The sequence below is a fragment of the Mustela putorius genome, unplaced genomic scaffold, assembly GCF_011764305.1.
Source record: "Mustela putorius furo isolate JIRA1106 unplaced genomic scaffold, ASM1176430v1.1 tig00002061_pilon_pilon_pilon, whole genome shotgun sequence".
NCBI classification, from domain to species: Eukaryota; Metazoa; Chordata; class Mammalia; order Carnivora; family Mustelidae; genus Mustela; species Mustela putorius.
This window is the reverse complement of record NW_025421938.1, coordinates 830-72,918: the sequence shown is the minus strand read 5'-3', so window position 1 is coordinate 72,918 and position 72,089 is coordinate 830. Positions and strand designations below refer to the sequence as shown.

Below are 72,089 nucleotides of genomic sequence, written 5' to 3'. Positions count from 1 at the left end.
GTGTGGGCAGGTGTGGCTGCGAAATGGGGTCCCTCTGCATGCACTGGTGAAAGAAAGAAGGCTCCCCTGGTTGGAGGCAAAGAGCAGCTGCTGTTCCGCAGGTGGTGACGCTGACTCAGCTCACAGCTTGAGGTATCAGTGGAGCTGAGTGGAAAAATGAATGTAGTATATATAACTGGTCATCGTCAGCTGGCCACTTGACTGACATCGGCACAGGCTGGTGCCGCGTGATCGTAATTTCGTTCGGGCCAGGGCGCGGTTGTTTAAGCTTGGCTGCAAAAAAAGCATGACAGCTCCCGAATGGCTGGTTGGCTAAGCTCCTTGGGTGCCCAAACTCACGTCGTTTCAATACAGATGGGTCTTGTCTGAGCTTCTCGACGTCACCTTCAACCCTTCTGGTCTTACGCAAAGGTCTTCCTCTGTTTCTTTTAGTATCTCTTCGGGCCCACGAGCAACCAGCAGAATCAGTCTTGGAAAACCCCCCCTGAAACAACAAGGGAGTCTTCTATCTTTTTTGATTGGAACACAAAGAATCTCCACTGGGGGGGGTCAAGTAGTGGCGTGTGTGCGATTTGTTTTGTGGGTTTGGTGAATAGAGGCTGAAGAAGTCTTTTTGGCTTTCTGTCTTTCTCTTTCAGAATCTCCTCCAGCTGTTGTGCTTCCAACTGCTGCCGTCAGATCTTTAGTCCGCTAAAATCCTTTCAAGTGCTTTAGTGTTGCCTGGTTGCAGTAGGAAAACCACACGACTGTGTCCACAAGGATTGATTCTGGGGGCAAAAAGGAGAAGCGACAGAAGAAGTACATAGAGTACAATGGCCCATTTATGAATTTCTTTTTTTCTAGAATGTTTTTTGTTTAACCCCCCCCAGATTAAAAAGGAAGCCGAACGTATCTATAAAAAGGTGACATGAGGAAGAGAACAATATTTATGTGGGAACAGTGAGGAAAGGGAAAGGGAAGGAGGAATTCCAGGGGACAAATCTGGACATTTTAGGGAGGGAGAAATAGAATGACTTTGGGCACTCACTTCTGTCCCTAATGTTGATTGTGACACTGGTGGGGTAACATGTATTTACAACACACTCCGTATATGGGCCGTTCATTCTTGTGTTGCATAATACAGACAATGACAATTTATTATAGGTTAATTAACAAAGTTATTTCCCTTTTTATAAAGGGACGTAAGAGAGAGACTTGTGAAACGTTACAGATACGGCGAAATAAGGGCACGTACACGATGAATGATTTTTCTCGTGTATTTATGGTAAAATAGTATAAATAAGCCAAAATCAATCCCATCCCATTACAGGATGGGTTCCATTGCCTCATTTGCCTCACAGGCCTGAGAAAAGCACTCGGGCGGGCCGGTGTGGGGGCCAGCAGGCATAGCGCCCAGGTCTTTTTTTTCCCCAAGGGGGGGGCTCGTGCAGACAAGCACAAAGATTTCGTCACGCAATACACAAGCAGCAATTCTCCTGTGGGGGTAGCACTGACCTAGGATCCTGGGTCTGGGGTCAGTCTCAACCACATAAATTGTTCCCACTGGACAACCCTGCGTTGCAAACACAAGTATTTTAATACACCCTGGAATGTACATAATAAAAAACATTTTCTTCAAAATTTATATTAGCACTTAAAGGTTATTCACACAACTGTTTGCTTGGCGTCATTTGCCTCTCGTCAGACTAGTGATCCCAAGCTGAATATATAGCCAGAGGGACATGCAATAGGGGTCCACAACACCGGTCTTGCTGATTGAAAAAAGACAGCCCACAAACCTGAACTCTGCAGCTGGGAGAGGTAGGAGGCCCCGGCACCAGGATTTCCCAGGTGCTTCCAGTCAGTGCTCAGGACCGGACACAGAGAACTCGCGACAATGGATGTGGTACTTGGCTGGGGTTTTCCGTATTTATGCGTCCTCTGGTTAGAAGGGTAATTGGCATGGTGAGGCGAACCGACATATGAGCATGCGGGAGTAGGATCAATGAGTGATAGAAAGACATGGTGGTCTGTGTGACCGGATCCTTTAATTTGGTAAATAACAAAACTTGTGTCTGCAGGCTGTCCAGTGCGAGGTGCAGCTGGTGGAGTCCTGGGGAGACCTGGGTGAAGCCTGGGGGTCTCTGAGACTCTCGCTGTGCAGCCTCTGGATTCACCTTCAGTAGCTATAAAGGCAATGCACTGGGTCACCAGGGCTCCCAGGGGAAGGGACCTGCAGTGTAGGTCGCAGGTATTAAGGCAATGACGGAAGTGTGGCACATGCTACGCGGACTCTGTGAATGGCCTGATTCCCCATCTCCAGAGACAATGGCAAGAACACGCTGTATCTGCAGATGACAACAGCCTGCAGAGCCGAGGACACGGCCGTGTACTACTTGTGCCAGACAGAGACACAGTGAGGGACATCATTGGTGAGCCCAGACCACAAACCCATCACTGTAGGACGGGATCTGGGACCACCAGGGGGTGCAACACCACTCACCAAGTCTGTCTTTTAAGCCCGCCAGGAACAGGGTGCAGGGCTGGACGATATGGGCAGGTTTTCCTGTCAGGGTCCTTTGCCATATCATGCCTTCAAAGCTTTTTCCCCAAGGGAGCCTCTCTGGACCACATGGATTCTGTGCTTCCACTTCAGTCGGGTGCTGGATTTAGCGAATTTTGAGGACACACAACTTTGATGAACAGCACAAAAAAGACAGTGTCAATTATACTTGCTTGTTCCTGTCTCTAACATACTGATGAATTACAATATCTCCACTGTATGTATATCTGAACCTTACAGGATTCCCAACTACACTCTCTACTCATTAGAGGATCACCCAGCTCAGGGTGCAAGCTTGTCCAAACCAGTGGGGGGGTAAAGTGCGTGCTGGATATGAGCCCACAGAGGCATCAACAATGCAGAGCAAGAGAATTAACCGCCCTGGTACAGTGTCAAACTTGAAACTGTAACTCACAGTATCAATATTAATGACAACATGGAATAGAAAGGAAAGGAAACTTGCACCAGGAGTGGATGGATAGAGTTTGAAGGTCAAACAAACAATAACAGAAGACACACATAACACACCCAGTGAATATAAAAATTTTAATATTTAATTTTATTATTTTCTCAGAGTTCCAAGAATCCATTGTTTATGCACCATGCCTTGGCAATGCTCTACATACACTAGATGCTCTCCTTAATACCCCCCCGACCACCAGGGCTCATCCATCCCCATACCCCCCTCGCTTCAAAACACGCAATCAGTTTGTTTCTCAGAGGCCCACAGTCTCCTCGTGGTTCAATCTCCCCCTCGGGTGATTCACCCCCATTTCACTTTTCTTTCCATTCTCCTAATGTCATCGGTGTTAATTTCCTAAGGCTTCACAAGTAAGTGAAACCACATGGTAATTGACTGGACTCTCTGCTTGTACTTATTTCACTCAGCATCAAACTCTTCCAGTCCTGTCCATGTTGCTACAAGAGTTGGGTATTTTGTCCTTTCTGATGAGCTAGCAATAATACTCCATAGTGTATATGGACCACATCTTAAACCTTATCCATTCATCCATTAAAGGCATCTTGGTTTGTGTCTTTCCACAGTTTTGGTGACCGTGTCCATTGTTGCTATGAAGACATTGGGGTACAAGTGGCCCTTCCTTTCACTACATCTGTATCTTTGGTGTAATATATCCAGTACTGCAATTACAGGGTCATAAGGAGAGCTCTATTTTTAATTTCTTAAGGGAATCTCCACAATGTTTTCCAAAGCGGCTGCTCCAACTTGCATTCCCACCAAGAGTGTAGAGGGTTCCCCCTTTCTCCATATCCTCTCCAACACATGTAATTTGACTGTCTTGTTAATTTTGCAAAGTCTAAATGGTGTAAAGTGGTATTCAGTGAGTGGGGATTTTTATGATAACAATTAATTTAGGGTATTATTTTCACCATAACAGTATTCAGGTTATTTTTCACCACCACCACACACTCAGTGCTCCATGCAATCCGTACCCTCTATAATACCCACCACCTGGTACCCCAACCGCCCACCAAAACCAACCCGCGCCACACTTCAAACTCACTCCTGCAGATTGTTTTTCAGAGTCCATAGTCTCTCATGGTTCACCTCCCCTTCCATTTTTACCCCAACGGTCCGCTTGCGGTCGGACCTCTAAACTCCAACATGTCCTCCATGCTTTTTTGCTATGCTCCACAAATAAGTGAAACCATATAGATGATGGACTCTCTCTGCTCTGACTTGACTTATTTCACTCAGGGATAATTAACTTCCAGTCCCGTCCATGTTGCTTACAAAAGTTGGGTATTCATCCTTTCTGATGGAGGGCAATAATACTCCATCCAGTGTATATGGCACCAAAACCATCTTGCCTTTCCATTCGCCCATTGAAAGACATCTTGGTTCTTTCCATAGTTTGGCGACTATGGCCATTGCGAAAAGCTATAAACATGGGGGGACAGATGGCCCTTCTTTTGTCACGACATCTGGTATCGGTGTGGGGTAAAATACCCAGGAGTTCAATGGCAGGGGGGTCCTAGGGAAGTTCTATTGTTTATTTCTTGAGGAATCTCCAACACTGTTCAAAGTTTTAATAGCTTAGTAGGGTTAGGGAGTACTTGCCTATTTTTAAATTTGGCTTCTTGAAGTATTCATTTTGTTTTTATTTTAAACTTTTGTATAGTTGCCTTCTGTTTATGTCCTTTGTATGTGACAGAAGAAATCGAACAACACAACCAGTAACACAGTAACTACTCTCTATGTATCTTCAACTCTACTCGGTTTAAACCCAGTAACACCAGGAAAGCTCTTTGGAAAGATGCAGATGACATCTTATGAGGGGAAAGACTAAGGTCCAGTCCTGAGTCTCTGATTACATTGCAGGGCTGGTCCACATGTCAGGTGTGCTGGAAGAAATGCAGACTCTTTTGGAGATGCTTCAGTGGGAAATCATGTGGTGTATATCTTGTCACCATTACATTTCAAATATTTAAGATTCTACATATTATGTGGGTTTTTTTTTTATTAAAATAAACAATTAAGGCAGGCATTTTTTAAACAACTAACAGAAAAAAATGTATGCTCATATGTTTAGTGAATGGTTTTATAGTTTCATAACCAATTTCAATGTTTTCTCTAATTTAGGTAGAAATAGAGAAATTATGTCCCCAAACGGATATTCATTGGGATCTAGAGTAAAGAGACTCAACTTTTTGCATTTATCCATTTTCTCTCCCTGACATTTAATTAACAAAAAAACAGTCATGACTCTCTGTGTGGTGCCATATGGGTTGGCATTTCCTAACTCGTCTGTGCCCACACCTCACTGGCAGCTGTCCAAAAACACTTGCATCCCACATCCTGCCCAAGTGTGGTCGTTCCTGAGCTCCTGGGCCGGGCTGGTTCACAGCAGTGCATCTGAGAACTTGTGAAGCATGGACAACTGACAGCTGGGCCTTTCCTTGCACCTCCCATTCCTCCTCCGCAGAAGAAAACAAGCCTAAGCTTGAGAATGCATGTTTATGATGTGTTGTTCCCCAGTCCTCACTGTCGGACACCACACATGTATTCCCAGTACCTGCTGCATTTTTGCTTATTTTATATTTAATTTAAATTTTATTTAGTTACCACACAGTGTAATATTGGCTTCTGGAGTATAATTCAGTGATTCATCATTACATACAAACACCTAGTGTCATCAAAAACTGGTGCCCCCTCTTTCATGCTCATCATCCATCTCCCCAATCCTCACTCGTCTCCCTCCAACAACCTGCGGTTTGTTCTCTGTTACTACGAGTCACTTATGGTTGTTTTCCCTCCTTCATTTTTTTCTTTTCCTACTTCACTTATGTTCATTTGTTTTTTTGCGTCATATAATTCCACATATGAATCATAAATGGGAGAAGATATCTGAAAAAAACGTATCTGATAAAGTTTAATATCCATAATCTATATAGACTTTCCCACACTCAACATGCAAATAATACAGTTAAAAATGGTCAGAAGAAAGGAAGTAATAAACACTTATTGAAATAAGACATCCAGATGGTTATCAGGTACATGAAAAGATTGCTGAACGTTAGCCATCATCGGGGAAGCACAAATCAAAAACCATGGAAAGATGCCACCTCATACCTGACAGAATGACTAAAATCCAATACCTGCTGAAGACAATTCTCAGACCAATGGAAATTTCATTGGTGATTCACATCTTATATTTGGAAGCATATAGAGAAGTGGTTTCTAGGACTATTCCTCCCAGGAAAAGCAGCTGACCCTCACCTTACTGAGCGAGGATGAGACATTTCCCATACAATAGAACCTATGAATTTTATACCCTCAGGAGGGAAAAACTTCAGCTGCTTAAGAGCACCTGATAGATCATAGGGACTTGATCCAACATTCCTGCTCACATCTGAATAAAATAAATATTGGATATTGTAGCCTATGAGCAGAGTGTGGAGCTCAAGTAAAGGAAGTAAGTATGAGGACATATCCTATCAATAGGACAACCCATAGTGGTTATGCTGAGAGGGTAGACTCTTTGCATGTTGGATAAATGGGGAAGGGAAAAGAGAAGTCCCTGTATCTCTGCAAGGGTCTGTGACAGCTGCTGGTGCACTGGGACCAACAGGGTGCACTCACAATCCCTCTGACTCAAGAACCATGAAGCTCATGATCCAGGACAGAGGTTGGTTGATGGCTGGTCTTCTCTCGATGGTTTCCAGCTAAATGCTCTGTTAACTTCTCCCACACAGAAACACAGTAAACAGTTTGTAAAATCTGTGGAAATACAAAAGAGTCCTCCATTTTTGGAATAAACCATCAAAATGACAAAACCCAACTTGCCAAGGGTGAAGCACTGGGATAAATATAATTGATATCATCGTGACAATGAATATGAGCATAGAAGTACAATGATCTCCATTTTCAGAAATGAAGAACTGTCTTTAACTAACAGCATGCGTTCTGATCTCAAGTGTTCTGATGTTAATTGTTTAAATAATAATTCCATTCTTTTATCTTTATTTAAAGTTTTCCATGGATGTGTACAGAGAGAACAGGTATAAATGTCCTTGTGGTTGTTGATAGCCCACAGCATCTCCACAAGCTCTGTGAGATTCTGTCAAGGCTTCTCAGTGTCTCCAAGTTTTGTGACAGAAAGACCTGGTTGCTCCACAAATAAGTGAAACCATAGGATAATTGACTCTCTCTGCTTGACTTATTTCACTCAGCATCATCTCTTCCAGTCCCGTCCTTATTGCTACAAAAGTTGGGTATCCGTCCTTTCTGATGGAGGTGTAATACTCCATGTTATATATGGACCACATCTTCCTTATCCATTCACCCGTGGAGCATAACAAATAGCATGGAGGACAAGGGGAGATGGAGAGGAGAAGGGACTTGAGGGAAATTGGAACTGGAGGTGAACCATGAAAGACTATGGACTCTGAAAAAACATCTGAGGGTTTTGAAGGGGCAGGGGTTGGGAGATTGAGGGAACCAGGTGGTGGGTATTATAGAGGACACGGATTGCATGGAGCACTGGGTGTGGTGCAAAAACCATGAATACTGATACGCTGAAAAAAAAAAAAAAAAGACCTGGTCGCCACACATAAGTCTACTGAGAATTCTGGAAAGTCAGGAAGCCTGCAAATCTCATGTCCAGCTCTGTCTGCAGGAGATTCAAGGGAGCAAACAGTTCCCATGGTGAGGAGCACAGACTCCGACACTGGGGCTCAACTTCACCTGCTGTGCTCACCTGGAGATTCACACAGCCATTCTGTGCTGCAGTGTGTACATACCCACCTGTAAAATACTGGTAAAATGGGTACCTAATCACAATGATGGGGTGCATAGTGAAAAAAGGAATATAATGTGTGTTAAGCAGTTTCTCTACCAAAATCACAAAATAAAAGAGTACAGTTTCTTTAAAGATCTCATGGTGACCAAACTCCTCCAGGACCCTCACAACTGCTCTAGTTCACTGCCGTCATGAGGATGCTACCTGGAAAATTTGATATATACTTAGGGAACATGCAAATAGGGCCTTCTCTCTGCTGATTAAAACAGCCCAACCCTGACCATGCAGCTGGGAGAGGAGCCCCAGCACCAGGATTTCCAGGTGTTCCAATCAGTAATGAAGACAAGACACAGACAACTCACTATGGACTTTGTGCTTCGCTGGGTTTTCCTTGTTGCTATTTTAAACAGTAATTCATGGTGAACAAGAGACCTTGAGTATGAGAGTGGATACAAGTGGGAGAAACGGTGGAGCTGCAACAATTTCCTGAGCAGGATGTCTTGTGTCCTCAGGTGTCCAGTGTGAGGTGCAGCTGGTGGAGTCTGGGAAATACACGGTGAAGCCTGGGGGATCTTGAGACTCTCCTATGCAGGCTCTGGATTCACCTTCAGCAGTTACCACATGAGCTGGGTCCACTGGGCTCCAGGGAAGTGGCTGCAGTGGGTCACATGGATTAGCAATGATGGAAGTCGCAAAAGCTACACAGACTCTGTACAATTCAGCATCTCCAGAGACAATGGCAAGAACACGCTGTATCTGCAGATGAACAGCCTGAGAGCCAAGGACACAGCCATGTATTACTGTGAAACGACACAGCGAGGGGACGTCAGTGTGAGCCCAGACACAAACCTCACTGTAGGAGAGGATAGGGACAACCAGAGGGGTGCACACTCCTCACCAATTCTGACTTTAAGCCCAGGAGAAGATGCAGATGGAGGTTTTGGACAAGTTTCTGGTCAGCATCTGGTGATTATTCTCCAGAGAACACTTTCCTTCAGGACCCTCTCTGCACACATGATTCTGTGCTTACCTCTTCACTATCTGAATTCGAAAATTTGTTCTAATGGGAAAACAATTATATTAAAATGCACAAAAATACAGATTCACTCATGTTGTTTTATTCTTGTCCCTAAATATCAATGAATCGCAAATATCCTGATGCCCATCAACCGAACCTTTACAGGAATCCCAGAGGCACTCAGTATGCATCACATGTCCACCCAGATCAACGTGTACACTTGATAGAAAAAGCATAAAGTGCATTCTGGACATGAAGCCATAAAGGCATCAATAAACCAAAGTAAACAAAAGTAAAGCAAAAAATAATGAATACTGTTATGCTGAAAATAAAAAATAAATTAAAAATAAATAAATTTGGCTCTGATAGAACTCTTATCTCTGAATGGGAATTTATATTATTGATGTCTTGTTCCAACATTTTTTAAACAATAAATGCATTTTTTTAGGATTTTATTTTATTTTATTTTTAATATTTTTTAATTTATTTATTTTCAGCATAACAGTATCATTATTTTTTCACCACACCCAGTGCTCCATGCAATCCGTGCCCTCTATAATACCCACCACCTGGTACCCCGACCTCCCACCCACCCTGCCACTTCAAAACCCTCAGATTGTTTTTCAGAGTCCATAATAAATGCATTTTTAAACATTTTATTTATTTATTTGACAGGCAGGGACAGCAAGTTGTCAGAGAGGCAGGCAAAGAGAGGGGGGTGATAAAGCAGACTCCCTGGCCCAACAGAAAGCCCGATGGGGGTGCTCGATCCCAGGAATCCAGGATCATGAACTGAGCCAAAGGCAGAGGCTTTAACCCACTGAGATGCCCAGGGGCTTGATAAATGCATTTTTTAAACAAACAAACAAAAAAAGAATACTGCATATTATCAAGGTGCCATCTAAACGAAGTGATCCACAAACATTGCAATCTTTGTTTTTAACTTGTAAAGAATTGAACCTACATCTGGAGCTAACTATATACTCAGAGGACATGCAAATAGGGTCTTCCCTCCACTGAATAAAACAGCCCAGCCCGGACCATGCAGCTGGGAGAGGAGCCCCAGTCCTGGGATTTCCAGGTGTCCACATTCACTGATCTGGTCAGAACACAGAACTCACCATGGAGTTTGTGCTGGGCTGGGTTTTCCTTGTTGCTCTTTTAAAGGGTAATTTTTGGAGAACAAGAGATATTGAGGATGTGAGTGGATATGAGTGAGAGAAACCATGGGGGTGTGACTGATCCCTTACTTAGATATCTTGTGTCTGCAGGTGTCCAGTGTGAGGTGCAGCCGGTGGAATCTGGGGGGTCCCTGAGACTCTCCTGTGTAGCCTCCAGATTCACCTTCAGTAGTACTGGATGAGTTGGGTCCGCCAAGCTCCAGGGAAGGGGCTGCAGTGGGTCGCATATATTAGCTATGAAGGAAGTAGCACATACTATGCAGACTCTGTGAAGGACCGATTCACCATCTCCAGAGACAACAGCAAGAGCACGCTGTATCTGCAGATGAACAGCCTGAGAGCTGAGGACACGGCCCTGTATTACTGTGCGAGAGACACAGTGAGGGGACTGCAGTGTGAGCCCAGACACAAACCTCAAACTACAAGGGTATCAGACCAGCAGAGGGTGCACACTCCTCACCAATTCTGTCTTTAATCCCAGGAGCAGGTCCAGATGGAGTCTATGACATATTTCCTGCCAGGGTCTGGGGTTTCCTCTCCAAAGAGCTGTTTCCCCAGGGGAGCCTCCTGGACATCATTCTGTGCTTACCTATTCACTCTCTGACTTAGAAACTTACTTGTAGCAGGAAGAGAAATATACTAGCCCCTGCCCCCCCAAAAAAGAGTCAGTTACGTTAGTTTCCTCTAGTCCTTAAATACCAATAAATTACAAATATCCTGATGCAGGTCAACAAAACCTTTAAAAGAATCTCAGTGGCCCTCACTGTGGATCACAAAAACCTTCAGTGGAGCCAGAAGACCACACACACACACACACACACGCATGTGTATAAAACCTCCACTGAAAAAATAAAATTAAATTTAAGAAAATAGTAGAAAACCATTACCACCATCCTGTAATTTCTCTGCAGTAAAGGTGGACCTAAGACAGAAATACACAGCATACAGGAAGGCCTCAAGAAGGAAGAAAAATCTCAAAAAAACAACCTAACATTACACCTAAAGATGTTAGAGAAATAGCAGTGGCTGAATCCTAAATACAGCAGAAGGAAGGAAAGAGAAAGATTAGAGCAGAAAGAGATTATATAGAAAAACTAAGAAACACAGAACAGATCAAAGAAACCAGGGTCTGCATATGTTTTCTAATTCAATTAGCTGAGAAATAGTACATCATTGACTTTTGATATGATATTCAATGCTCCATCTGTTCAGTATGAAACTCTATACTCATCACGTCACGTGATACTTTGGGGAAAAAATCCTCAATACACCTGAGAATCCTCTACCTAAGTTTACCAAAATGAAACAGAAAGAGCCCAAGTAAATAACAAAGAAATCTATCTGGGCCAGTGTGTCATTCAAAGCCCTTATTTCCTTGGTGCATGAACAATGAATTCTGGAGCACTGAAAAGAAATTTAAAAAAAAAAAAAAACATGAAAAAAAGTCTATATTCTTTTTTAATGTTCACTTAGCCTGCATATAGTGCATCATCAGTTTTGATGTAGTGTTCAAAGATTCATTAGTTGTGTGTAACACCCAGTGCTCAACGCATCACCTGCCCTCCTTAATCCCCATCACCTGCCTACCCCATCCCCCACCACCCTCACTTCTGCAATCCTTGTTTGTTTCCCAGATCCACAGTCTCTCATGGCTTGTCTCCTTCCCTGATTTTTACTTTTCAGAGTTCCAGCATACACTGTTTATGCACCACACCCAGTGCTGCATGCAGTACGGTCCTCCTCAATACCCACCACCAGGCTCACCCATCCCGCCACCCCTCCACTCCCAAACCCTCAGTTTGTTTCTCACAGTCCACGGTCTCTCATGCTTCATCTCCCCCTCCGATTTGCCACAATTCAGTTTTCCCTTAATGTCCTAATATCTTCTGTGTCATTCCTTATGCTCCACAAGTAAGTAAACCCGTATGATAATTGACTTCCTCTCTGGTCCTCCTCATTACCCCTTATGTTCCACATAGAGGTGAAACCATAGGATAATTATCTTTCTCTGCTTGACTTATTCTACTTGACATAACACCCTCCAGTTTCATCCAAATCGATGAAATGGTAGGTACTCATCCTGTCGGATGGCTGAGTAATATTCCATTGTACATATGGACCACATCTTCTTTATCCATTCATATGTGGAAGGACATCTCACCTCCTTCCACAGATTCACTATAGTGGACATTATTCCTATGAACATTGGGGTGCATGTGCGCCTTTTTTCACTACATCTGTATTTTGGGTGTAAATACCCAGTAGAACAATTGCTGAGTCATAGGGTAGTTCTATTTTTAACTTTTGAGGAATCTAGACACTGCTGTCCAAGGTGGCTGTATCAACGTGCATTCCCAACTACAGCGTACGAGAGTTTCCCCTTTCTCCACATCCTCTCCAACATTTGTTGTTCTCTGTCTTGTTAATTTTAGTCTTTCTAACTCATGAAAGGTGATATCTCATTATGGTTTTCATTTATATTTCCACGGAGACAAGAGATGTGGCACATTTTTTCATGTGTCTGTTGGACACTTGTATGTCTCTCAGGAGAAGTGTCTATTCATATCTTCTGCCCATTCTTTGACTGGATTATTTGTTTTTTGAGTGTTCATTCTGGTAAGTTCTTTATAGATCCTGGATATCAACCCTTTTTCTGTAGTGTCATTTGCAAATATCTTCTCCCATTCCATAGGTTGCCTTTTAGTTTTGCTGACTGTTTCCTTTGCATCACAGAAGATTTTTATCTTGGTGAAGCCCAAAAATTCCTTTCTGTTTGTGTTTCCCTTTCTTTCAGAGACCCATCTTGCAAGAAGTTGTTGCAGTTGAGGATGTAAAAGGTTACTGCCTGTGTTCTCCTCTCAGATGTTGATGTGATCCTTTTCCTTTTTTTAATATTTTATTTATTTATTTGACCAACAGAGATCACAAGCAGGCAGAGAGGCAGGCAGAGAGAGAGATGCAGTCTCCCTGCTGAGCAGAGAGCCCAATGTGGGGCTTGATCCCAGGACCCTGGGATCACAACCTGAGCCGAAGGCAGAGGCTTTAACCCACTGAGCCACCCAGGCGCCCCTATGTAGTCCTTTTCTTAATGGGTCTCTGAACTACTTAGGTAACACACCCTAGTATCCAGCCAAAGTTGTCATTGACAATGTTTACATCACAGACACCTATTACCCCCTACATGCGAGTTGTTTTATTCCTGGGATGAGAAGCCCATAGCAACCCACCCACACCCACATAAATATGAACCTCCCCTCTGACCTGTGATGTCAAATGCTCTCTATCCAGGTCCACACCACCCTGGAGCCAGGGTGGACACTCACCTCTGTCTGTGCAGAGAGAGAACAAATTGTGAGTTTGAGACTCACATTGACCTGGATGCTGTGGGTGTCTCTTCCTGTCTGCAGTCCCCGAGCTGGTCAGCCCACTCTTCCAGGCCCTAAGACAGGGTCCAGATGTGTCCTCATAACTGGATTTGCCACCTTCTCATGGTCTTCAATCCCTCTATCAGGCAGGTAGTGTATTTATTATTTAATTCACATTAACAACCTACAGGGGAGCCAGGAGACAAGATCCTGCATCTACAGCTCTGTTCATGAAGACAATGAGAGAAGAGCCTTCACAGAGCACTGACCTAAATCACTGAGTGCAGTGTTGAGGACACAGGTTAAAGAAGCTGACCTGCCCCTGTCACACAGGTGTGAAGTGTCATTGCAGGACCAGAGAAGGTGTTACTTGTGTAAATGTGTCACTGAGAAGTGAGGGTTCACCCAGGAAGTTCCCAGGGAGGTGAACTGATTGGAGCGATGACAAAATCTGACAGCCCTTGCCATCGTATTCTGTCCTTTACACATGAACATTCCTGGGTAGTGAAGGTGTTTCAGGGAAGTTAAATCCACTCATGAAGAGTGGAACAGCTCTGAATTGCCAAATACAGTGGAGTGACCCAGCTTTAACAAATGTCCACATGATTTGCACATAGAGCTGCTGTCCCCCAAACTTGCATACTCAGGACTTGAACCACAAGGGAATAGAGGGGCAGGTGGAACACAGAGGTTCCCTAACAGTACAGAGCCCCTGGAATTATGGCGGGGTTTCATGAAAGTCTACCATGCACAGGGCACTTCATATTATATTGTTATGTTTTATGGTTTCTGTAGATAATTACACCCTCCCTTTGTGAGGCCTACGTTGTGGACTGTGTGACTCTCTTCCTGGCTCCACTGGTAAATGGGCTGCCTTGGTAGCAGCTTCGAAATGTGTCTCTAATGTAGCCACACAAGAGTTCAGATTCCTCCAGAGATCTCCTGTTTTTGGTCCGAGATCAGCACTGTGATCGCCTTGAGCTCCCCCATGTAGAATCTACTTCCACTCTCCAGTACACTCCTCTGCTCTACTCAGGTGACAGTTGTTAGTGTGGTGGAAGCCTTCAGACTACAAGGACTCTGACTCGATGAAGTAGCCTTAGCCTCAGGTGTTCCCAGATACCTGAGTTGAGGGAGGCCTTCATGTGTCACTGCCCCTCCTCCACCAGTGGTCCAAGTCCATGTATTCTTTTTTTTTTTTTTAATTTTTTCAATTCATTTACTTTCAGAAAAACAGTATTCATTATTTTTGCACCACACCCAGTGCTCCATGCAATCCGTGCCCTCTGTAATACCCACCACCTGGTACCCCAACCTCCCACCCCCCCCCCCCGACACTTCAAACCCCTCAGATTGTTTTTCAGAGTCCATAGTCTCTCGTGATTTCTTGCCTGTCTCTTCACAGTCATTCTGTTTTTCACAGTTGTCCCCTGCCACAGCTCCAGTGGTCCCTGGATGTCCTCAGCTTCCTGTTTCCCTACTTCTCCCTGAATACTAAGGTTGTTATTCCACGTGAAAATTGTGTGTGGTCCTCAACAGAACTGAGGTTGTGATGTCTGTTCCCATCCCAGATCCTATGGGGCTCCACCTGTGACCCCAGGATGGTTCTTCTGAGGGCTTCCTCTGCAGGAAAATTCTTTATTTCTGTGGTGGACTCAGGATGCGTGGATCTCCATGCATTCCTGCTCTGAGTCATCTTCCTCCATCCTGCCAGGACCACCAGGGTGTGGGGAGGCTTTTCATGATTTGTCCCCATCCTACAGGATAGGAATGCTGAGGACAGGACTGATTTAATGATATGGTCCTGGAGAACCTCACATTATAACACCATGAGCACACGTAATGTCAAGAAATCCATGAAATGTTCTATCTAAACCTGGTGATAGTTTATTTGTCATCAGGGATCTGCATTCACAATATGACAAGATGCTGGTTCTTAGCCCCTGTGAGTACTTGTTACTACTGAGAGTTTAAGATTATTGTTTGTCTCATGACCACAATTACAAGGTATATTGACATGAATTTGTTGATCTGAAGTTTATTCTATTTATTTCTTTATCTCTTGCAACTCCAATCTGAGAAGTGAGTTTATTGAAATACAGAAACACTACATCAAAACTAATGATGTCCATGGTAACTGAAATAAATAGATAGATAAATAAATAAATAAATAAATAAATAAATATACAGAAACATGGGAACAATTTCAAGCCCAATCGTCGGCTTAAAAGTGGACATAGTGTGCTCTATGTCATCTTTGGAAAGTTGGCCATTATTAAAAAAACATAATAAATATGAGGGTATTGTCAGGTATTTGGTTCACCAATAGAAGCCCTAGAAATAAAGGTACATTTCACACAATTACAAAATTATAAAATCTAGAAAATCAAAGCTAGTGTGAGGTAACATGAAGATCAATAGCTGTGTAAGGACAGAGTGAAGAAGGAATGAGGAAGGAAGAATTGCAAATACAGGAAAATTTGTGGAAAATGGGTTTTCTTGCTCTGGGTACTGTTGATTATGACACCTGTGTTTCTCATATCGCACTCTCTGCCTGTGTGCAGTCCATCCTGCGTCAAGAACATTCATCAAAACGATTACAAATAATCCCAGAGATGACTTGGGATGAACCCAGTAACAGTGAAACCTTAGAGACTTGAAAGAACACATGCATGCACCCTGATTCTGTACTTCAGATAAATTCTAGAACAAGGTCATCTTGTCTCACGAAAGGCAGCATCCTACATTGTCCATGAACCTGTGAACTCTGTCCTGCAGGGGGATCAGGGTGTGTAGTAGGTCCTGTGGGAGGAGCACAGGTCCAAATCCCAGGGCTCACTCTCACCCCAGTGTTCTTGGACACCTCACAAACCCTCCACAATTCTGGGTGTAGGATCATGTCACTTTAAGGGGAAACAAATACCTACACCCCGATATGTGTGACTATGTGAAATCAAACTGGTCAATGGAAACCCAGCAGGTACTCTGAAAATCATATACTTAAACTTCATCTTTTCCCAAATCCTGTCAGTATCACCAAATCAAAGGCAGTCACAGATGCTCTGGGTACTGTCCTCTCTGTCAGTACGGATACCATGCTGGCTACAGAGTCAAGGGTCATGCAATTAGGGTCCACCTTCTGCTGATAAAACCAGCCCAGCCCCAAGCCTGCAGCTGAGATGCAAACCCCAGTCTCAGGATTCCCAGGTTTTCATTCAGTGTTCAGGACAGAACAGAGACAGCTCATGATGGAGTTTATTCTTTGCTGGATTTTCATTGTTACTCTTTTAAAAGGTCATTTAGAGAGAACAAGAGACATTGATGAAGAATGAAGAAAGTGGATATCAGTAAGAAAAACAGTGAGTGAAGGACAGTTTCCTGACCAGGATGTCTTGTGTCTGGAGGTGTCCAGTGGGAGGTGCAGCTGGTGGAGGCTGGGAGAGACCTGGGGAAGCCTGGGGGTCCCTGAAAATCTCCTGTGTAGCCTCTGGGTTCATTTTCTGTTACTATGGCATGAGTTGGTTCTGCCAGGCTCTAGGTAAGGGGCTGCAGTGGGTCTCAGACATTACAAGTGGTGGTAGTTGCATATACCATGAAGACACTGTGAAGGGTCAATTCACCATCTCCTGAGACAATGGCAAGAACATGCTGATTCTGCAGGTGAGCAGCTGAGAGCTGAGGACACCACTGTGTGTCACTGCAATGTGTGTACCCAGTGTGTACACTCTTAGGGTGAGCCCCGACACAAACTTTCCTGCAGGGACACAGGAGTAGCTGGACTGCAGGGGTTCTCAAGGCCTCAGGAGGCTCTGTGGTCACCAGAGGGAGCTCAGGTCCCCAACAGGTGTTCAAGTCACCAGGAGTCAGTCAGAACACCAGGGGGCTCTCAGGGCACATGGGCTCTCAGGGCACCAGGGAGTGATTAGGACAGAAGGATCACATAGTTCAGTGCTCTCGAGGTGCTCAGAACACCAGGGGGTGCTCACTTCAGCACGGTGCACTCTAGAATCACAGACACAAATCAGACCCAGGAGCAGTGGCAGGTGGAAGGGGGGCTTTCTATTGAGACAGGGGGTTTCCCCTCTAGCCTCTCTAGATTCATTTAGGGATATATAAGGTTATTTCTTTGATCTCTAATTTCTCATATTGTCCATGTAGCCAACCAGAACGAGATAACATTGTCTACATGCAGATGAGATCTCACCAGTGCCTAGGGAACTTTGCTTCATCAACCACATCCATATCCTGTTTTTCTTTCTCCAAAAAGGACCTGCAGGAATTCTCATCATCCCTGAAAAGCACCTGCACAGCCCAGGCTTTCTGAGAGCTTTGTTCCTGTTCTCTGACCTCATCGGGCACACACTGTCTCCACATGGTTATGAAAATACCCCCAGAACGTCTGCCCAAACTGGGTCCTTGTCCTTCTAGGTACAGTTTATCCTCTGGCTCATTATCCAAGTGGGTGGACACTGGTGATCAGGAACTGTCCTTCTGGAGGCACCGCTGCATCTCTTCGGTGGAAAGGCAGCCCACCTGATGGGATACGCTCTCTGATTTCTCCCAGAGAAACAGGCAGGATGACCTGAAAGTTGACAACCAGAGACAAAAAACCCATCGCAATACTGCTGGGTCCTGTTCTGGAGTCTATGAGAGCAGCTTTGGGGATGCATCTGAAACATGTTTCTGGGCTTCCACACAGGAAATCCACATGAATCATCAGATCTGGCTGGTACAGTGTGGATCCTTGCCCATCTGTTGCTATCCTTCAATTATCCCACAGAGAGTCACCATGTCCTCTCTCTGCCCCATTGTAACTTCTCCCTCAACCTGTCCTGGCCCCTGAGCCCCATGGGGCTGGAGTCCTGTCACTCTTTACTGACCCCCAGCAGGTGCCAGTTGTAGAGTGAGGCTCAATAATGAATGTCTACCATGATGACAGAACCCTAAAGTGGGGCTAACCTGGGAACTCTGGCCCAAAATATGATTCAGAAGAACAATAATGAATCAACCACTGATGAGACAACATTGACATTTCCTCTCATGTCCCTGCTTTAGACTCATTTTGAGCTGGATTCCATATAGAATTCAAAAATAACTTCTGATTTTCTAGGTCTCTTTGCTTTTTCTTGTTGTTATTATTATAGAAGATCCCTATCATAGGGGGATAAGGTGTGAGTATAGACAGGTGTTTGTAGTTTATGGTTGGTCTTTCTATTCCTGACCTGAGACCCTTGATGTCATCCTCACAAGAAATCTCAGGTTACACCTTACTGAGTTGACAAAGGAAGGCCTAAGGGGAGGGGAGAGGAGGGCGTACTTCCCTTACCCCACGCAAAATCTAGAATGACCTGGATGTTGGCATATAACTTCCTCCAGTTCTTGAATTATCTGGCAAGTTTCTTAAGAGGATCTTTCCCCACCTCGGAAGCACAGCTAATATTCATCCTTTCATTCCTGGGGGAATGAGGTGGGGCTTCTGGACTTAAAACACAAACTTGTAGGAAACCTTAAGGTTGTCACTAATTCCACGGGAGCTTCAACTCAGACATCTCCACACTGAACCTTCATCAATTCACCATCTGACTTTCAATTTTCCTATTTTCTTGTGGGTCCTGTAGATATTTCTCTACTTTCCTGTGGGTCCTGTGGATATATCTGCAGGTGGCTTTTGCCTTAGTAAGTTGCGATTCCTTGCATATGCCCATTTGTAAACTCAATTTTTGGGTCACAGGAAGAATTAGGGAGAGGCACAAACTTGGTAAGAGGCTGAGGGAATTTCTGAGCAAAGGCTTAAGGCATCAGAAGGCTTCTCTGGAATTCTTATGATAAAGTGTGGTATGAACAAATGACATGAAGAAATAATCATTAATCAGTATGAAGCAGAACTGAAAATTTTGGAAAATCCTCAGCCTGTTCCTACTGGAAGGAAGGAGAGATCTTGTTCCAGAGAAATCAGGAAGGATGTGGAAATACTTGATGAGGGGGTGGTTATGGGTTGACCATCTCAGCATAACCCTCGAACTCCTCGTCAAGACCCTGAGAACAATATGAGCCTCTAAAGAGAAGCCTGGACCTACTCTCCACAACATTTTGGAGATCAATGGGACTAACCGCCTCCCAGCACAGGCTGAACAAGGTGGCCCGGATGTGCTGCATGACTTGACATTGAACTTGCATCTTTCATAACTCTGATGGAATTCATTTCCACAGTTTATACACTACCCAGGCAGTGGTATTTGTCACAGCCACCAGATCAGACAAAGATATCCTATCACAACATCTCTGGTGGGTCTGAGAAGAGCTGGTGACTTCCAGTTGTTCAGCTTATGGGCAAACTACAGACGTCCAGGCTTTGACAGGTCTGACCAGAAACCAGATTCCTCTTGTCACACATGAATAATAGGGATTTGGTTTGTTGTTACATATTTAGTACTTGTTACTTTGCTTCTCCAAATAAAAAGGTTTTTTCATTTTAATTTAAATTCACATAATTAACACATAGTGTATCATTAGTTTTGGAGTAAAGTTCAGTTACTCTTCGGTTGCATATAACACCCAGTGCTCATTACATCACATATCCTGCTCAATGTCCATCACCCACTTACCGCAGACACCAGCCCCTCCCCTCTAGAAACCCTTCGTTTGTTTCCTGGACTTAAGAGTTTCTCATGGTTTGTCTCATTCTCTGATTTTGTCTTATTTTATTTTTCCCTCCCTTCCCCCATGATTGTGTTTTGTTCCTTAAGTTCCGCATATGAGTGAAATTGTATGATAATTTTCTCTCCCCTGGTCAACTTATTTCACCCTCACATAATACTTTCTAGCTCCATCAATGTCTTTGCAAATTTTTTTATGGAGAAGTACATTCCATTGTATATCCATGTATATCTTCTTTATGAAAATAATGATACAGGGTAGAATGGAACCTTGTTCATGGCTTCCAAAGAAATGGTTTAGTCATTTACCATTAAATGAGACATCTTTCATTAATTAAAAAATTTTTAGTTTGATGATCATGACTTTTTATCTTAAATAGGGAGATGACTTCTTGATGTTAACATTTGAACACATTATGATTAGAAGAGACTCTGTAGGAATATGTAATTTTTACACACGTGGTTAGGTTAAGTTTACCAGCATTTCATTACAATATGTGCATTTGGGTCTATCAGACCCATCATCCCGGTGACCTGTCTCAGGTTCAGGTGTTTGTCTACCCAGACCCCACGACTCCACCTGAGAAGGGAGGGGCACAGGGCATCACAGAAACTGGTCCACAGGGACTGACACATCAGGTTTGCCATCCCTGGTCCCCTGGTTCCAGATCAGCACTCATTTGTGCTCCTAAGGAAACTGCCTTACCCAGTAGCCTCCACAGCTCTGTACTCGGGCTCATTCTCAGTGGAAAGAGCCCTGGTAAACACAGAGTTGGGGATGTGGCAAGGGTGTATATCTTCAAAGAGATGTTCAGATGTGGAACCTTAGGATCCCAGGAATATGTTTTCCCTCTGATGTGTCTTCTCTCTGAATGAGCCATTTCCTGATATGAAATATTCTGCTTTGTGAATATGCAAATGAACCAAGGCATACTCTCTTAAATATACACATGTTTGGGTCCTGAGAACATCACCCAACAGCTGCACACGATCCTTTGTAGATACCATGAGAGCACAGCACCTCACCATGGACTGGAGCTGGAGAATCCTCTTCCTGGTGGTGTTGGCTACAGGTAAGGGATTCCCCCAGTCCTTTGGCAGAGGAGGGGAACAGGGCCAGTCAGCATGACTTCATCGCCTCCTATTCCCTCTCCATAGGTGTCCACTCCCAGGTGCAGCTGGTGCAGTCTGAGGCTGAGGTGAGGAAGCCCGGGGAATCCGTGAAGGTCTCCTGCAAGGGCATCTGGGTACACCTTCACCAGCTATGCAATGAACTGGGTGCGACAGGCACCAGGAAAGAGCCTGCAGTACATGGGATGGATCAACACAAACACTGGGAAACCAACATATGCCCAGGGCTTCTCCGGTCGATTTGTTTTCTCCATGGACACCTCTGTCAGCACAGCCTATCTACAGATCAACAGCCTGAACTCTGAGGACACGGCCGTGTATTACTGTGCAAGAGACACGATGTGAGAACCCACATCCTGCCTGTGTCAGAAACCTGCAGAAGGCTCATCTGTGCTGGACTGAGGAGGTGACAGGGACAACAAAGCTAAAGACACTCTATGACCGAGGGCCAGGCACTTCTTTTTTATTTTTTATTGTTATGTTATTTTAGTCACCATACAGTACGTCATTAGTTTTTGATGTAGTGTTCCAAGACTCATTGTTTGCATATAACACCCAGGGCTCCATGCAGCATGTGCCCTCCTTAATACCCATCCCAGGCTAACCCAACCCCCACCATCCTCCTCTCTAAAACCCTCACTTTATTTCTCAGTATCCGTAGTGTCTCGTGGTTCATTTCACCCTCTGATTCCCACAACTTCATCTTCCCCTCCTTCTTCTAATGTCCTCCATGATATTCCTTATCTTCCACAAATAAGGGAAACCTATGATAATGGTTTTTTCTCTACTTAACTTATTTCACCCAGTATAATTTCCTCCAGTCCCATCCATGCTGATACAAAAGTGGGTATTCATCCTTTGTGATGGAGGAGTAATATTCTGTTGTAGATATGAACTGCATCTTCCTTATCCATTCCTCTGTTGAAGGGCATTTCAACTGTTTCCACAGTTTGGCAATTGTGGACATTGCTGCTATGAACACTGGGGTTTACGTGGCCCTTCTTTTCACTAATTTGTATCTTTGGGGTAAATACCCAGTAGTGCAATTGCTGGGTCATACAATAATTCTGATTTCATCTTTTTTAGGACCTACAACTTTTTTCCAATGTGCCTATATCATCTTGCATTCCCCAACAGTGTAAGAGGCTTCTCCTCGCTCCACAACTCTCCAACATTTGTTGTTTCTTGGCTTCTCTTTTTTTTTTAATTTTATTTCATTGTTTCCAGTGCTCCAAAATTCATTGTATATGCATTGTTACTTGTGCCATTCTAACTCGTGTAAGGTGGTATCTCAGTGTGGTTTTCTTGTTGTTGTTGTTACTGGTATGTATTTTATTTTTTTATTAATTTCTTTTCAGTGTAACAGAATTCATTGTTTATGCACCACACCCAGGGCTCCATGCCATATGTACCATCCATAATGCCCAACACCTGGCTCCCCCAACCTCCCACCCCACACCCCTTCAAAACCCTCAGATTGTTTTTCAGAGTCCATAGTCTCTCATGGTTCATCTCCCCTTCCAATTTTGATTTGAATTTCCCTGAAGGCTAATGATGATGAACACTTTTTCATGTGCCTCTTGGTTATTCATATGTCTCCTTTGGAGAAGTGTCTGTTCATGTCTTCTGCCCATTTTTTGACGTGATTATCTGGTTTGTTGTTTTTTTGTTTTTTTTTTGTTTTGTTTTGTTTTGTTTTTGTGTGTGTGTGTGTGTGTTGAGTTTGAGTTCTTTCTACATCTTGGATATTAGCCCTTTGTCTAATATCTGCAAATATCTTCTCCCATTTGTGCGTTGTCTCTTTGTTTTGTTGACTGTTTCCTTTGCTGTACAGAAGCTTTTGATCTTGATGAAGTCACAAAACATCATTTTTGCTTTTGACCCTTTGTCTTTGGAGACATGTGTTGAAAGAATTAGCTTGGCCAATGTCGGAATGGTTACTGCCTATGTTCTCCTCTAGGATTTGGATGATTCCTGTCTCATATTGAGGTCTTTCATCCATCTTGAGTTTATATTTGTGTATGGTGTAAGTGAATGGTTGAATATCATTCTTCTGTACATAGGTAATTTCCCCAGCACCAATTATTGAAGAGACTGTCTTTTTTCCATTGGATATTTTTTCCTGCTTTGTCAATTACTTGATCATAGAGTTGAGGGTTCATGTCTGGACTGTCTACTGTGTTCCATTGGTCTAAGTGTCTCTTTTTGTACCAGTACCATGCTTCTTTTTTTTTTTTTTTAGTTTCTTTTCAGTGTACCAGAATTCACTCTTTATGTACCATACCCAGTGTTCCATGCATTATGTGCACTCCATAATACCCACTACCATGCTCACCCAATGTCCCACCCTTGCCCCTTCAAAACCCTCAGGTTGCTGTCTTGGTGATCACTACTCTGTAATATAGTTTGAAATCAGGCAACATGATGACCCCAGCTTTGTTATCTTTCTTCAAAATTTCCTTATTGATTCAGGATCTTTTAATTAAATTTGTTTAATTTCCTAATTTTCAGGAAATATTAGCAATACTTATACTTCCAAACCATGAAGATAAAATGTTTTTTTTTTCCATCTTTTTGAGTCTTTTTCCATTTATTTCATAAGTGTTCTGTAGTTTCTGTAGTATAGGTCCTTTACCTCTTTGGTTAAGTGTATTCCAAGTTATCTTATTATTTTCGTGCTATTGTAAATGGAGTCAATTCTCTATTTTTTCTTTCCACAGGTTCATTGTTAGTGTATACAAAAGCAACTGATTTCTGTGCATAGGTTTTGTGTCCTGCCATGTTACTGAATTGCTGTATGAGTTTTAGTTGTTTGGGGGTGGAGTCTTTTGGGTTTTCCACATAAAGTGTCATGTCATCTGTGAAGACAGAGAGTTTGACTCCTTCATTGCCCATTTGAATACCTTTTATTTCTTTTTGTTTTCTGATTGCTGTTGCTAGAACTTCTAGCACTATGCTGAACAATAGTGGCTAAAGGGGGAAACCTTGTCATGTTCCTGATCTTAAGGGAATGATATTTGCTGTGGGTTTTTCATAGATGTAATTTATGAAATTGAGGAATGTTCCCTCTATCCCACACTCTGAAGAGTTTTAATCAGGAAAGGATGCTGTATTTTACTTAATGCTATTTCTGCATCAATTGAGAAGACCATGTTGTTCTTCTCTCTTCTCTTATTAATTTGTTCTATCACACTGACTGGTTTGCAAATGTTGAATGGACCTGTCAGCCCAGGGAAAATTCCACTTGGTCATGATGGATAATCATTTTAATGTCCTACTATGCAATTATTTAGGATCTACATGACAATTTTGACACCCATATTTATCAGGGATATTGGTCTGAAATTTTCCTAATTGATGGGGTCTTTGCCTAGTTTGGGGTCAAGGTAGTCCTGGCCTCATAGAATAAGTACGGAAGTTTTCCATCTGTTTCTACTTTTTGAAAAAGGTTCAGGAGAATAGGTATTATTTCTTCTTTGAATATTTGGTAGAATTCCACACAGCGTCCAGCACATCCTGGACTCCTGGTCTTGGGAGGTTTGTGATCATTGCTCCAATCTCGTTACTGGTTGTTGGTCTATTCAGGTTGTCAATACCTTCCAGTTTCAGTCTTGGAAGTGTATAGGTTTCCAGTAATGCATCCATTTCTTCTAGGTTGCTTGACGTATTGACATATAGCAGTTGATAATAATATCTGATCATTGTTTCTATTTCCTTAGTGTTAGTCATGATATCTCCACTTTCATTCATAATTTAATAATTTACTAATTTAATTTACATAACAATACTTTAATAATTTAATAATTTCGGTCCTTTCTCTCTACTTTTGGATAATTCTGGCCTGTGGCTTATTTATCTTACTAATTCTTTCAAAGAACCAGCTTCTAGTTTCGTTGATGTGATCTACTGTATTTCTGCTTTTTATTTCACTGATCTCTGCTCTGATCTTAACTGTTACCCTTCTAATGAATAGGTTAGGCTTAATTAGCTTTGTTGTCTCTCTTCTTCCTGGGCTGTTTTCCCAGCCGCAGCAAGAGGGCACACTCCTCCAGCTGCCAGTCAGCCTGGGAAGGAGGTTGCTCCATGAGGAAGGCAAGACCATTTCCTCTGCACTCTCTCCCAGTGTGCCAGCTACCTCGCAGTCCACTTTCAGGATACTTCCTATTCTCTGGCATGTTTGTATAATTACTCGCACACCTGATAAACACCTTTTCTCAGGAGACAGGATGGAGGAGAAATAGGAGATGCTGTTCCAACCAGTCCCCTAAAGTGAGCTGATTATCTACCAAAGAACTCTGATCACCCATGAAATCAGCCTGAGATTAGAATTATACACTTCTGGATCTCTATGGGGGCATAAGAGGCCAGTGGACAGGTAAAGTGGAGGGGGAACATCGGATTGATATTGGAAGATAAATAAGAGGGAGAGGGAGACACCAGAAGTGACCCATTGGAAAGTAATACTCCAATATTAGAGTGCCCAGTGATTGGGAACCAGCATTAACTTGGAGTCTGGTTGAAAGCACTCAAAAAGAGCAAAAGATCTTAAGGGGAATTTGGCTGAATCAGGTGGTTAGGGACAGGGGTTTAGGACAATGAACCCAGGACCACTACCCCTGGTGCTGAGCCAGAGAGTGCAGCAGAGAACCAGGCCTTGGTCCCTGAACTGCCAACATGCATGAAAGCATCTGGATGGCGGCTCACGTGACAGAGTCTTGTGTGGATGCCAGCTGGAGCTCTCTAGAACCACCGCTTTTTGTACTCTGCATGCACACTCTGTGAATGGGGTCTGAGTCATGCTCCAAACCCTCCCCTGAGATAGATCCTAGCCAGTGCTCTCTAGGACCAGGAGAGTCTGAACACTCCCAGCCTGGGAAAGCATGTAAATATCAGTGTGCTATCTCTACTTGGGACCTCTCTGGAGGTCTGGACCTGCACAGACAGCCATGGCAGAGGCAGCCACAGGAAGCCAACTCTCTGGACTAGTATTTCTCATGGCTTTGGGTAAAAGCAGGTGTTCTTCTGACCACTGAGACCATGGCTGGGACGTGTTTTTCCATTAGCAGAGGGGTAATTTATGTGCTCTGGAACACCCAGAGAGGAACAGACTGAGGTTTCTCTCTGAGGCAGAAGTCTTGGTGCAGTTTGCTTTCCTCTAGACCTCCAAAGAAATGCCAAAATCCACAAAGGGAGAAAAAAAAAAAAAAAAACTCCAGAGAAAAAAAAGCCAGAAAAGCCAGTTTCCTCAGAACCCAACCTTGAGAGGGGACAGAAGGACTCAGTTATAGCAAGACTTCCTGAAAAGACACACAACAGGCCCCTCCCACAGAAAGCCAGCCAAGAAAAAAACACAAGAGAACAACCACCACTACTTCCTAGGTACAATTTTAATTTTTTTTTTATTTCTTTTGAGCGTAACAGTATTCATTGTTTTTGCACCACACCCAGTGCTCCATACAAACCATGCCCTCTCTAATACCCACCATCTGGTTCCCCCAACTTCCCACTCCCCACCCCTTCAAAACCCTCAGATTGTTTTTCAGAGTCCATAGTCTCTCATGGTTCACCTACACATCCAACTTCCCCTCAATTCCCTTCTCCTCTCTAACTCCCCATGTCCTCCATGCTATTTGTTATGCTCCACAAATAAGTGAAACCATATGATAATTGACTCTCTCTACTTGACTTATTTCACTTAGCATAATCTCCTCCAGTCCTTTCCATGTTGCTACAAAAGTTGGGTATTCATCCTTTCTTTTTTTTTTATATAATTTTTTATTTTTTATAAACATATATTTTTATCCCCAGGGGTACAGGTCTGTGAATCACCAGGTTTACACACTTCACAGCACTCACCAAAACACATACCCTCCCCAATGTCCATAATACCACCCCCTTCTCCCAAGCCCCCTCCCCCCATCAACCCTCAGTTTGTTTTGTGAGATTAAGAGTCACTTATGGTTTGTCTCCCTCCCAATCCCATCTTCTTTCATTTATTCTTCTCATACCCACTTAAGCCCCCATGTTGCATCACCACTTCCTCATATCAGGGAGATCATATGATAGTTGTCTTTCTCTGCTCGACTTATTTCGCTAAGCATGATACGCTCTAGTTCCATCCATGTTGTCGCAAATGGCAAGATTTCATTTCTTTTGATGGCTGCATAGTATTCCATTGTGTATATATACCACATCTTCTTGATCCATTCATCTGTTGATGGACATCAAGGTTCTTTCCATAGTTTGGCTACTGTGGACATTGCTGCTATAAACATTCGAGTACACGTGCCCCTTTGGATCACTACGTTTGTATCTTTAGGGTAAATGCCCAATAGTGCAATTGCTGGGTCATAGGGCAGTTCTATTTTCAACATTTTGAGGAACCTCCATGCTGTTTTCCAGAGAGGTTGCACCAGCTTGCATTCCCACCAACAGTGTAGGAGGGTTCCCCTTTCTCCGCATCCTCGCCAGCATCTGTCATTTCCTGACTTGTTGATTTTAGCCATTCTGACTGGTGTGAGGTGATATCGCATTGTGGTTTTGATTTGTATTTCCCTGATGCCGAGTGATATGGAGCACTTTTTCATGTGTCTGTTGGCCATCTGAATGTCTTCTTTGCAGAAATGTCTGCTCATGTCCTCTGCCCATTTCTTGATTGGATTATTTGTTCTTTGGGTGTTGAGTTTGCTAAGTTCTTTATAGATTCTGGACACTAGTCCTTTATCTGATATGTCGTTTGCAAATATCTTCTCCCATTCTGTCAGTTGTCTTTTGATTTTGTTAACTGTTTCCTTTACTGTGCAAAAGCTTTTGATCTTGATGAAATCCCAATAGTTCACTGAACCAGGAAGAAATAGAAAGCCTGAACAGACCCATAACCAGTAAGGAGATTGAAACAGTCATTAAAAATCTCCAAACAAACAAAAGCCCAGGGCCAGACGGCTTCCCGGGGGAATTCTACCAAACATTTAAAGAAGAACTAATTCCTATTCTCCTAAAACTGTTCCAAAAAATAGAAATGGAAGGAAAACTTCCAAACTCATTTTATGAGGCCAGCATCACCTTGATCCCAAAACCAGACAAGGATCCCACCAAAAAAGAGAGCTATAGACCAATATCCTTGATGAACACAGATGCGAAAATACTCAACAAAATACTAGCCAATAGGATTCAACAGTACATTAAAAAGATTATTCACCACGACCAAGTGGGATTTATTCCAGGGCTGCAAGGTTGGTTCAACATCCGCAAATCAGTCAATGTGATACAACACATCAATAAAAGTAAGAACAAGAACCATATGATACTCTCAATAGATGCTGAAAAAGCATTTGACAAAGTACAACATCCCTTCCTGATCAAAACTCTTCAAAGTGTAGGGATAGAGGGCACATACCTCAATATCATCAAAGCCATCTATGAAAAACCCACCGCAAATATCATTCTCAATGGAGAAAAACTGAAAGCTTTTCCGCTAAGGTCAGGAACACGGCAGGGATGTCCATTATCACCACTGCTATTCAACTTAGTACTAGAAGTCCTAGCCTCAGCAATCAGACAACAAAAGGAAATTAAAGGCATCCAAATCGGCAAAGAAGAAGTCAAATTATCACTCTTCGCAGATGATATGATACTATATGTGGAAAACCCAAAAGACTCCCCTCCAAAACTGCTAGAACTTATACAGGAATTCAGTAAAGTGTCAGGATATAAAATCAATGCACAGGAATCAGTTGCATTTCTCTACACCAACAGTAAGACAGAGGAAAGGGAAATTAAGGAGTCAATCCCATTTACAATTGCACCCAAAACCATAAGATACCTAGGAATAAACCTAACCAAAGAGACACAGAATCTATACTCAGAAAACTATAAAGTACTCATGAAAGAAATTGAGGAAGACACAAAGAAATGGAAAAATGTTCCATGCTCCTGGATTGGAAGAATAAATATTGTGAAAATGTCTATGCTACCTAAAGCAATCTACACATTTAATGCAATTCCTACCAAAGTACCATCCATCTTTTTCAAAGAAATGTAACAAATAATCCTAAAATTTATATGGAACCAGAAAAGACCTCGAATAGCCAAAGGGATATTGAAAAAGAAAGCCAACGTTGGTGGCATCACAATTCCGGACTTCAAGCTCTATTACAAAGCTGTCATCATCAAGACAGAATGGTACTGGCACAAAAACAGACCCATAGATCAATGGAACAGAATAGAGAGCCCAGAAATAGACTCTCAACTCTATGGTCAACTAATCTTCGACAAAGCAGGAAAGAATGTCCAATGGAAAAAAGACAGCCTCTTCAATAAATGGTGCTGGGAAAATTGGACAGCCACATGCAGAAAAATGAAATTGGACCATTTCCTTACACCACACACAAAAATAGACTCAAAATGGATGAAGGACCTCAATGTGCGAAAGTAATCCATCAAAATCCTTGAGGAGAACACAGGCAGCAACCTCTTTGACCTCAGCCGCAGCAACATCTTCCTAGGAACAACGCCAAAGGCAAGGGAAGCAAGGGTATTCATCCTTTCTGATGGAGGCATAATACTCTATAGTGTTTATGGACCACATCTTCCTTATCCATTGTCTGTTAAGAACTCCTCAGCAAGACTTGCTGACTAATTGGCCATGAGTGAGAGAAAGAGACAGTTAAGGGGAGCACCCAGCTATCATGGGTTATGGTTATGTCCATGTTATGGTCCTTTCTGTCTGTCTATCTTCTCTAGCATTCTCGTCCCCACCCTGCACCTTGTATTAACAGTTCTCTGATGCGTCACTATCATTCATGTATTTCCATCTGGCTTAATCTTTGCAACATAATTTGCCCACTTTTTATTTTGCTTCATTCAGGTAGGAGAATAAATGCAGCCCTTATGTTGAGGTTTCTGGAAATAGTGTCCTTGAGAAGTACAGATGGGAAGGATACTTCTACCTCATTTTCTCCATTCCAAACTACCCCTGCCAGACACAACCATGATGAAATGGTCATGTGAGACAGTGCAGACGGTTTACATTACTTCAGTGCAAATAGCTTAGAATTGAGACATGGGTATCCACTGCCTCCGGCTTCCCAGATACCCTCTGCTTCTTAGTGACCATCTCTGTCTCCTCATCATGGTCTGCATAGAATTGGGTTCTCTCTCTCAGGAGCATGTTGATTGCATTCATTTATGGTGCAGCCTCCCCTTCGTTCTGAAGCTCAAAATCTGCACTTTTATCTACCAGAGAATGTCAGAGTCTTCTTCTTTTAGGCCATATTCTAGAAGGAGCTTGTCCTTGCACACTCAGAGGTATTCTGAAAATTTCCTGAACAATGAGCACATCCTCTGATAGAAATTTACTGACTTTTCCTAAGAAATACATCTGTTACTCTAGCTTATCCATTTTGCAAAGCTCCTAGTTCATGCACATATATCGATTGTCAGAATTCCCACAATTTCTGGGAAGAACCCTCTGTTGTTGCAAACTTGACTGCTGTTTTGTTCTATCCAGAGGTTTTCCACAGTGTGTCCCTGCAAAGTGGTGTTTTGCTTGATAAACAGGTCTCCATGGGAGCTGCTCCAGTGTTTAATGGAGAGGAGACCTGAACACCTCATTGGAGCAAAAGATAAGATGTGACTGATTAATGTGAGACAGGAAAAGTACTGTGGGAGTGCAGAGATTCCTGTTGGAGGTGAGATTTCAGTTGTTGAAGATGTTTCTTTCTTTTCTAAGTAAAAACTACCAAGATACAATGTGCTTGAAACAATTAATATAATATAAATGTTAAAAAAGAATCACTGGTTTTAATGATTAGCACCTGTCCAAAGAATGGACATAGCAGGATTTTATTTTTCTAAGAAGTTGTTTGGGGGTCGAATTGTTTCCAGTGCCTGATATTACAATAAATTTGCTTCTCTCCCTAGATATGTAGCTGAGGAGCTCAGAAAATGTATTATTTATATGCTTTCCACACAAACCATAAACCTGAAGAAGATGCAGAGGAATAATTTTGCATCATATGCAAGTTTCTCTACCCTGTTCAGTTTCTACTTTACATAGGTGTTTTTGAAAGCTCATTGTCAATTATGGAAATATAGATAAAACATAACTAAAATTAGGAAGTACTGTGAAGATGCTGAAAGGACATGTATAATATGTTTATGTCATAAGTTTAAGGCATTTTTGGAAAAGCTTGATGCCGAAAACTATACTAGGGGCTAACCATGGAGCAGAAACTCAGGGTATCATTTGTAACAATGGATTAAAGAATCAGCATATAATTCAAATCCCTGTCCACTAAGGGAGTTGGTGAGTAATTTTATGTGGCAATGGTATCAGCCTGTGGACACAATCTTATGTCTGATGTGAGATCTGTGTCTCTGTGGCAATGAAAGATTCTGGTCAAGAAGACAGGAAAAGTTCTGTTGGGACATATCTTCTTCTCCCAAAGTTACTTTCAAAAGAATGTCTCCCTTCTCCCAGTCCCTTTGGTTCTGCCTGTCACCATGTCCACCCATGATGGGGGTTACCTGGCATCTGGAAATGCAGTAAAATTGATTTTACATCAAGGTACTGGAGGCAGTCTGGCTTTCACTTCCCACAGATCTTCTGAAGTCTCTCACCTCTTTGGTGTCACCAGGTGATATCAAAGCCTTTAGTTAAATGTTCTGTTGTAGCATGCTGCATGACAGAGACAAATTAGTTACAACCTTGATTCAGTACTTGGTAAGAAATACAGAAAGAAAGTCAGAGTATTTCCTTCCTATGTGTCATCATCAGCAACAAAGTCCTGGGGAACCAGGGAGGTGGGACATTGCGAGAAACCAGTCTTCAGGGGCCCATAGAACACAAGTAGATGGACTTAATCCCATGTCCACCCCCCATGGCATGTGCATATATATATTTTTTTATTTTTTGAAAATGACATATTTTTTGTTTTTAATTATTATATATTCTTTTTTTATTATTATTAAATTGATATATTTATTTTTACAAAAACAGTATTCATTATTTTTTCACCACACCCAGTGCTCTATGCAATCCGTGCCCTCTATAAGACCCACCACCTGGTACCCCGACCTCCCACCCCCCACCACTTCAAACTCCTCAGATTGTTTTTCAGAGTCCATAGTCACTCATGATTCACCTCCCCTTCCAATTTACCCCCATTCCCTTCTCCTCTCTAACACCCCTTGTCCTCCATGCTATTTGTTATGCTCCACAAATAAGTGAAACCATATGATAATTGACTCTCTCTGCTTGATTTATTTCACTCAGCATAATCTCTTCCAGTCCTGTCCAGGTTGCTACAAAAGTTGGGTATTCATCCTTTCTGTTGGAGGAATAATACTCCATAGTGTATATGGACCACATCTTCCTTATCCATTCGTCCGTTGAAGGGCATCTTGGTTCTTTCCACACTTTGGCGACCGTGGCCATTACTGCTATAAACATTGGGGTAGAGATGGCCCTTCTTTTTACGACATTTTTGGAGTAAATACCCAGGAGTTCAATGGCAGGGTCATAGGGAAGCTCTATTTTTAATTTCTTGAGGAATCTCCACACTGTTCTCCAAAGAGGCTGCACCAACTTGCATTCCCACCAACAGTGGAAGAGGGTCCCCCTTTCTCCATATCCCCTCCAACACATGTTGTTTCCTGTCTTGCTAATTTTGGCCATTCTAAACTGGTGTAAAGTGATATCTCAACGTGGTTTTAATTTGAATCTTCCTGATGGCTAGTGATGATGAACATTTTTTTCATGTGTCTGATAGTCATTTGTATGTCTTGATTAGAGAAGTGTCTGTTCATATCTTCTGACCATTTTTTGATATGTTTGCCTGTTTCGTGTGTGTTGAGTTTGAGGAGTTCATTATAGATCCTGGATATCAGCCATGCTCTTGGATCAGAAGAATAAACATTGTTAAAATGTCTATACTGCCTAGAGCAATATATACTTTTAATGCCATTCTGATCAAAAAATTCCACCGGTATTCTTCAAAGAGCTGGATCAAATAGTCCTAAAATTTGTATGGAATCAGAAAAGACCCCGAATCGCTAAGGAAAGGTTGAAAAAAAAAAATAAAGCTGGGGCATCACGTTACCTAATTTCAAGCTTTATTACAACGCTGTGATCACCAAGACAGCATGGTACTTGCATAAAAACAGACACATAGACCAGTGGAACAGAGTAGAGAGCCCAGATATAGACCCTCAACTCTATGGTCAATTAATATTCGACAAAAAAACAGGAAAAAATATACAGTGGAAAAAAAGACAGTCTCTTCAATAAATGGTGCTGGGAAAACTGGGCAGCTATATATAGAAGAATGAAACACGACCATTCTCTTACACCATACACAAAGATAGACTCAAAATGGATAAAAGACCTCAGTGTGAGACAGGAATACATCAGAATCCTAGAGGATAACATAGGCAGTAATCTCTTCGATATGAGCCACAGCAACTTCATTCAAGATATGTCTCCAAAGGCAAAGGAAACAAAAGCGAAAATAAACTTTTGGAACTTAATCAAAATCAAAAGCTTCTGCACAGCAAAGGAAACAGTCAAAAAAACAAAGAGGTAACCCACGGAATGGAAGAAGATATTTGCAAATGACAGTACAGACAAAAGGTTGATATCCAGGATCTATAATGAACTCCTCAATATGACTCTTTATCTTGATTAACTATTTTCTTATGTAATTGGCTGCTCCCATATTGGGGGCATAGATATTTACAATTGTTAGATCATCTTGGTGGATAGTCCCTTTAAGAATGATGTAGTGTCCTTCTGTATCTCTGACTACAGTCTTTAGTTTAAAATCTAATTTATCTAATATGAGAATCGCTACTCCAGCCTTTTTTTGAGGCCCATTGGCATGAAAGATGCTTCTCCATCCCTTCACTTTCAGTATGGGTGTATCTTTAAGATCAAAATGGGTCTCTTGTAGACAACATATGGATGGGTCCTGTCGTTTTATCCAGTCTGCAACCCTGTGCCATATTATGGGTGCATTTAGGCCATTCACATTGAGAGTGAATATTGATAGGTACATTTTTATTGACATCGAGTTACCTTTGAAGTCTTTCTTTCTGTAGATTGTCTCTATATTTCTCTTCAATGCTATTCTTGGGCTTTTTCCTCCTTTAAAGAAGCCCCCTTGATGGGAGGAGTCAAGATGGCGGAGAAGTAGCAAGCTGAGACTGCTTCAGCTAGCCGGAGATCAGCTAGATAGCTTATCTAAAGATTGCAAACACCTGAAAATCCATCGGCAGATCGAAGAGAAGAAGAACAGCAATTCTGGAAACAGAAAATCAGCCACTTTCTGAAAGGTAGGACCGGCGGAGAAGTGAATCCAAAGCGACGGGAAGATAGACCCCGGGGGGAGGGGCCGGCTCCCGGCAAGCGGCGGAGCAACCGCGCACAAAATCAGGACTTTTAAAAGTCTGTTCCGCTGAGGGACATCGCTCCAGAGGCTAAACCGGGGCGAAGCCCACGCGGGGTCAGCGTGGCCTCAGGTCCCGCAGGGTCACAGAAGGATCGGGGGTGTCTGAGTGTCGCAGAGCTTGCGGGTATTGGAACGGGAAAGCTGGCTACAGAGACAGAGCTGACAGTGAGCTCGCAGCTCGGGGTTACCTTGAACCGGTCGCAGGCTCGGTGAGCTCGGAGCGCGGCCGGAGGTCAGGCAGACGGGAGTAACTGGGCGCTGTTCTCTGAGGGCGCACTGAGGAGTGGGGCCCTGGGCTCTCGGCTCCTCCGGGCCGGAGACCAGGAGGCCGCCATTTGTATTCCCGTCCTCTGGAACTCTACGGAAAGCGCTCAGGGAACAAAAGCTCCTGAAAGCAAACCCGAGCGGATTACTCACCCCAGCCCCGGGTAAGGGCGGTGTAATTCCGCCTGGGGCAAAGACACTTGAGAATCACTACAACAGGCCCCTCCCCCAGAAGATCAACAAGAAATCCAGCCAGACCAAGTTCACCTACCAAGGAGTGCGGTTTCAATACCAAGGAGAGCAGCAGAATTCCAGAGGAGGAGAAAGCCAAGCACGGAACTCATGGCTTTTTTCCTGTGATTTTTTTTAGTCTTGCAGTTAATTTAATTTTTTCTTTTCATTTTTTTTTTTTTTTCTCGCCTTCGGGTAAAATTTTTTTTTTTTAACTGTTACCTTTTTTTTTTTTTTTTAACGATTTTTTACTAGTTTATCTAATATATATATTTTTTTTTTTTACATTTTTCTTAGGTGTTTTCTTTTTTAAAAATTCTTTTCTTTTCTTTTTTTTTTTTTTTTTCCCTCTTCCTTTTTGAACCTCTTTTTATCCCCTTTCTCCCCACTCACGATTTTGGATCTCTTCTAATTTGGTTAAAGCATATTTTCCTGGGGTTGTTGCCACCCTTTTAGTATTTTACTTGCCCCTTCATTTACTCTTATCTGGACAAAATGACAAGACGTAAAAATTCAACACAAAAAAAAGAACAAGAGGCAGTACCGAAGGCTAGGGACCTAATCAATACAGACATCGGTAATATGTCAGATCTAGAGTTCAGAATGACAATTCTCAAGGTTCTAGCCGGGCTCGAAAAAGGCATGGAAGATATTAGAGAAACCCTCTCGAGAGATATAAAAGCCCTCTCTGGAGAAATAAAAGAACTAAAATCCAACCAAGTTGAAATCAAAAAAGCTATTAATGAGGTGCAATCAAAAATGGAGGCTCTCACTGCTAGGATAAATGAGGCAGAAGACAGAATTAGTGATATAGAAGACCAAATGACAGAGAATAAAGAAGCTGATCAAAAGAGGGACAAACAGCTACTGGACCACGAGGGGAGAATTCGAGAGATAAGTGACACCATAAGACGAAACAACATTAGAATAATTGGGATTCCAGAAGAAGAAGAAAGTGAGAGGGGAGCAGAAGGTATACTGGAGAGAATTATTGGGGAGAATTTCCCCAATATGGCAAAGGGAACGAGCATCAAAATTCAGGAGGTTCAGAGAATGCCCCTCAAAATCAATAAGAATAGGCCCACACCCCGTCACCTAATAGTAAAATTTACAAGTCTCAATGACAAAGAGAAAATCCTGAAAGCAGCCCGGGAAAAGAAGTCTGTAACATACAATGGTAAAAATATTAGATTGGCAGCTGACTTATCCACAGAGACCTGGCAGGCCAGAAAGAGCTGGCATGATATTTTCAGAGCACTAAACGAGAAAAACATGCAGCCAAGAATACTATATCCAGCTAGGCTATCATTGAAAATAGAAGGAGAGATTAAAAGCTTCCAGAACAAACAACAACTGAAAGAATTTGCAAATACCAAACCAGCTCTACAGGAAATCTTGAAAGGGGGTCCTCTAAGCAAAGAGAGAGCCTACAAGTGGTAGATCAGAAAGGAACAGAGACCATATACAGTAACAGTCACCTTACAGGCAATACAATGGCACTAAATTCATATCTCTCAATAGTTACCCTGAATGTGAATGGGCTAAATGCCCCTGTCAAAAGACACAGGGTATCAGAATGGATAAAAAAAACAAAACCCATCTATATGTTGCCTCCAAGAAACACATTTTAAGCCCGAAGACACCTCCAGATTTAAAGTGAGGGGGTGGGAAAAGAATTTACCATGCTAATGGACATCAGAAGAAAGCAGGAGTGGCAATCCTTATATCAGATCAATTAGATTTTAAGCCAAAGACTATAATAAGAGATGAGGAAGGACACTATATCATACTCAAAGGGTCTGTCCAACAAGAAGATTTAACAATTTTAAATATCTATGCCCCCAATGTGGGAGCAGCCAACTATATAAACCAATTAATAACAAAATCAAAGAAACACATCAACAATAATACAATGATAGTAGGGGACTTTAACACTCCCCTCACTGAAATGGACAGGTCATCCAAGCAAAAGATCAGCAAGGATATAAAGGCCTTAAATGACACACTGGACCAGATGGACATCACAGATATATTCAGAATATTTCATCCCAAAGCAACAGAATACACATTCTTCTCTAGTGCACATGGAACATTCTCCAGAATAGATCACATCCTCGGTCCTAAATCAGGACTCAACCGGTATCAAAAGATTGGGATCATTCCCTGCATATTTTCAGACCACAATGCTCTAAAGCTAGAACTCAACCACAAAAGGAAGTTTGGAAAGAACCCAAATACATGGAGACTAAACAGTATCCTTCTAAAGAATGAATGGGTCAACCGGGAAATTAAAGAAGAATTGAAAAAAACATGGAAACAAATGATAATGAAAACACAACGGTTCAAAATCTGTGGGACACAACAAAGGCAGTCCTGAGAGGAAAATATATAGCGGTACAAGCCTTTCTCAAGAAACAAGAAAGGTCTCAGGTACACAACCTAACCCTACACCTAAAGGAGCTGGAGAAAGAACAAGAAAGAAAGCCTAAACCCAGCAGGAGAAGAGAAATCATAAAGATCAGAGCAGAAATCAATGAAATAGAAACCAAAAAAACAATAGAACAAATCAACGAAACTAGGAGCTGGTTCTTTGAAAGAATTAATAAAATTGATAAACCCCTGGCCCGACTTATCAAAAAGAAAAGAGAAAGGACCCAAATAAATAAAATCATGAATGAAAGAGGAGAGATCACAACTAACACCAAAGAAATACAAACTATTATAAGAACATACTATGAGCAACTCTACGGCAATAAATTTGACAATCTGGAAGAAATGGATGCATTCCTAGAAACATATAAAAACTACCACAACTGAACCAGGAAGAAATAGAAAGCCTGAACAGACCCATAACCAGTAAGGAGATTGAAACAGTCATTAAAAATCTCCAAGCAAACAAAGCCCAGGGCCAGACGGCTTCCCGGGGGAATTCTACCAAACATTTAAAGAAGAACTAATTCCTATTCTCCTGAAACTGTTCCAAAAAATAGAAATGGAAGGAAAACTTCCAAACTCATTTTTATGAGGCCAGCATCACCTTGATCCCAAAACCAGACAAGGATCCCACCAAAAAAGAGAGCTATAGACCGATATCCTTGATGAACACAGATGCGAAAATACTCAACAAAATACTAGCCAATAGGATTCAACAGTACATTAAAAAGATTATTCACCACGACCAAGTGGGATTTATTCCAGGGCTGCAAGGTTGGTTCAACATCCGCAAATCAGTCAATGTGATACAACACATCAATAAAAGAAAGAACAAGAACCATATGATACTCTCAATAGATGCTGAAAAAGCATTTGACAAAGTACAACATCCCTTCCTGATCAAAACTCTTCAAAGTGTAGGGATAGAGGGCACATACCTCAATATCATCAAAGCCATCTATGAAAAAACCCACCGCAAATATCATTCTCAATGGAGAAAAACTGAAAGCTTTTCCGCTAAGGTCAGGAACACGGCAGGGATGTCCATTATCACCACTGCTATTCAACATCGTACTAGAGGTCCTAGCCTCAGCAATCAGACAACAAAAGGAAATTAAAGGCATCCAAATCGGCAAAGAAGAAGTCCAATTATCACTCTTCGCAGATGATATGATACTATATGTGGAAAACCCAAAAGACTCCACTCCAAAACTGCTAGAACTTATACAGGAATTCAGTAAAGTGTCAGGATATAAAATCAATGCACAGAAATCAGTTGCATTTCTCTACACCAACAGCAAGACAGAAGAAAGAGATATTAAGGAGTCAATCCCATTTACAATTGCATCCAAAACCATAAGATACCTAGGAATAAACCTAACCAAAGAGACACAGAATCTATACTCAGAAAACTATAAAGTACTCATGAAAGAAATTGAGGAAGACACAAAGAAATGGAAAAATGTTCCATGCTCCTGGATTGGAAGAATAAATATTGTGAAAATGTCTATGCTACCTAAAGCAATCTACACATTTAATGCAATTCCTATCAAAGTACCATCCATCTTTTTCAAAGAAATGGAACAAATAATTCTAAAATTTATATGGAACCAGAAAAGACCTCGAATAGCCAAAGGGATATTGAAAAAGAAAGCCAAAGTTGGTGGCATCACAATTCCGGACTTCAAGCTCTATTACAAAGCTGTCATCATCAAGACAGCATGGTACTGGCACAAAAACAGACACATAGATCAATGGAACAGAATAGAGAGCCCAGAAATAGACCCTCAAATCTATGGTCAACTAATCTTCGACAAAGCAGGAAAGAATGTCCAATGGAAAAAAGACAGCCTTTTTAATAAATGGTGCTGGGAAAATTGGACAGCCACATGCAGAAAAATGAAATTGGACCATTTCCTTACACCACACACAAAAATAGACTCAAAATGGATGAAGGACCTCAATGTACGAAAGGAATCCATCAAAATCCTTGAGAACACGGGCAGCAACCTCTTCGACCTCTGCCGCAGCAACATCTTCCTAGGAACAACGCAAAAGGCAAGGGAAGCAAGGGAAAAAATGAACTACTGGGATTTCATCAAAATCAAAACTTTTGCACAGCAAAGGAAACAGTTAACAAAATCAAAAGACAACTGACAGAATGGGAGAAGTTATTTGCAAACGACATATCAGATAAAGGACTAGTGTCCAGAATCTATAAAGAACTTAGCAAACTCAACACCCAAAGAACAAATAATCCAATCAAGAAATGGGCAGAAGACATGAACAGACATTTCTGCAAAGAAGACATCCAGATGGCCAACAGACACATGAAAAAGTGCTCCATATCACTCGGCATCATGGAAATACAAATCAAAACCACAATGCGATATCACCTCACACCAGTCAGAATGGCTAAAATCAACAAGTCAGGAAATGACAGATGCTGGCGAGGATGCGGAGAAAGGGGAACCCTCCTACACTGTTGGTGGGAATGCAAGCTGGTGCAGCCACTCTGGAAAACAGCATGGAGGTTCCTCAAAATGTTGAAAATAGAACTGCCCTATGACCCAGCAATTGCACTATTGGGTATTTACCCTAAAGATACAAATGTAGTGATCCAAAGGGACACATGCACCCGAATGTTTATAGCAGCAATGTCCACAATAGCCAAACTATGGAAAGAACCTAGATGTCCATCAACAGATGAATGGATCAAGAAGATGTGGTATATATACACAATGGAATACTATGCAGCCATCAAAAGAAATGAAATCTTGCCATTTGCAACAACATGGATGGAACTAGAGCGTATCATGCTTAGCGAAATAAGTCAAGCAGAGAAAGACAACTATCATATGATCTCCCTGATATGAGGAAGTGGTGATGCAACATGGAGGCTTAAGTGGGTAGAAGAATAAATGAAACAAGATGGGATTGGGAGGGAGACAAACCATAAGTGACTCTTAATCTCACAAAACAAACTGAGGGTTGCCGGGGGGAGGGGGTTTGGGAGAAGGGGGTGGGATTATGGACATTGGGGAGGGTATGTGATTTGGTGAGTGCTGTGAAGTGTGTAAACCTGGTGATTCACAGATCTGTACCCCTGGGGATAAAAATATATGTTTATAAAAATAAAAAATTTAAAAAAAAAAAAAAAAAAAAAAAAAAGAAGCCCCCTTAATATTTCCTGCAGTGTCGGCTTGGTGGTTGCATAGTCTTTTAAGCCTTGCCGGTCTTGGAAACTCTTTATCTCTCCATCCATTTTGAATGTCAGTCTTGCTGGATAAAGTATTCTTGGCTGCATGTTCTTCTCATTCATTACCCTGAATATATCTTGCCAGCCTTTTCTGGCTTGCCAGGTCTCTGTGGACAGGTCTGACGTTATTCTGATGGGCTTTCCTCTGTATGTAAGGATCTTCTTTGTCCTAGCTGCTTTCAAGAGGTTCTGCCTACAATTATAGTTCTTCATTCTTACTATTAGGTGTCTCAAGGACTTTCAAGAATCTGTAATCTTCGGGGGAGACCTTTGGTCTCTAGTACATGAACGCTGGTTCCATTCACAAGATTTGGAAAATTTTCATGAAGAACTTGTTCTACTCTATTTTCTAGACTTCTTTCTTTCTCCTCCCCTTCAGGGATTCCAATAATTCTCACATTGGAATATTTCATAGCATCATTTATTTCCCTGATTCTGTTTTCGTGGCTTCTAAGCTATTTGTTCCAGGCTTCCTCATGATACTTTTCTCTATCTGTTTGTCCTCCAGATCACTAATTCTATCTTCTGTCTCGGTTATTCTATCATTGAGAGAATTTAGATTAGATTGGAACTCATTGAGAGCATTGAGATGCTCATCCCTGGTAGATTTCAGCTCTTCTCTAATATTGAAAAAATGATCTCTGGTCATTTTCAGTTCGGCCCTAATCAATTCTGTAGGGTCACCCATAGCTTTTTCCAACCTACCTATTGCTTGGGTAATTGTTAGCCTGAATTCTCTTTCCGACATATTGTCTATGTTGATAGCCATTAGCTCTGTTGCAGAACGTCCATCTTCTGTATTCTTCTTCTGTTGGGCATTCCTCCTCCTAGTCATTTTGGTAAGAGATGGCGGAACGGGTGTAGCTGGGTGTATCGACTGTGGTGCATTCAAGGTGCACCCTGGAATGCTTCTGAGCAATCAGGGTTCCCCACCCAAATGAGAGGAAAAAGAAAAGGAAAAGAAAGGAAGAGAGAGGGAGGGAGACAGGAATGAAACGTGAGATAAAAGAGAAGGTTTAGCCCAAATGGGCCCCAAGTTAAGATTTATGAGGTATACAAACAGACACAGACAAACAAAAAGACTGATAAAAGTATATGACAAGAGAAAAAATATATACATATTATATATATATATATATATATATACATATATACATATTTGCATATATATATTAAAATAAAGGAAGAACCTCGTCAAAAAGAACCCTGAGTGTAAGATTTATATACTATCAGGACAAACACAAAACCACAGAAACACTGGTGGAAGAAAAAGATGGGAGAGTGGTTGTAAATTCTCAGTGTGGGCAAAGAAGGTTGTTGTTGTTTTTTTTTTTAATATAATTTTTTATTTTTTATAAACATGTATTTTTATCCCCAGTGGTACAGGTCTGTGAATTACCAGGTTTACACACTTCACAGCACTCACCAAAGCACATACCCTCCCCAATGTCCATAAAGAAGGTTGTTTTGATTCTTCCTGGATGTATCTTGATATCTTTGTTAAAGGACTCAAATTTCCTAAGATAAGGGGGAATTAGGAATTGGTTTACCTATAGGGATGGCATTGATTGGGGAAAGGGGATTACCTTGAAGTTTAACTGTATATGAATATTAGAAAATAAAAATTAAAAAAGGAGTGCAATTTCAGGGTCATAGGGAAGTTCTATTTTTAATTTCTTGACGAATCTCCACACTGTTCTCCAAAGAGGCTGCACCAACTTGCATTCCCACCAACAGTGGAAGAGGGTTCCCCTTTCTCCACATCCCCTCCAACACATGTTGTTTCCTGTTTTGTTAATTTTGGACATTCTAACTGATTTAAGGTGATATCTCAATGTGGTTTTAAGTTGAATCTCCTTGATGGCTAGTGATGATGAACATTTTTTCATGTGTCTGATAGCCATTTGTATGTCTTGATTGGAGAAGTGTCTGTTCATATCTTATGCCCATTTTTTGATATGTTTGCCTGTTTTGTGTGTGTTGAGTTTGAGGAGTTCATTATAGATCCTGGATATCAACCTTTTGTCTGTACTGTCATTTGCAAATATATTCTCCCATTCCGTGAGTTGCCTCTTTGTTTCTTTGTCTGTTTCCTTTGCTGTGCAGAAGCTTTTGATTTTGATTAAGTTCCAAAAGTTCATCTTCGCTTTTGTTTCCTTTGCCTTTGGAGACATATCTTGAAAGAAGTTGCTGTGGCTGATATCAAAGAGATTACTGCCTATGTTCTCCTCTAGGATTCTGATGGATTCCTGTCTCACATTGAGGTCTTTTATCCAATTTGAGTTTATCTTTGTGTACGGTGTAAGAGAATGGTCGAGTTTCATTCTTCTACATATAGCTGCCCAGTTTTCCCAGCACCATTGATTGAAGATATTGTCTTTTTTCCACTCTATATTTTTTCTTGCTTTGTCAAAGATTAATTGACCATAGAGTTGAGGGTCCATATCTGGGCTCTCTACTCTGTTCCACTGGTCTATGTATCTGTTTTTATGCCAGTAACATGCTGTCTTGGTGATCACAGCTTTGTAATAAAGCTTGAAATCAGGTAATGTGATGCCCCCCATTTTATTTTTGTTTTTCAACATTTCCTTAGTGATTCGGTGTCTCATTTGATTCCATACAAATTTTTGGTATTTACCCCAAAGATACAGATGTCGTGAAAAGAAGAGCCATCTGTACCCCAATGTTTATAGCAGCAATGGCCACGGTCGCCAAACTATGGAAAGAACCAAGATGCCCTTCAGTGGATGAATGGATAAAGAAGATGTGGTCCGTATACACTATGGGATATTATGCCTCCACCAGAAAGGACAAATACCCAACTTTTGTAGCAACATGGATGGGACTGGAAGAGATTATGCTGAGTGAAATATGTCAAGCAGAGAGAGTCAAGTGTTATATGGTTTCACTTATTCGTGGAGCATAACAAATATCATGGAGGACAAGGGCTGTTAGAGAGGAGAAGGGAGTTGGGGTAAATTGGAAGGGGACATGAATCATGAGAGACTATGGACTCTGAAAAACAATCTGAGGGGTTTGAAGTGGTGGGGGGGATGGGAGGTTGGGGGAAACAGGTGGTGGGTCTTATAGAGGGCATGGATTGCATGGAGCACTGGGTGTGGTGAAAAAATAATGAATACTGTTTTTCTGAAAATAAATTAATTTAATAAAAAATTTAAAAAAGAGGGAGACAAACCATAAGTGACTCTTAATCTCACAAAACAAACTGAGGGTTGCCGGGGGGAGGGGGTTTGGGAGAAGGGGGTGGGATTATGGACATTGGGGAGGGTATGTGATTTGGTGAGTGCTGTGAAGTGTGTAAACCTGGTGATTCACAGACCTGTACCCCTGGGGATAAAAATATATGTTTATAAAAAATAAAAAATTAAAAAAAAATAAAATAAAAATAAAAAAGGAAACCCCCCAAAAAAAAAATTTAAAAAAGAAATAAACTAGACTAAACAAAACTAAAATTAAAAAAAAAAAAAAATGTAAAAATTAAAAATGCAAAAGGAAAACACAGGTGTAAGTATCAAAAAGTTCAGGTTAGAAGGTTATTATGGAGTTTGATGTACTGGATATCTCAATGTGATGGTAAATAGGTTAAAACATTATCTATGTAATAATAAAAATTAACTATATAAAAAAATGAGCCAGAATAGTGGGATCGAATTAATAATAAAAAGTGTCCTATGAAGTAGTGGTGGTTGTTCTCTTGTATTTTTTCCTTTTTCCTCTCCTGATTGGTTTTCTGGGGGAGGGTCCTGTCACATGGGTTTTCAGTCAATAATGTTCTCTCAGTTAAGTTCCCCCATCCCCCTCAAGGGGGCGGGCTCTGAGGAAACTGGTTTTTTCAGGCTTTTGTTCTCTGGAGGTTTTTGTAATTGTTCACTTTTGTATTTCTCTCTCGCCTTGACCGCTTTTTTTTTTTTAATATAATTTTTTATTTTTTATAAACATATATTTTTATCCCCAGGGGTACAGGTCTGTGAATCACTAGGTTTACACACTTCACAGCACTCACCAAAACACATACCCTCCCCAATGTCCATAATACCACCCCCTTCTCCCAAACCCCCTCCTCCCAGCAACCCTCAGTTTGTTTTGTGAGATTAAGAGTCACTTATGGTTTGTCTCCCTCCCAATCCCATCTTCTTTCATTTATTCTTCTCATACCCACTTAAGCCCCCATGTTGCATCACCACTTCCTCATATCAGGGAGATCATATGATAGTTGTCTTTCTCCGCTTGACTTATTTCGCTAAGCATGATACGCTCTAGTTCCATCCATGTTGTCGCAAAAGGCAAGATTTCATTTCTTTTGATGGCTGCATAGTATTCCATTGTGTATATATACCACTTCCTCTTGATCCATTCATCTGTTGATGGACATCTAGGTTCTTTCCATAGTTTGGCTATTGTGGACATTGCTGCTATAAACATTCGAGTATCGCCTTGACCGCTTTTGATGGATTTTGTAGGTTTAGAGGAAAGCAAATGTCACCCTGACCTCCCTCTCAGAGAGAAGCCTCCGTCTGGCTGCAGAGCCCAAATAAATCCCCCCTTGGCTGTTGGCAGAGCAGGTTCCCAGTCACGGTCCCTGGGGACTCAGGATTTTTTGCTTGTTCCCAAAACCATGGCAGCAGCAGCTGTCTGGGCAGCCCAGACTGCCAGAGAAGTTCCAAGCAGCAATCACACACTGAGATTTTCCCGCTGGCCAGGGCTGGGAGTACCTGGTCTTTCAGGTCTGAGAGCACCTGGCTGGCGTTTTTGTGCACCTCTCTCAAGGGAGGGCGCGGGACAGGACTCAAACTCTGATGGCATGGCAGGGTACTCATGTGGGGACTGCAAAAAGGCTTTGCTTATGTTGGCTGGCAAGGCTCCCAGCCCCTCATGGGAGCCAGGCGCCACACACTCTCAGGCAAGCTGGTGGTTCAGGGACCATGACCTGGTTTCTCTGCTCCACTCTCTCTGGCTCTGCACCAAGGGTGGCTGTCCTGGGTCTGCAGACTTAAGCCTGGAACCTAACACCCCTATTCCCGCAATCCCCCCACACCCCCGTGGTCCTTTGCTCTATTTCAGTGCTTTCTACAAGACTCCCCAGTTAATGCTGGTCCCCAGGCGCAGGGCACTCTCGTATTGGGATATTACTTTCCAATGGGTCGCCTCTGGTGGCTCCCTCCCCCTTTTGTTGCCAGTGACAAGTTCAAGATGCACTCAGAATCCAACCATTTCTCACCCCTTCACTGCTGCCACCCTGGACAGAGCTCCTATCAGTTTTCAGTTGGACACAAGAAAGAATCTCCTCACCTTGCAGATACCAATCTCCCATGTCCCTGTCTCACTCCTAACTATTCCCCACACCAGAGTCAGTCAGAGAACCCTTTACCATGTGGAGAAAGAGTGGGTTGTTGCTGATTTGTGGTTTGTCTTCCCTCATCAAAGGTAAGCCCCACGAAGACAAGTTCTTCTATTTCTGTTCATTGCTGTATTCACAGAGTCCAGGGAGGGCTACAGTTTGTGCAGTTAGAACCAAATAAATATTAGTTAATGATCTACACAAACAGTTATAGAACTGTACACTAGACTTCTGAGTAAAGAATAAAGGATCTGCATTTTGTATTCATTTGTGGGTCTTCAGAATGATCAGGGTCTGGAAATCATGTCTTTTTTTTTTTTTTTTTTTTTTTCCTCATCACTGAGACTACAATGGCCTCTTCATAACGTTCACTGCATGAACTAGTGGAAAGAATGTCCGATAGGTTGACTACATTACATGGTGCCTAGAACTTGCCTGGACAGAATATGGATGCTGTTCTGTCCCCACGTACAAGAGCAGGTACATATAAAGATTAGAGGTCATAAGCAATGGCCAGTCTGCAGGAAAACCACTATTAAACATGCGCTGAATGAATTCTGCACCACCACAGTGCAGAGGTGATGAAGATACCTCTTGTCTTTGAGGTCTAAGAAAATTGTAGGCATCTCTGCTTCTACCTGCTTGTGAACAAGTACCATGGTGGTGTACATGTTCTGAGAGAGATGCACATGGGGAACATTGGGAGCCACGAAGAAGTAAGTAATCTTCTTACCTGAAGAGGCCATGTGGTCAAGGAAGGACTTCTGAGGAAGTTTTTAGCTGAGCTGAACCATGTCTCGCGACTATGTCTAGCAGATGAGAAAAAGCAAAATGAGGGAAGAAGACACAGACTGTGTGAAGCCCAGCACATATGGTCACCCTCCCGAGTGGATCCTGGGAGGAAGTTAACAAAACTGGGAAGGACAGGAAACCCTTATGGCACACATTCCTCTAAGGACAGAACCTGTGCTTTCCAACGCTCATGGACATTCCTCTCAAACTACTCATTTCCCCCTAAGAAGGTGACCAATAAAGGGGCTTAACAGAGTGGAAAACATTGGGAGACAAAATCAGAGAAGGAAATCAACTATCTGGCTTCCACTCCAGTTTATGGGAAGACTGATGCATGTCTGTAGAGCACGGTGTTCCCTGTTATTGTCAGCACCTACAAGGAACAATGTGGCTTCTCACCAGTTCTGTCCCAAAGCATGACATAGCTGCCAGGAGGCTCCATGTGGGCTAACACAGTCTTCTTCCTGGTTGTGCAGTTCCAGAGGCATTCCCATTGGAGTTCCACTCCTTTGTTCTAAATACACTTTGTACGAAGAAAGGGACAGAGTCTCAAACAGAGACCATGTTTTCAGGAAAGCATAATGGTTCTTATTTTCTGATTAAAATAGAAAACCAGGAGGGTGGCAGAGTAGCAATACATTTGTACTGTTTTGACAGAGACTATATTCTAGTCACAGTTAATACCACAGTTAAGGTCCAAAATGGCTCAATGTAAGTAAGTTCTTGGAGTCAGTAGGAGACACACATATGCTGAGCCTCCTAATGAGCCTCAGTAATGCAGGGAAACTATTCTCAACAAAAGGAGATTCCACACATGTCCACTCTGTCCACACTCTGTGGGAGTGTGGGCAGGTGTAGCGGCAGAAATGGGTCCTCTCCATGCAGTAGTGACAAGGAATGAAGTCTCCTGTTTTGAGGCGGAGCAACTGCTGTTCCCAGGTGGTGCATGCAGCTCACAGCTGAGGTTAGCAGTGGAACTGAGTGGAGAATGTGGGAGTTATGGGCATAGTCAGAGGCTGGCCACTTGACATGACATCCACAGGCTGGTGACTGAGTGTCGGATTTGTTCCTGCACAGGTTTCTTCTGCAGCAGGACAGCTCCCCAATGCTGTTCTTCCTCATGGTCCCTTGCATCGTCCATGGACAGGTCTTTCTGAGCTTCTAACTCAACCTTCTCTGGTCCACCTCTGGCTGTCTTTAGTTATTTTCTCCACAGTCAGCAGAAGCCATTCCTGAACAACAAGGGAGTTCATCTCTTTTTGGAGCAAAGAACTCCTGGGTCAAGAGGGTGTGTGAATGAGGCTGAAGCAAGTGGCTTCTTTCTGCTCTTTCAGATCTTCCTCCAGCTGGTGCTTCCAAATGCTGCCTTCAGAGCTGTCAGTCATTAAAACTAGTGATTCCTGATGCAGGCAACAACACGACTTATCCACACGGATTGACTCTGGGGCGAAGAAGCCCTACAGAGAAAGTACACAGAGTACAATATCCCATTTATGAATTCTACAGAATTAAAGCCAGTATAAAGTGACATGAAGAAGAACAATAGTTATGTGGGAACAGGGAGGACAAGGGAAAGGGAAGGAGGAATTCCAGGGGGAAATCTGGACATTTTAGGGAGAAATGGTGCACTCACTGTCAATAATGTAAATTGCAGCACCTGTGTTATCATATCACACACTCCTTTTGTGGGCCGTTGATCTTGTGTCGAGTATACACATCAAACTTAATTATAGGTAATAGCAGAGGTGATTCCGGAGGGACATAGAGAGATCAGAAGATATGAAAACACACCAACACGATGCTGATATTCTCTAAATTTATGGTAAAGTATAAAATAAGCAAAATCAATCCATCCCCATTACAGGGTGGGTTCCATATGCCGCATATCCTGACACTCTGTCCTGCAGAAGATTCGGGGTGGGGGCAGCAATTCCTGTAGGGGGAGCACTGACCTAGATCCTGGGGTCAGTCTCACCCCATATATGTTCATGGACACCCTACAAACAAGTATACACACTGGAAAGTTATATAATAAAAAAAATTTTTTTTCAAAATTTGTCATTGGCACTAAATTAAAGGTATTCACAATGGCTTGGGTCACTGCCTTTCTGTCAGAATAGATCCCTAAGCTGAATATATAGCCAGAGGACATGCAAATAGGGCCTGTCCTCTGCTTATTTAACCAGCACAGCCAGATCCTGCAGCTGGGAGAGGAGCCCCAGGCCCAGGATACCCAAGTGTTCATTCAGTGATCAGGACAGAACACAGACAACTCACCATGGAATTTGTACTGGGCTGGATTTTCCTTCTTGCTCTTTTAAAAGGTAACGTATGGAGAAAAAAAGAAATTGAGTATGTGAGTGGATTAGAGTGAGAAAAAAACAGGATATGTGATAATTTCCTGATCAAGATGTCTTCCATCTGCAGGTGTCCAGTGTGAGGTGCAGCTGGTGGAGGCTGGGGGAGACCTGGTGAAGCCTGGGGGTTCCCTGAGACTCTCCTGTGCAGCCTCTGGATTCACCTTCAGCAACTACTACATGTACTGGGTCCGCCAGGCACCAGGGAAGGGGCTGCAGTGGGTCGCAGGTATTAGCGATGGTGGAAGTAGCACATACTACGCAGACTCTGTGAAGGGCCGATTCACCATCTCCAGAGACAACGGCAAGAACACGCTGTATCTACAGATGAACAGCCTGAGAACTGAGGACACAGCCGTGTATTTCTGTGCGAGAGACACAGTGAGGGGCCCTCATTGTGAGCCAGGACAGAAACCTCCCTGTTGACACAGGATGTGCTGAGCTGCAGGGGCATTCAGGGCAGCAGAGAGCACTCAGCATCCACAACAGAGACCAGACCCAGGAGCAGGTGCAGTGGGGTAGGACTTCCATTTGAGATCAGGGATTTCCTCTCCAGACTCTCAGCTGTCCACAGGGACATTTTTTTTTCTCTTTCATCTCTCATAGCTTGTGTTCTCCATGCAGCCAACCACAAGATTATAACTTTGCTTCCACACAGCAGAGATCTCACCAGTCTCTGGGGAACTTCCCTTCATCAACCTCTTCTATGTCCCATTTTTGTTCTCCACAGAAGCACATGCTGCAAATTCCCATCGTCCTTGAGAAACACGTGCACAGCCCAGGCTCTCTGCATGCTGCATGCCTGTTCTCTGCCCTCAGTGGGGCACACACTGTCCCCACATGTTTATGACTGCCCAAGTCAGTTCTTCTCCTCCTGGCTCCAGTGTATCCTCTGGCTCATTGTACATATAGGTGGACACAGGTGATCAGGAACTGCCCTTCTGTAGGCACCGCTGCATTTTCTGGATGGAAAAGGAGTCCACCTGCTATGAGGGACGCTCATATTTCCCCATGAAACTGGTGGGATGACAATCCAGAGAGGAAAAGCCATCCCTTTCCTGCTGGGTCCTGTTCTGGTGGGGAGAGTCCATGAGAGCGTCCTTGGTGACTGTGTTTGAGACATGTTTCCCAGCTTCCACACAGGGAATCCATGTGAATCCTGAGGTCCAGCTGGCAGGTCCCAGATCCCTGCCCACCCTGTGCTATCCATTGAATATCCATCAGAAACCACCCCCCAACCTCATTCTCTCCTTCTTCTGACTTCTCTCCCAACCTGTCCTGTATCCTGAGCCCCATGGAACTGGTGTCCTGTTACACTGTCCAGATCTTCACCAAGTGTCAGATAAAAAAAGGTTCAATAATGAATGTCTACCATGATGGGAGGGCACTGAAGTGGGGCTGAAATGGGGATATATGGCTTAAACCATGACCCAGAAATAAAATAATATAGCAGGTACTATATGAGACAATACTGTCACTTTGTCTCATATCCCTGCTTTTGGCCCATTGAACTGGCCAGGATTTCCCCTAGAGAATTCATAAATATCTTCTGGGCTGTTTGCTCTCTTGATTTCCTATGAAACCAGTACTGATCTCCGCACATCAGAGGAGTCACAGGAATGGCCCTTCCACTCAGAGTCCTTCTACTCTTGTAACGTCGGGGGGGGTGGGTCTGCATGGAATGCATCTTCTGTGTCTGAGGTGAATCTGTTTGCCTGTAGCTGGAGGAGGGTCAGGCCCACTCCTCACCTCAGCATGAAGCATCTTGGGGTGGTCGTTCCCAAGAAGAAGGAAACTCATTAGCGGGTCTTCCGTGTGTTGGCAGCTGTCCTGTGTGTGTATTTAATACATTACAGGAATGTCTAAGAATAGTTACCAAACTAGTGTTCCAGCCTCCTGTGAGTCTCCTTGTGTTGTGTTCACTGATCCAGATGAACCTGGACCAGGAGTCCCAGGTGTGCAGAACCTCACAGACTCTCTCACTTACCTGTGTCACCACCAAGTTCTCTTGAGCAACTGTGGACTTTTAGTATTCTCCATTGTTCCCCAAATCTCATCTCTCAGTTTTTTCTCTGCATAATCAGCAGGCTGTCCCCAGCTGTGTTTCTTATGAGGTATATATACATTTCTTTCTGTTCTAATATACAAACATTGGCAGAAAATGTGTGATGCATTGCCTAATTGTCATATCCTTCTTTTCATAATAACCTTGGTATGTTTCATTTACTGATAACCTCTGATGAATTATTACACTATAAATCTGTATATTTTTAGATTCTGCTACTCCTGGAAGTACTATTGGAATTACTTGCATAACTGGTAATATATTTTACAACCAAAAATAGTTCACATAATTATATTTAACAGATGAATTTACTGTGCAATATAACTTATAAAAAACAACCTAAAATAACAATCTGCTTGGGATTTTCATTCAAAATATTATAATGCCCACTTCCCATTATTTTATTATTTGTAGAGTTATTTAGTATAAAATATAAAACATAATAGTTAGGGGGAGACAAGATGGCGGGAAGTAGGAGGAGGCCCCTTTTCAACCTGTACCCTAAAGTGAGCTGATTACCTGCCAATGAAATCCGATCACCCATGAAATCAGCCTGAGATTAGAATTATACACGTCTGGATCTCTATGGGGGCAGAAGACACCAGTGGACAGGTACAGTGGAGTGGTAACATTGGGAGGATAAACATGGGAAGATAAACAAAAGGGGGAGGGAGCCACCAGAAGAGACCCATTGGAAATAGGAAAGCGCCCTGCCACTGGGGACCAGCATTAACTTGGAGTCTGGTTGAAAGCACTCAAAAAGAACAAAGAATTGCAGGGGGAAGTTCTGGGAATCAGGGTGGTTAGGGACAGAGGCTTAAGTCCCTGGACCCAGGACAGCCACCCCTGGTGCTGAGCCAGAGAGAGTGCAGTGTGGAAACCATGTATTGTTCCCTGAGCCACAAGCAAGTCTGAGAGCACTTGAGGTCCAGCTCCCGTGAGGATCTGGGAGCCATGTCAGCCAGCAGAAGCACAGACTTTTTTGCAGTACCCACAGGCACACCATGTCCTGCTATTTAAGCCTGAGTCGTGCCCCACACTCTCCCATGAGAGAGGTGCGTGCAGGTGCCATCCCAGTGCTCTCCCTCCTGGAAGGCCTGAGTACTGTCAGTCCAGGCCAGCAGGAAAATATCAGTGTGCTATCACTGTTTGGAACCTCTCTGGCAGTCTGGAGCTGCCCAGAGAGCCACCGCTGTTGTCGTCGTTTTGGGTACAAGCAGGAGTTCCTGTGTCCCCAGGGCCGGCAACATGGGACGTGCTCTTCCAGGGGCCAAGGGGGAACTTATGTGCTCTGCAGCTCCCAGAGGGGAATAGACTGAGGTTTCTCTCTGAGAGGGAGGTCTGGGTGCAATCTCTTTCCTCTAAACCTCCAAAGACCATCAAAAGCTGTCAAAGGAAGAGAAAACAAATGAACAAACAAACATTAAAAACCTCCAGAGAACAAAGGCCTGAAAAACAGGTTTCCTCAGAGCCCACCCTCTTGAGGGGGCCTGGAGGACTTAACTCAGGGAACACTGCCTGAAAAAACACATGGCAGGCCCCTCCCCCAGGAAGCCAACCTGGGTAAAAAAAAAAAAAAAAAAAAAAAGACTACAAGGGAACAACCACCAAGACTTCATAGATACAACCTTTATTTTTATTTTTAAATCATTCCCAATATTCTGGTTCATTTTTTTATAGATAATTTTTTAACCTACTTACCAACTCAATGAGATGTCCAGTACATCAAATTCCATAGAAACATTTTAACCTGAACATTTTGATACATATACCCGTTTTCCTTTTGCTTTTCTATTTTTTAATTTAATTTTATTTAGTTTAGTTTATTCTTTTATAATTTTATTTTTAATATTAATATAGAGTTAAACTTCAAGATAATCTCATTCCCCCAATGGATGCTAACGCTATAGGTAAGCCAATTTTTAATCCCCCTTTATTAGGAAAGTTGAGTCCTTTAACAAAGATATCAAGATACATGAAGAAAAATCAAAATAACCTTCCTCGCCCACACTGAAAATTTATAACTACTCTCCCATCTTTTTCATCCACCAGTGTTTCTGTGTATTTGAGTTTTACTAATACTATATAAATCTTATACTTGGAGTTCTTTTTGATGAGCTTCTCGTGTCAAATACTTTTGTCACTCTTTCTGTTTGTTTTTGTTTGTATACTTCATAAATCTTACATTGGGGCCCATTTTGGCTTAGACGTCTCTCTCTTTTTTTAATTAATTTATTTATTTTCAGAAAAGCAGTATTTATTATTTTTCACCACAACCAGTGCTCCATGCAATCCGTGCCCTCTATAACACCCACTACCTGGTACCCCAACCTCCAACCCCCCCACCACTTCAAATACCTCAGATTGTTTTTCAGAGTCCATAGTCTCTTATGATTCACCTCCCCTTCCAATTTACCTCAACTCCCTTATCCTCTCCAACACCCCCTGTCCTCCATGATATTTGTTATGCTCCACAAATAAGTGAAACCATATGATAATTAACTCTCTCTGCTTGACTGATTTCACTCAGCATAGTCTCTTCCAGTCCCGTCCATGTTGCTACAAATGTTGGGTATTCGTCCTTTCTGATGGAGGCATAATACTCCATAGTGTATATGGGCCACATCTTCCTTATCCATTTGTCCATTGGAGGGCATCTTGGTTCTTTCCATAGTTTGGCGACCGTGGCCATTGCTGCTATAAACATTGGGGTACAGATGGCCCTTCTTTCATGACATCTGTATCTTTGGAATGAATACCCAGGAGTGCAATGGCAGGGTCATGGGGAAGTTCTATTTTTAATTTCTTGACGAATCTCCACACTGTTCTCCAAAGAGGCTGCACCAACTTGCATTCCCACCAACAGTGGAAGAGGGTTCCCCTTTCTCCACATCCTCTCCAACACATATTGTTTCCTGTCTTGTTAATTTTGGCCATTCTAACTGGTATAAGGTGATATCTCAATGTGGTTTTAATTTTAATCTTCCTGAGGGCTAGTGATGATGAACGTTTTTTCATGTGTCTGATAGCCATTTCTATGTCTTGCTTGGAGAAGTGTCTGTTCATATTGTGTGCCCATTTTTTTGATATGACTGTCTGTTTCGTGTGTGTTGAGTTTGAGGAGTTCATTATAGATCCTGGATATCAAACTTTGGTCTGTACTGTTATTTGCAAATATCTTCTCCCATTCCTTGGGTTGCTCTTTGTTTTTTTTTTTACTGTTTCCTTTGCTGTGCAGAACCTTTTGATTTAGAAGAAGTCCCAAAAGTTTACTTTCGTTTTTGTTCCTTTGCCTTTGGAGACATATCTTGAAAGAAGTTGCTGTGGCTCATATCGAAGAGAATAATGCCTATGTTCTCCTCTAGGATTCTGATGGATTCCTGTCTCACGTTGAGGTCTTTTATCCATTTTGAGTTTATATCTGTGTACCGTGTAAGAGAATGGTCGAGTTTCATTCTTCGACATATAGCTGCCCAGATTTCCCAGAACCATTTATTGAAGAGACTGTCTTTTTTCCACTGTATATTTTTTTCCTGTTTTGTCGAAGATTAATTGACCATAGAGTTGAGGGTCCATACCTGAGCACTCTACTCTGTTCCACTGATCTATGTGTCTGTTTTTATGCCAGTACCATGCTGTCTTGGTGATCACAGCTTTGTAATAAAGCTTAAAATCAGGTAACGTGATGCCACCAACTTTATTTTTGTTTTTCAACACTTTCTTAGCGATTCGGGGTCTCTTTTGATTCCATACAAATTTTAAGATTATTTGCACCAGCTCTTTGAACAATACCGGTGGAATTTTTATCAGAATGGCATTAAAAGTATAGATTGACCTAGGCATTACAGACATTTTAAAAGTGTTTATTCTTCTGATCCAGGAGCATGGAATGGTCTTCCATCTTTTTGTATCTTCTTCAATTTCTTTCATGAGTGTTCTGTAGTTCCTCGAGTGCAGATCCTTTACCTCTTTGGTTAGGTTTATTCCCAGGTATCTTATGGTTCTGGTGCTATAGTAAATGGAATTGATTCTATAATTTCCCTTTCTGTATTTTCATTGCTAGTGTATAGGAAAGCCACTGATTTCTGTACATTGACTTTATATCCTGCCACGATGCTGAATTGCTGTATGAGTTCTAATAGTTTGGGGATGGAGTCCTTTGTGTTTTCCATATAAAGAATCATGTCATCTGCGAAGAGAGAGAGTTTGACTTCTTCATGGCCAATTTGGATACCTTTTATTTCTCTTTGTTGTCTGATTGCTGTTGCTAGGACTTCTAATACTATGTTGAACAAGAGTGGTGAAAGTGGGCATTTTTGTTTTGTTCCTGAACTCAACTGGAAGGCTAAAAGTTTTTTCCCATTGAAGATGATATTTGCTGTGGGACTTTCATACATAGATTTGATAAGGTTCAGGAATGTTCCCTCTATCCCAATACTTTGCAGCATTTTAATCAGGAACAGATGCTGGATTTTGTCAAATGATTTTTCTGCATTGATTGAGAGGACCATGTGGTTCTCCTCTCTTCTCTTATTAATTTTTTGTATCACATTGATTGATTTGCGAATGTTGAAACATCCTTGTAGCCCAGGGATGAATCCCACCTGGTCATGGTGATTTATCTTTTTAATGTGCTGTTACATCCTGTTGGCTAGCATCTTGTTGAGAATCTTAGCATCCATATTCATCAGTGATATTGGTCTGAAGTTCTCCTTTTTGGTAGGGTCATTGCCTGGTTTGGGGATCAGGGTAATGCTGGCTTCATAGAAAGAGTCTGGAAGTTTTCCTTCTGCTTCAATTTTTTGAAACAGCTTCAGGAGAATAGGTGTTATTTCTTCTTTGAAAGTTTGGTAGAATTCCCCAGGGAATCCGTCAGGTTCTGGGCTCTTGTTTTTTAGGAGTGTTTGATCACTGCTTCAATCTAGTTACTAGATATCGGTCTATTCAGGTTGTCGATTTCTTCCTGGTTCAATTTTGGGAGTTTATAGTTTTCCAGGAATGAATCCATGTCATCTAGGTTGCTTAGCTTATTGGCATATAACTGTTGATAATAACTTCTGATGATTGTTTCTACTTCCTTGGTGTTCGTTGTGATCTCTCCCTTTTCATTCATAATTTTATGAATTTGGGCTTTCTCCCTTTTCTTTTGGATTAGTGTGGCCAATGGTTTATTGATCTTATTGATTCTTTCAAAAAAACCAGCTTCTAGTTTCATTGATAACGTTCTACTCTATCTCTGGTTTCTACCTAATTGATCTCAGCTCTAATCTTGATGATTTCGCTTCTTATGTGTGGGGTTGGTTTGATTTGTTGTTGATTCTCCAGTTCTTTAAGGTGTAGAGACAGCTGGTGTATTCTGGATTTTTCAATTTCTTTGAGGGAGGCCTGGATGGCTATGTATTTTGCCCTTAAAACCTCATTTGCTGTATCCCATAGGTTTTGGACAGAAGTGTCTTTATTCTCATTGGTTTCCATGAATTGTTTCAGTTCTTCTTTGATCTCCTGGTGGATCCAAGCATTCTTAAGCAAGGTGGCCTTTAGCTTCCAGGTGTTTGAGTTCCTTCTGAACTTTTCCTTGTCATTGAGCTCCAGTTTCAAAGCATTGTGATCTGAGAATATGCAGGGAATCATCTCAGTCTTTTGGTATCAGTTGAGTCCTGATTTGTGACCCAGTATGTGGTCTATTCTGGAGAAGGTTCCATGTACAGTTGAGAATGAGTATTCTGCTGTTGTAGGGTGGAATATTCTGTCTATATCTATGAGGTCCATCTGGTCCAATGTGTCATTCAATGTTCTTCGTTCTTTATTGATTTTCTGCTTCAATGATCTGTCTATTCTTGAGAGAGTCATGTTAAGATCTCCTATTATTAGTGTATTCATATCAATATGACTCTTTATCTTGATTAACAGTTTTCTTAAGTAATTGGCTGCTCCCATATTGGGAGCATAGATTTTAAAATTCTTAGATCATCTTGGTGGATAGTCCCTTTAAGGATTATGTAGTGTCCTTCTGTATCTCTGACTACAGTCTTTAGTTTAAAGTCTAATTTATCTGATAGGAGAATCGCTACCCCAGCCTTCTTTTGAGGCCCATTGGCATGAAAGATACTTCTCCACCCCTTCACTTTCATTCTGGGTGTATCTTTAGGTTCAAATGGGTCTTTTGTAGACAACATATGGATGGGTCCTGGCATTTTATCCAATCTGCAACCCTGTGCCATTTTATGGGCGCATTTAGGCCATTCACATTGAGAGTGAGTACTGATAGATACGTTTTTATTGACATCGTGTTACCTTTGAAGTCTTTCTTTCTGTAGACTGTGTCTATATTTCTGTTCAATGCTATTCTTAGGACTTTTCCTCTTTTATAGAACCCCCCTTAATATTTCCTGTAGTGTCGGCTTGGTGGTTGCATAGTCTTTTAAGCCTTGCCTGTCTTGGAAACTCTTTATCTCTCCATCCATATTGAATGTCAGTCTTGCTGGATAAAGTATTCTTGGCTGCATGTTCTCTCATTTAGTGCCCTGAATATATATTGCCAGCCTTTTCTGGCTTGCCAGGTCTCTGTGGACAGGTCTGATGTTATTCTGATGGGCTTACCTCTCTAAGTAAGGAGCCTCTTTGCCCTGGCGGCTTTCAAGATATTATACTTACAATTATAATTCCTCAATTTGACTATCCGGTGTCGTGTTGTTTTTTTTTTTGGAATGTATAATCTTGGGTGGAGATCTTTCAGCCTCTAGTACATGAACGCTGTTTCCATTTGTGAGATTGGGAAAATTTTCATGAAGGACTTGTTCCACTATATCTTCTAGACTTCTTTCTTTCTCCTCCCCTTCTTGGATTCCAATAATTCTGATGTTGGAATGCTTCATGGCATCATTTATTTCCTTGATTCTGTTTTCGTGGTTTCTAAGCTGTTTGTTCCAGGCTTCCTCCTGATACTTTCTCTCTATCTGTTTGTTCTCCAGATCACTAATTCTATCTTCTGTCTCAGTTACCCTAGCTTTGAGATAGTTTTGATTAGATTGGAACTCATTGAGAGCATTGTGAACCTCCTCCCTGGTAGCTTTCAGCTCAGCCCTTACATTGTGAACATCATCTTTGGTCGCTTTCAGTTTAGCCCTAATCAATTCCGTTTGGTCATCCATGGCTTTCTCCAACCTAGCTATTGCCTGGATAATTGCTAGCCTGAATTCACTTTTCGACATATTGTCTATGTTGGTAGCCATTAGCTCTGTTGCAGAAGGTCCATCCTCTGTATTTTTCTTCTGTTGGGCATTCCTCCTACTACTCATTTTGGTGGGAGATGCCTGAACAGATGTAGCTGGATGTCTCATCTGTGGTGCAGTTAAGGTGCACCCTGGAACACTTCTGAGCAATCAGGATTCCCCACCCAAACGAAAGACAAAAGAAAAGCAAAAGAAAAAGAAAAGAAAAAAAGAGAGAGAGAGAGAGGAAAGAAAGGGAAGATGAAAAAGAAGGTTCAGCCCAGATGGGCCCCAAGGTAAGGTTTATGAAGTAGATAAACAAAAAGAGACAAAAAGACTGATACAAGTATATGACATGAGAAAAAAAAATATATATATGCAAACAAAGGAAGAACCTCGTCAAAAAGAACCCCAAGTGTAAGATTTATATACTATCAGGACAAACACAAAAACACAGAAACACTGGTGGAAGAAGATGGGAGAGTTCTTATAATTTCTCAGTGTGTGCGAGGAAGGTTGTTTTGATTTTTCCTGGATGTATCTTGAGATCTTTGTTAAAGGACTCAACTTTCCTAAGATAAAGGGGATTAAAAATTTGTTTACCTATAGGGGTAGTATTGATTGGGGAAAGGGGATTACTTTGAAGTTTAACTCTCTATGAATATTAGAGGATAAAAATAAAAAAAGAATAAACTAGACTAAACTAAAATAAAATTTTTTAAAAAGGAATTCAAAAACTAAAAATGCAAAAGAAAAAGATTGGTGTATGTATCAAAAAGTTCAGTTTAGAAGGGGATTATGGAATTTGATGTACTGTACAGCTCACTGTGATGGTAAATAGGTTAAAAAAATTACCTATGTGTAAAAAAAAAAAAAAAATGAACCGGAATAGTGGGAACGAGTGAACAATACAAGTTTTCCTATGAAGTAGTGGTTGTTCTCTTGTAGTCCTTTTTTTTTTTTTTTCTTGGTTTGTTTTCTGGGGGAGAGGCCTGCCATTTGGATTGTCAGTCAATGATGTTTCCTGAGTTAAGTCCTCCTGCCCTCCTCAAGGGGGTGGGCTCTGAGTAAACTGTTTTTTTTTTCTGGTTTTTTTGTGCTTTTTCACTTTTTTTTTTTCCTCTCTTTTTGTGTTTGTTCACTTTTTTTTTTTTTTTTTTTTTTTCTCACACTTGATTGGGAAGCAGGGCCTTTGATGGTTTTTGTAGTTTTCCCAGGACTCTGAAAACAACCTGAGCCGAAGGCCCTGATCTCCCTCTCAGCCAGAGAAGCCCCAGTCTGGGTGCAGAGCCTAAAAAAGTTCCCCCTTGGCTCTCTGGAGAAGAGCAGGTTCCAGAGTTACAGACCCTGGAGAGCAGGTTCCAGGACCTTTTCTTTTGCTTGTACCCAAAGCCAAGACAGTGGTGGCTGTCTGGGAGCTCCGGACTGCCAGAGACGTTCCAAGCAGCAATCGCACACTGAGATTTTCCCGCTGGCCCAGGCTGGGAGTGCCTGGTCTTGCTAGGTCTAAGAGTGCCCGGCTTGCTTGCACCTCTTTCAGGGGTGGCTATGGGTCCTGCGAGTCTCAGGCACTGAGAACATGGCTCAGGTCCAAGAGCACCAGGCTGGCCTTTTGCGCACTTCTGTCAGAGGAGAGTTTGGGGCATGCAGCTTAGTCTTTGAAACAATGGCGCAGGTCAAAGAGCCCTGGCCGGGCCTTTGAAACTCTCTCAGGGGCGCATGAGGGACATGCGCGCGTATCTCAGGCTTTGTAGTAGGTCTTGCGCCTTCTGCCAACCAGCATGGCTCCCATCCCCTCACAGCAGCCAGAACCTCTGCATTCTCAGGCTCGCTGCACTCTCTCTGCCTTAGCACAGGGGAGGCTATCCTGGGACTGGGGACTTAGCTAAGCCAAGCCAGGGTGAAGCCCATGTGGGGAGCGCATGGTCTCAGGTCCCATGGGGTCACAGGAGGATCAGGGGTGTCTGAGTGTAGCAGAGCTCGCCGGTATTGGAGTGGGGAAGCCGACTGCAGAGACAGAGCTGAGGAGTGAGCTCTCAGCCTGGGTTACCTTAAACCGTGATCCATGTCATCGACCAAACCTATGTGAGCATGGATCCCACAAGATCTGGGAAGACTCCCCTGGAAGAGTGCAGGGATCTGTGGGGTTTGGAGACTCCAGGTGGTACTGTGCACCAGAGACAGAGACACTCAGTCACAGGCCCGGTGAGATCAGAGCGCAGCCAGAGGCCAGGGAGGCAGGAGTGATTGAACGCTTTTCTCCAAGGGCCCACTAAGGAGTGGGGCCCCGAGCTCTCAGTTCCTCTGGCCAGATACTGGGAGGCTGCCATTTTCATTCCCATCCACTGGAACTCTACAGAAAGCACTCAGGGAAAAATAGCTCCCAAATGCGAACCTGAGCGGATAACTTAGCCTGGCCCCTGGTAAGAGCAGTGCAATTCCGCCTGGGGCAACAACACATGAAAATCACTATAGCAGGCCCCTCCCCCAGAAGATCAGCAAGAAATCCAGCCAAGAACCAAGTTCACTGACCTAGAAGGACAGCAGAATTCCAGAGGAGGAGAAAGCAAAGCATGGAATTCATGGCTCTCTCCCCATGATTCATTAGTCTTACAAACTTAATTAATTTTTTTAATTTTATTTTTTCTTATTCTAATATTTTTAATTTTACTCTTACCTCTTTTAACATTTTTTAACTAGTTTATCTTAACAATACCTTTCCTTAAAAAATCTTTTTGAACCTTCATTATTATAGTCATATTTTATCCTTCATTGTATATAACCTTATTTTTGTATACCCATACGGTTTTATCTTATAAGAAATTTTGGGATAAAACTTCTTCCAATAGATCAAAATATACTCTAAATCTAGCACAGGGCTTTGTTCCAGTCTGCAGCCTCAGCAAATTTTCTCCACTTTCTTTTACTTTATGTTCCCAACCAACTTATCTTAGCAACTCCTTTTTTAGAATTTTTTTTTCTAAATTTTCATCTTTATAGTCATATTCCATTCCTTCATCGTGTTTACTCTTTTTTTTTTAAAGATTTTATTTATTTATCAGAGAGAGAGAAGGGGAGAGAGCGAGCACAGGCAGACAGAATGGCAGGCAGAGGCAGAGGGAGAAGCAGGCTCCCCGCTGAGCAAGGAGCCCGATGTGGGACTCAATCCCAGGATGCTGGGATCATGACCTGAGCAGAAGGCAGCTGCTTAACCAACTGAGCCACCCAGGTGTCCCATCGTGTTTACTCTTATATATGTTTTTCCTTCTTTAAAATTTGGGGAGCTATTTTCTTCTAAGAGAGCAAAGTTCACTGACCTAAAAGTCCAAGTCCATCCCCAAATTAAGTGGATGACCCTGTTCTATTCACCAGACTAATATATATATATATATATATATATATATATATATATATATATATATACCAAATCAGAAGAGACCCCAAATCATTGGGGGGAAGAAATGGGATAAAGAAGTTCAGAAAAGAAAACTAACAAAGAAAAAAAATAAAGAAAAAATATAAAAAGAATATGTATATATTCTTTTTTATATATAGTATTAATATATATATATATATATATATATATACACATATATGTGTGTGTATTCTTCTAAAGAAAAAAATATAAAAAAGAATATATAATATTCTTGCTCTCTATATAATATATAATATATAATATCCATGCCCTCTATATTACACACCACCTGGTACCCCAACCTCCCACCACCCCAGCCCCTTCAAAACCCTCAGATTGTTTTTCAGAGTCCATAGTCTCTCATGGTTCACCTCCCCTTCCATTTCCCCCAACTCCCTTCTCCTCTCTAACTCCCATGTCCTCCATGCTATTTGTTATGCTCCACAAATAAGTGAAACCATATGATAATTGACTCTCTCTGCTTGACTTATTTCAATCAGCATCATCTCTTCCAGTCCTATCCATGTTGCTACAAAAGTTAGGTATTCATCCTTTCTGATGGAGGCATAATACTCCATAGTGTATATGGACCACATCTTCCTTATCCATTCACCCATTGAAGGGCATCTTGGTTCTTTCCACAGTGTGGCAACCATGGCCATTGCTGCTATAAACATTAGGGTACATATGGCCCTTCTTTTCACTACATCTGTATCTTTGGGGTTAATACCCAGAGTGCAATGGCAGGGTCATAGGGAAGCTCTATTTTTAATTTCTTAAGGAATCTCCACACTGTTCTCCAAAGTGGCTGCACCATCTTTCTGAGCTTCTAACTCATCTTCTCTGGTCCACCTCTGGCTGCCTTTGATTTTATTCCCCACAGACAGCAGAAATGGTTCCTGAACAACAAGGGAGTTCTTCTCTTTTTTGGAACTAAGAACTCCTGGGTCAAGAGGGTGAGTAGATGAGGCTTGCAGCAAGTGGCTTCTTTCTGCTCTTTCAGATCTTCCTCCAGCTGGTGCTTCCAACTGCTGCCTTACAAGCTGTCAGTCATTAAAACCAGTGATTACTGATACAGACAGCAACACGACTGTATCCACAAGGATTGACTTTGGGGCAAAGAAGCCTTACAGACAAAGTACATAGAGTAAAATGACCCATTTATGAATTCTACAGAATTAAAGCTAGTATAAAGTGGCATGAGAAAGAACAATATTTACGTGGGGACAGGGTAAATAAGGGAAAGAGAAGGAATTCAAGGTGGGAAATGCTGGAAATTTAGGGAGAATTGAAGCACTCACTGTCAATAAAGTTGACTGTGACACCTATGTTTGTCATATCACACACTCCATATGTGGGCTGTTGATCTTGTGTCGAATATGCATGTCAAACTTATTATAGGTAATAACAAAAATGATTCTATAAGAACGCAGAGAAAGTGAAATGTTAAAGACATGAAAATACACCTACACGATGTTGCTTTTCTCTGTATTTATGGTAAAGTATAATATAAGCAAAATAAATCCATCCCCATTAGAGGAAGGGATCCACATTCCTCATAGCCTGACATTCGGTCCTGCAGATGATTTGGGATGGGGGTAGCAGATCCTATTGGGGGAGCACTGACCTAGATCCTTGGGTCAGTCTCACCCCGTATATGTTCATGGACACCTTACAAACACAAGTATACACACTGGAATGTTACATAATAAAAAACATTTTTTTTTCAAAATTGGTCATTAGCACTAAATTAAAGGTATTCACAACTGCGTGGGTCACTGCCTCTCTGTCAGAATAGATCCCCAAGCTGAATATATAGTCAGAGGACATGCAAATAGGGCCTTCCCTCTTCTGATTTAACCAGCACAGACAAGAACCTGCAGCTGGGAGAGAAACCCCAGGCCTGGGATACCCAGCTGTTCACTCAGTGATCAGGAGAGAATACAGACAACTCACCATGGAATTTGTGCTGGGCTGGGTTTTCCTTCTTGCTCTTTTAAAAGGTAATTTATGGAGAAAAAAAGAAATTGAGTATATGAGTGAGAGAAACACTAGATATGTGATAGTTTCCTGACCAAGGTGTCTTCCATCTGCAGGTGTCCAGTGTGAGGTGCAGCTGGTGGAGTCTGGGGGAGACCTGGTGAAGCCTGGGGGTTCCCTGAGACTCTCCTGTGCAGCCTCTGGATTCACCTTCAGCAACTACTACATGTACTGGGTCCGCCAGGCTCCAGGGAAGGGGCTGCAGTGGGTCGCAGAAATTAGCAATACTGGTAGTAGCACATACTACACAGACTCTGTGAAGGGCCGATTCACCATCTCCAGAGACAACGGCAGGAATACACTTTATCTTCAGATGAACAGCCGGAGAGGTGAGGACACAGCCATGTATTACTGTGTGAGAGACACAGTGAGGGGCCCTCATTGTGAGCCAGGGCAGAAACCCTCCCTGTTGACACAGGATGTGCTGAGCTGCAGGGGGCATTCAGGGCAGCAGAGAGTGCTCAGCATCCACAGCAGAGATCAGACCCAGGAGCAGGTGCAGTGGGATAGGACTTCCTTTTGAGATCAGGGATTTCCTCTCCAGAATCTCAGCTGTCCCACAAAGATATTTTTTTTTCTTCTTCCATAGCTAATACCTCATGTTCTCCGTACAACCAACCACAAGAATATAACTTTGCCTCCACATAGTTGAGATCTCACCAGTCTCTGGGGAACTTCCCTTCATCAACCTCTTCTATGTCTCATTTTCATTCTCCACAGAAGCACATGCTGCAGATCCCCATCATCCTTGAGAAGCACCTGCACAGCCCAGGCTCTCTGCATGCTGCATGCTTGTTCTGTGACCTCAAGGGCACACACTGTCCCCACATGTTTATGACTGCCAAAGTCAGTTCTTGTTCTTCTGGCTCCAGTGTATCCTCTGGATCATTGTACATGTGGGCAAACACAGGTGATCAGGAACTGCCCTTCTGTAGGCACTGCTGCATTTCCTGGATGGAAAAGGAGTCCACCTGCTATGAGAGATGCTCAGATTTCCCCAGAAAGCAGTGGGCTGACAATCCAGAGAGGGAAACCTATCCCTGTCCTGCTGGGTCCTGGAGGGAGGGCTCCCTGTTGGTCTGGTCGCCATCTCAGAACACCACAGGAGAACAAGAAGAGAACTGTGGTGGAAAACCAACCCTTCTGTCTATTTGGACCTTAGTGTTACAGACAGTGGCTGACCCAGTGAACCCATAACACACACTGGAAATACAAGATTATCTTCATGAAAATGTAAGAGAGGTTCTTATAGAAAATCAAGGGAGTTAGGGGAAATTGGAAGGGGATGTGAACCATGAGAGACTATGGACTCTGAAAAACAATCTGAGGGTTTTGAAGGAGCGGGGGTTGGGAGGTCAGGGTACCAGGTGGTGGGTATTACAGAGGGCACAGATTGCATGGAGCACTGGGTGTGGTGCAAAAATAATGAATACTGTTATGCTGAAAATAAAAAATAAATTTTAATAAAATGGTTAAAAAAAAAGAACCCTTATGCCAGACACACAGACTTCTGCAGTCTTTACACCAGCACACAGGGTTGTGGGTTTCATGTGTAGTGCTGGTGTCTGCGTTGAAAAGCACACTGTGGCAGAATACAGAGTCTAGTGAGGGGAAGGAGAGGAAGAATTTCCCTCAGTCACAGGTTCTGATGGACAAAGAAGTAAGTTGACATGAGATGGATTATCAGGAGAAAGAAAACAACATTTTATTACCTGTACACAGAAGTCATGTAGTGAAACTGAGACCCGGAAAGATGAATAGACAGGCAGTTATTCTTTTCACATTTTGACAGAGAGATGACACATTTGTGAGGAATTTACAGGAAAATGAAAACACATATTGGAAGCTTTACTTAATGAGGAATTCTAGGCATAATTTTTCCTGAGATAGGAAATTAGTAAAAGATTAGCAAGGTCTGTTTCTCCAGCTTTCTCAGACAGAAAGTCTCTATCTCTAGTGAGAAGGATGTGTTTTTACTTGTTAGTACTGGACGGGAATTACTCTTCATGTAGCAGAATTACTCCTTCCTTAAGGGGCACAGAGGAGGGTCTGAGGGGCCTTGCAGCAGGGGTCTCCTAATTACATTCCATGAAAAATAATGAGTCTTCTCCTGGCATACATTTGGGGCAGCCAGCCATGGGCCCTACAGAAGATATTTGGAATATGAATTCCAGCATGCCAGTTCAGGAGCTCAGGAAGGATCAAGGTCCTTCCTTCAGGTCAGACTGTGTTTCCCTGTGCCAGCCACAGAGAAGATTCAGAGGTGCAGGGAAAGGCATTTCACAACTTCCCCAGGATAAAAAGGGCACTGGAACAGAGCTAGGTGCTGCTGGTGGGAATGCAAAATGGCACCCTGTACAAAATATGGGCCACTCTTTTGTGAGGTGTTTCACACACTTGACCTTATGACCAGTGACACCAACTGTATCCACAGAACTAAGTGAAGTTAGAGCACATGTGCACTCAAAACATGCACACAGATGCTTATAGGCACTGTCTTTGTAAGTCCTACATCATGGACACCACTAAGCTTTCTTCTTATAGGGGATGGTTGGACACTGTAATACTAGTTGAAGACAATAGAAGCATGAGCCTGAACAAGAATGACTTTCACTTTCATGGCCCTACATGGAAGAAGCCTGAGGCCACATGCTACATGGTCCCACCTGCACAGTATGCAATCTGCAAGGCCCAAGTGCATAGAAAAAACTAACTGGTGTGGAAGGACAGGTTTGGGACAGACGTAAGAATGACCATTTCCTTCAGCTGTGGTTACTGAGTTGTCCTATAACTTGATTCTGGTCTTGTCACATGGCTATAGTGCATAGCAGAGAGTAAACTCACCTAAATAAAACTCACTTAAATAAGCTTCAGGTTCCCATATTTTTTACTTCTATAAAACTTCTAATTTCCATGATTATTAGATTAATTGTATTAAATTTATGTCCAAGAATACTTTTCTCAACACCCCTGTGCTGGAGTCCTTTTGAGCAGGGTAGTTGCCCAATGACTATGAAAAGTAGATAGATGAGAGAGGTAGAATATTGCAGGGGGCAGAGTCAGCTCTACTCATGAAGCCCACAGGGTTTAATGCATGACTGGAAGGTCAGGAGCTGAGATGGGTTAGAACATAATGACATCAAGGGAGTGGGGAGTGAACAGGACAATGGTGGAGACAGTCCGTCCGAGGCTTTATCTATGTAATTTATTTGGTCACTGACAATTATCATGAGGATATTGGACAAAAGCACAGTGAACTGTTGGTAAATCCTCATGAAATGAATGGAAGAGACCAGAAGGAGGAGTACAGAAGGTGGATGCAGGGATGAAGACTGGCGGGCAGAGGTTATTTGAGGAAAGGTTGAAAAGAGCTGTGAGTGTTATGATAGAGGGACAATGGTCAACATTCCAGCACAGATCTCTTGTCCAGCCAACTATCCCAGAGCTCAGAACACCGTCTGAGTGAGACACTTGGAGCACCATGTAGTGAAATCAGCAAGAGCCCTGAAGAGGAAGAAGAACCTTGTTACGTGGGACCCTCAGGAACCTCTGACCACAGGTCCCCGCACCAGCGGCAGAAGCAAAGGTAGGCTGGGAAGAGAGGGGTTTCCTGTAGGGCTCTGCAGTTTCTATTGTTGTGAACAAATCCATGCTAAAGCCCCTATGTATGCATTAATGCCTTTGAGTCTCAATATTTCTAACAACTTCACACTATGCAGAAATGGTTCAGTTACTCCTGTGCCTTCATCAATTAAATAATTAGAAGATGCCTAATACACCAATAATGTTATTCTACGTACTCTCAATTTCTTTACCACTACATAATAATAATTACTATTATTATTACTATGACTAATATTACTATTTTTGCTTAGCCAACACAGGTTTATTTTCTCCCACTTTTAGAAGCTAGAAAGTCCAAGGTTATGATGCTTTCATAGCTGGTTTCTGATGAGACCTCTCTTGACTTGCAGACAGCCACCTTCCTGCTGTCCTCATGTGGCTTTTCTTCAGTGTGCTCCTATAGAGAGCGAGATCCCTAGTGTCTATTCCTCTTTGTTTAAAGATATCAGTCCTATCTGATTAGGATCTCACTCTTATGATCTGCTTTAACCTTAGTTATCACTTTTCTTTTTTTAATTATTTCTTTTCAGTGTTCCATAATTCATTGTTTATGTCCCACACCCAGTGCTCCATGCAATATGTGCCCTCCATAATACCCAACACCAAGCTCACCCAACGACCCACCCCCCTCTCCTGCAAAACCCTCAGATTGTTTCTCAGAAGCACATAGTCTCTCATGGTTCATCTCCCTCTCTGATTTAACCCAACACCCTTCTCCTCTCCATCTCCCCCCATGTCCTCCATGTTATTCCTTATGCTCCACAAGTAAGTGAAACCATATGATCATTGACTCTCTCTGATTGACTTATTTCACTCAGCATAATCTCTTCCAGTCACATCCATGCTGATACAAAAAATTGACTATTCAAATGGCTTCATTGGAGAAGTGTTTTGTTCATGTCTTCTGCCCATTTTTTGACATTATTATCTGTTTTTGTGTGTGTGTTTGAATTTGAATAGTTCTTTATAGACCCTGCATATCAGCCTTTTGTCTATACGGTCATTTGCAAATACCTTCTCCCATTCCGTGGGTTGCCTCTTTGTTTGTTTCCTCTACTGTGCAGAAAACTTTTTGATCATGATGAAGTCTGAAAAAAATTCATTTTTGCTTTTGTTTCCTTTGTGTTTGGAGACATATCTTGAAAGAAGTTGCTGTGGCTGATATTGAATAGATTACTGCCTATGTTCTCTTCTATGATTCTGATGGATTCCTGCCTCGTGTTGAGGTCTTTTATCCATTTCAAGTTAATCTTTGTGTATGGATTAAAAGAATGGTCGAGTTTCATTCTTCTGTTCTTAGCTGTTTCAATTTTCCCAGCATGGCTTTCATTTTTTGCCATTGGATATTTTTTGCTACTTTGTCGAAGATTGTTTGACCATAGAGTTGAGGGTCCATATCTGGGCTCTCTACTCTGTTCTACTGGTCTATGTGTCTGTTTTTGTGCCAGTACCAGGCTCTCTTGGTGATTACAGCTTTTTAATATAGATTGAAATCAGGCAACATGATATCCTTAACTTTGTTTTTCTTTTTCAACATTTCCTTGGCAATTTGGGGTCTCTTCTGGTTCCATACCACTTTTAAGATTCTTTGTTTCAGCACTTTGAAAAATGTTGATCTTATTTTGGTTGGGATGGCATTGAAAGTATTGATTCCTGTGGGCAGCAGAGACGCTTTAACAATGTTTATTCTTCAGATCCCTGAGCATGAAATGTTTTTCCATCTTTTTGTGTGGTCTTCAATTTCTTTCATGAGTGTTCTGTAGTTTATCAAGTATAGATCATTTACCTCTTTGGTTAAGTTTATTTCATGGTACCTTGTGTTTTTTGGTGCTATTGTAAATGGAATTGATTTCCAAATTATCTTTCTACAGTTACATTCTTAGTGTGTAACAAACTAACTGAATTTTGTGCATTGATTTTATCTGTGTAATCACTTAGGTTTGAAAGGCATGATCTATTAGCTGTTAGAAGGACAGATCTGCCCAGACCCTTAGGAAAATTAAATCAACCAATATCTACAAGGAGGTATCGCTAACCTATGCAGAGTCTATACTTAATCAGAAAATAACTGAAGATATAATTGATTACTTGGAATATGCCATAGGTGGCATTAAAATATATTTTATGTAGGAACATATGGTGTTTAAAATATTACCAATTATAGACATTTGCATCCTGTTTGTTCATAATGATCAATTCCTCTCTAATGACTTTTAAAAATGAAATAAACTTATCTAATCTCCATCTATCCATCTATCTGTTCTCTAGTCATCTGACCACTATTTGATGTCTATTCATGTAAATTAATACTTATCTTATTGTTGTAAGACTTTTGGGAATATGTACATAGTACCTGAAACCTCTTATTAGACCTGTAATGTTTAGATCCTAATAATCTCCAGGTCATTCACTCCATTTCCTTCAAAAGTATTTGAGAATCATTAACTCTATGCATGAATTAGTGGCCATCTCTGTATTGCAATTTACTTGAAAGAAATCCCTTCCTCTCAGAGTTAACAGGCTCCTGTGTGATGTGGATTCTCAGGAGAAAGGTAAGGTCCCTCCAAGCACTGGAGTTGTACCTGCAGACAACAGAGCAGGTGCCTTGTGTTTGGTGTCTGTGCACTTGAGGACCTGCACTGCACTTACAAGCTTTGCAGACGTCTTGGCAGACAAAGCCCTTCACCAGAGACCATCAGGATCAAAGGTCTGCAGGAGTGCCTCTGTCGTGCCAGTAGTTGCTCATTGTGAAGTCAAGTAACGTCAGTGCAGAAACTAAAAGAAATGTAATCTTGGGACCCAGGACCCTTTAATTATCATTGTGTTTACAGCAGAGTTGGCATCAATATAAAATTTTTCTAGCAAAGATGTCCTGGGGATGACTGTTGATATTGAGTGTATTTTAACACTAGATTTGGAAAGCTGTAGCCATAGAATGTGGATCCTGCCCATATAGCCATGGCAAAGGCAACCTTGGAAGCCAGCTCTCTGGACTAATACTACTTGCAGTTTTAGCAGTACTGGGGTAAAAGCAGAAGCTCCTGTGACCCCTAAAACTGTGACCCCTGGGACTAACTCAGTGATTCATCACTTACATACAACACCTAGTGTTCATCAAAACTATAGTGCTTTTCTTTCATGCTCATCATCCATCTCCCCCAGTCCTCACTCATCTCCCTCCATCAACCTGCGGTCTGTTCTCTATTACTAAGAGTCACTTGTGGTTGTTTCCCTCCCTGTCCTCTTTTTTCTTTTGCCACGTCCCTTATATACACCTCTTTTCCTTCACAAATTCCACATATGAGTCATAAATGGGAGAAGATAATTGCAAAGACATATCTGATAATGTCCATAATCTATAAAGACTTTACCACACTCAACATGCAAATAATTCAGTTAAGAAATGGGAAGAAGAGAAAGGAATAAAACATTTATTGAAGGAAGACTCCAGAAGGATATCAGATACATGAAAAGGCACTCAACCTCAGTCATCATAGGGTGTCACAGCCTGTGCGACAAACCGACCAGGAACGTGAGGGTAAGAGGATGTGAAAATAAATTAAGAGACAAAGAAATGGAGACAGGAGGACCACCAAGGAGGATGTCCAATAGTGCCAAAGTTTATTTTGCAGAGCTCTGATTTATACCACACAGTAAGGGAATCATCTCCTGTACATCTGGTGTTAGTTTCTATTTTGGCCTGAGAGTTGCTGGCCATGCAGAGATATCAGATAGCCTTGACCTTCATGGTTTGGACACTTAGGCCATAACTCAATATTCACAAAACACAGGAGCCTTATTAGCTTAGTCTTGAGAGAGCAGCTGCAATGGCAACAAGCCAAACCTCACAATGTTCTCATAACAATCACCAGAGAGACACTGTGGCACTCTAGCTTGCCACCTGTGAAGGTCCTCGGTTGAAGAGGTTCCCAAGAACTGTTGCTCTATTGGGTTAACCCCTTCTAGGCATGAGGCCCCAAACATCGGGAAAGCACAAATCAAAACCATGGAAAGATGTTACCTCATACCTGTCAGAATGACTAAAATCCAATAACTGCTGAACACAATTCTCAGATCTATGGCAATTTCATTAGTGATTGACATCAAATATAGTTGGAAACATATAGAGACATGGCTTCTCTAGGTCTACCACTCCAAGAACAAGTAGTTGACCCTCACCTTACTCAGAGACATTTCCCATATAATAGAACCCTATGAAAATATACCCTCGGGAGGGAAATTGACTTCAGCAGTTTGAGGGCACCTGATACATCGTAGGGACTTAATTCAAGATTCCTGCTCATCTCTGAATATAATAAATAGAGCAGGATATTGTAGTCAAGGAGCAGAGTGAGTATCTCAAGTAAAGGAAGTAAGTATGAGGACATATCTGTAATGGTTAATCTTGTATGGGTATGCTGAGTGGTAACTCCTCAT

At 42.1% G+C, this 72,089-nt stretch overlaps 2 gene segments (V, D, J or C); both read left to right on the top strand.

Annotated features, from left to right (window-relative positions):
- Window positions 1-20,964: 20,964 nt before the first annotated feature.
- LOC123394234 lies at window positions 20,965-21,521 on the top strand. The segment is given in 2 exon segments: window positions 20,965-21,096; window positions 21,182-21,521. Coding segments are annotated over 2 exon segments (385 nt in total).
- A 27,609-nt stretch (window positions 21,522-49,130) lies between these two features.
- LOC123394233 lies at window positions 49,131-64,390 on the top strand (the record flags this gene model as incomplete). The annotated part of the segment is given in 2 exon segments: window positions 49,131-49,264; window positions 64,085-64,390. Coding segments are annotated over 2 exon segments (352 nt in total), but the record flags the coding sequence as incomplete, so codon positions are not given.
- Window positions 64,391-72,089: the final 7,699 nt, after the last annotated feature.